The sequence below is a fragment of the Ochotona curzoniae genome, unplaced genomic scaffold (genome assembly GCF_017591425.1).
Source record: "Ochotona curzoniae isolate NIBS_2020 unplaced genomic scaffold, NIBS_Ocur_1.0 contig_3520, whole genome shotgun sequence".
Taxonomy (NCBI): domain Eukaryota; kingdom Metazoa; phylum Chordata; class Mammalia; order Lagomorpha; family Ochotonidae; genus Ochotona; species Ochotona curzoniae.
Window position 1 is genome coordinate 16696091 of NW_024465894.1, and position 70443 is coordinate 16766533.

The 70443-nt window shown below is 53.5% G+C and overlaps 2 protein-coding genes across 3 annotated transcripts in view; both read right to left on the reverse strand.

Annotated features, from left to right (window-relative positions):
- Window positions 1–18943: 18943 nt before the first annotated feature.
- FAM110A (family with sequence similarity 110 member A) lies at window positions 18944–30235 on the reverse strand. 2 transcript variants are annotated; one of them, XM_040981695.1, is made up of 2 exons: window positions 30010–30235; window positions 18944–20429 (listed from the first exon to the last, which is right to left on the reverse strand). In XM_040981695.1, exon 2 carries the CDS (start codon window positions 20400–20402, stop codon window positions 19515–19517), a length of 888 nt encoding a protein of 295 aa, XP_040837629.1. In that variant the 5' UTR covers window positions 20403–20429; window positions 30010–30235; the 3' UTR covers window positions 18944–19514. The 2 variants fall into 2 exon arrangements, with proteins under 2 accessions (XP_040837629.1, XP_040837628.1); XM_040981694.1 differs by having other exon boundaries at window positions 18944–20498.
- A 22120-nt stretch (window positions 30236–52355) lies between these two features.
- RSPO4 (R-spondin 4) overlaps window positions 52356–70443 on the reverse strand; it is a 23316-nt gene continuing 5228 nt past the window's right edge. The window contains exons 2-5 of the mRNA XM_040981261.1: window positions 56321–56509; window positions 55724–55864; window positions 54384–54569; window positions 52356–52498 (exon numbers count right to left, since the gene is read on the reverse strand). Of these exons, the coding sequence (XP_040837195.1) occupies window positions 52356–52498; window positions 54384–54569; window positions 55724–55864; window positions 56321–56509 (659 nt within the window). The remainder of the gene's footprint in view (window positions 52499–54383; window positions 54570–55723; window positions 55865–56320; window positions 56510–70443) is intronic.

Sequence of the window (70443 nt, forward strand, 5' to 3'; positions counted from 1 at the left end):
CTGTCAATCGCAATACCAGCACCCCATATTGGAGTATCAGCTTGAGTGCTAGCTGCTTGCCAAAGTGCCTGTAAAGGCAGTGGAGGATGACCCAGGTTTTTGGGCCCCTGCACCCACATGTAGACTCAGATGGAGAGCCTAGTTCCTGGCTGCAGCCTGGGCCAGCCCAGCTATTATGGCTGTTGTGGAGAGTGAACTAGCAATCAGAAGATCTCTGTCTTTCCTCTTGTCACTCTCCCTTCCAAATAAATAACAGTTTAAAACAAATAAAATATTGAAAATATATCTTTAAAATCTCCTGAACTAAGTAGCTGAAAGATTACATTAACAAATTAGAATACAGAGTGTAATCAAAAGAAACTCTCAGAGGAGGCCCAGCATGGTAGCCTAGCAGCTCAAGTACTCACCTTGCATGCACTCAGATCCCATATGAGTATTGATTCTAATTCTGGTGGCCCCACTTCCCAACCAGCTCCCTGCCTGTGGCCTGAGAAAGCAGTTGAGAACGGCCCAAAGCCTTGGGACCCTGCACTAGCATGGGAGACCCAGAAGAAGCTCCTGGCTCCGGGCTTTGGATTGGCTCAGCTCCCATCATTGCACCCACTTGGGGAGTGAACCAGCAGACAGATCTTCCTCTCTGTCTCTCTTCCTCTCAGTATATCTGACTTTCCAATAAAAATAAATAAATCTTTAAAAAAGAAAGAAAAACTCACAGAGGGTAAGAATAAATGAATTCATGGGTGCCGGAGTCCAGCTCCAGCTGAGTTCGGAACTTGCGAAGGGTGCGTGGATGAGGCGCAATGAAAGAAAGAGACAGACCACTAGGACTTCATCATCATAATGGACGACGCACAAAAGCTGTCCGCTTTATTTATACAAAATCAGTCAAACTCTGGCTCAGACTTTTTACGTCATGGTCAAGTGGGTGTTTCCAAAGATAACTCTGCCATTTGTTTCACCTAAGGCTAGGATGTTATTCACCTGGTGCCTGGCACCTGGCGCCTGGCTAGGAAAAAGTTCTCAATGGATGGTGCATATCAATCACTAACACATTCCTGCCACAATTACTCTACAGCTTGGTCTTGAGACAGTCAAGGAAGGAAGGGCCCTAAAAGATCAAAGAAAGAGGGAAAGAATAGAATCCCACTACACCTGAAGACAGAACACCCTTGATTAGCATAGGATCAAAAGGGGAGTTAGCACCCTTGATTAGCATATTGCCACAGGATGCAGCCATAACAGCAATAACAGCTTTTTGGCTAAAAACGATAACAGCAACATCAGCTTCTAAGCTCCTACTGATACTTAGCAGTAACTCCGCAGAGGCAGACAATGCCTAAATAGATTACAGAAATCTCAATGGGGTTGTCCGGTGTCCATGCAAAGGGAGGTGGAGCTGCATTCAGGTGTTGTAGAGACATCCGCCGGGCCTTGCCACACAGCGGGAAGTTCGATACCTGCAATAGAACGATACTCTTCACACCTTCCTGTCTTCCACATCCATCACACAGACCCCAGCACATGGGAATCCAGCTGAGAGTGATCAGGGAAGACTCTCATGAGGTAACATTTAAGCTCAGAATTAATCAGGTGGGCAAGAGGCAGCAAGGCACAAAGTAGGCCCACAGGAGGGCAGCAGCAGCTACTTGCTTCCTTGGAGGAAGCCCAGGAGGCCGCCTGGCTGTGGCACAGAAGGGAGGAACAGGGACGCTCCCCAGAGACCGGCCCCTCTCTGAGGCCCTCCGTGGATGGGTCCAGTTGCTCCCTGTCCAAGTCCCCTACAGCTGGGGCGAGTTTCCACCTCTCTGTCGAGATCTCAATCTCTCCTGGCCTGCTGGGAAGGGGTCAACAGTCACGTTCATCGTGTCTGGTCTGAGGGTTCATCATGCCCTTGTCACACCTCGGCCTAGGAGATCCCAGCAGCCTCCTGTTAGGGCCCCATCGGCAGGTTTGCTACCTCTGACCTCTAATCAGGTTGTTCCCCTTGCAGGCAGCTTTCAGTGGCTCCCCAGGAGCCAGAGAATGAAATCTAATGCTCAGGCTATGATCAGAGCTCCTCGATGTGGCACCACCTGCTCTGGAGTATGCTCAGCAAGGGTCCCAGGTGGCCATGAACTGTGCTGGAAGAACCACTCACCTTGTACTTGACCCTCAACCCTGATTCCTGTGAGACTGAATACAGGGCCCAGCACAGAGAGGTTTCATTTGTTCACCTTCTGGCTCTGTAGGGAGCTGGGTTCAAGCCCCACCCTGCTCTGAACACAGCCAACAATGGAACCTCGAAGGGATTAGTAAATTGTAGTGCACCTGGGACTGGCCTGCTCAGGGCAATTTCTCTGTGATCTTGTCTGATTGTTCTTCCACGTCAAGAATGTCAGTGGGAGCCCCATTGCAGACCCTGTGGGGTCAAGACCCCTGTGGGGTTATTATTGCCCCCTTTTATAGGTGGGGAAGCTGAGGCTCACAAAAGTGAAGTTACATGGCCAAAACAACATGGCCAAGCACTTACTCCAGAGCCAGTTTTATTTCTTGATCGTGTTCCCTCATGACCAAGGTCAAGAACAATAAAGGACTATGTAAGCACTTGCTGAGTTCTGTCTGGCACATGCAAAGCTTACTGTTCCCACAAAACCTCTATGGGGTGGCCTGGAGCCTATGGGCAGGAGCTGGAACCTTCCTTCTAGCTTCTGGCTTCCTGATTCTCATTGCCTGGCTTCCAGACACATAGCCAACCTCCTTAGTGTCCTCTGTCACCATGCCCTGGCCAGGGAAAAAGCCAGGAGAGGCTGGATATGGTTGATGCTAACCTACCCCTAACGTAGCAGGAATAGGGCCACAGAGCCTGCTCCCTGCAAACCGAGTCCCCTGTAAGCAAGAGGCCCTGGCAGCTGTGCCCTCCCTTTCTTTCCAGCATCTCTCCTTGGTGGCTTGGGCCTGTCACTGTCCTGTGCCTGACGGGAAGGAGCCAGGGTCTGAGTGAGGACAGCCGAGAGAGAAAGGCTGGAGAAGGGCCGGAGTTGGTATCAGCTGGTTCTAGAGTGCTGCTCCAAGCTGCAGCTTGAGGTTCCAGAGTGCAAGAGCATGGCGGTGTTGGCAGGGGCTTCAAGAGTGGGCAGAGAGGGCGGGCATCAGTGTCACACTGAAGGCGCTGCTTGGCACACCCACATCCAGGCTCCCTGCCCCAGCTCCACTTCTGATCCCAGCTTCCTGCTAATGTGCACCCCAACATGGTTCAAGCAGTTGGGCACCTGCCTAATTGAGTTCCATGTTCCTGGCTTCTGTCTGTGTCAGCCCCAGCTGTTGTGGATATCAGGAGAGTGAACAAGTGGCCAGAAATCTTTAGACACTCTCTCAATGAAATACACAAATATTCTTTAAAAGACACCCTACACGAACCCAAATCCTATCACGAGGCTTTCCTAGCACTTTCCTCTTGAGCCCCACCACGTGTATTCTCTTGCCACTGTGGCTCACAGCCCCAAATGTTTAGCTGCAGGTGTACTCCTGGGAGCTCCAGTTTGAAGGTTACCGGATTGTAAATTGCTTTTTTTTAAAAAAAAAAAAAAGATATATTTATTTTTATTGGAAAGTCAGATCTACAGGGAGAATGAGAGACAGAAATATCTTCCATCTGCTGATTCGCTCCCTAAAAGTCCGCAATAACCGGAACCAAGCTGATCCAAAACTAGGAGCCAGGAGCTTCTTCCAGGACTCCCACACGGGTGCAGTGTCCCAAGGTTTTGGGCCATCCTTGACTGCTTTCCCAAGCCACAATCAGGGAGCTGGATGGGCAGCGGAGCAGCTGGGACACAAACTAGTGCCCATATGGGATTCCGGCACATGCAAGGTGAGGATTTTAGCCATTAGGCTGTTGTGCCAGGCCCGGTAAATGATTTCATTGCATGCACTCATAAAGTGAGATGTTGGCTTAGATCCATGACATTTGTGAGCTTAGAGCCCTCAAGCAATTGAGATAAAACTACAAATGGAATGACAGCACTCCACAAAATGAATAATACAGGGATCAGTGTGATGGCCCAACAGGCTAACCCTCCACCATGCAGTGCCAACATCCCATCTCGAAGCCAATTCTGATCCTGAATTTTTCACTTCTGATCCAGCTTCCTGCTTATGGGTTGGGAAAGCAGCAGAGAATACCTCAAGTCCTCGGGCCCCTGCACTCAAGTGGGAAACCTGGAAGCTTTTGGCTCCTGTCTTCGGACTAACTCAGCTCTGGTCGTTGTGGTCATTTAGGGAGTGAAATAGCAGATGAAAGATCTCTGTCTCTCCTGTTCCCTGCAAATCTGTGTTTCAAATGAAAATAAATAGATCTCTTTTTTAAAAAACCTAATAATAAATATACTGATTAGCAATAATTGTTATTTGCTGTTGCTAATATATTTATAGTGATTGCCCAACTACTGTTCATGCTGTCATTGCTTCATTCATTCAGCTCTCACTACCTCCCTGAGAAACAAGTCCTGCATGCATCTAGGGTTAGGGTTAGCCACCATGTGATAGAAACTTATGCAAGTGGGCCTGGTACAGTTGACTAGTGACTAAAGTCTTCACCTTACATGCACTGGGATCCCATGTGGGCTCCAGTTTATGTCCTGGCTACTCCACTTCCCATCCAGTTCCCTGCTTGTGGCCTGGAAAAGCAGTAGAGGGTGGCCCAAAGCCTTGGGACCCTCCACAGGAGCAGGTGATCTGGAAGAAGCTCCTGGCTCCTGGCTCCTGGCTTCAGTTCAGCTAGGTTGCAGTCCCTTAGGGGAGTGAACCAGTGGATAGAAGACCTTTTTCTCTGTTTCTCCTCTCTGTAAATCTGACTTCCCTATAATAACAGAATAAATCTTAAAAAAAAAAAAAGAAAAAGAAATTCATGTAAGTAACAGACTTTCAAAAGCAAATGGCTTCCCTCTCTGCTTACTTTTGTTAGTTAGAAAACTACCTCCAAACTCAGGAGCTCCATACTCTGGCATGTAGAGTTCGGCCTGGGCTCAGGAGGGTGGGAGAACCCAGCCTTGGGGCAGACAGCTCCAGTCCAAGGAACTTGGCTCACCTGGCTGTGGGCAAGAATCATGGAGGTGACTGGGCAGGAAAGCCTCCTGTTGTCCAGCAGGCTGGCCCAGGCTTGCCCACAGCACGGCAGCCTTGTTCTCAAGGCCTAGGCTCGCAGGTGCAGCCATGAGCAAGCTCCCCTTCCCTTCCCTCCCTTCCCCCATTCAAGCTTCAGCCTTTTTCCATTGGCCAAAGCAAGTTACACGGTCAAGTCCAACTCCAAGGGCTGGGGCCAGCTCAGACTTGAAGGAGGAAGCTTCAATTGCAGAGGAGGGAGGGGGCAGGGGTGGGGTGAATCTGAGACCCGCGCTGCAGAAAATCTATTTTAGTTTGTTTTTCTCTTGGGTCAAGAAGCCTGAGGAGTCCCAAAGGCCAAAAGAAAAGCAGTTGGTGTAACCAAGTAAATAAAGTCATACTGGGTTGTAACCCCAACTATAAATAAATGTCCATGAGTCCACACTGATTCAGTAACTAGTGAGAAGACAGACAGCTCTCAAGCAGGAGAGAGTACCCCGCCTCCCAGCTGCCAGAGTGACTTTCCTCAAGGAGAAACTACAGAGGGGATATTAGCCACAGGCCACCATCCATTAGCTGAGTCACGTGAGTATGAGGTGATGAGAACAGCACTGTATCCTCTGTCATCTTCCTTCCAAAACATCTCCTCTGCCCAGCATCAGAAAATTCCCGGTCGAGGGACAATTCACTGAATCCCTGAGCAATGATCCTCAAGTGTTAAAGATCATCAAAAGCTGGGGAAGTACAAGAAACAGAACCAAGAAGAGGATGGGGAGACATAACAACTCCATACATCCAGGGTGGGACCCTGGAACCTAACAGAGATCTTAAGGGAAAACTGAGAGGATCTCAAAGAAACACACACTCCTTGGTAGATAACACCAAGACTACGTGTTCATCATGACGTGAGTGCCACACTGATGTGGCTGAATGAGAAACCAGCTGTGGGTTTATAGCATTCCCTGTGCTATATTCTCAAATAGGTTCATTTTCAAAAGACACTGGCATTGTCAATCCAGGGCTGATGCAGTCCCCATAGGGACCCAGATCCCTCCTAGGTTCATATTGCTTCATTCTTACCATGTGACTTCAGCCTCAAGGTCACCTCTTGATCCAAGTGACTGCTGGGGCTCCACATATTGCTTCATTCTTACCATGTGACTTCAGCCTCAAGGTCACCTCTTGATCCAAGTGACTGCTGGGGCTCCAGCCATAAAGCTTGAGTTCTATGTAGGAAGAAGCAAAAAGAAGGGCAGGAGACCTTTCCTCCCAGATCCATCAGCTTCCTCTAAGGATATTTTCTAGAAGTTTCACTCAATCACCTCCATGTACTAACCACCAGGAGCTGACAAAAAAAAAAAAAAAAGGCTAAGAATGGAGCCTTTAGATGTGCACATGGCCAGTGGGAATAAAATCAGGGTTTGGCCAACCAAGAAAGAGAGAAGGGAACTGCAACCTCCAGGGGTCCGGACCTTTTTGCACATCCGTTTTAGAGACAGGCAGACGAGGTTTCAGAGATGTTGAAATTCTGAGGACTAAGCAAGGAGCAAAGCAGACCTGAAGTCAGAAGTTGTTGACTGCAGGGGCCAAGGTTATGACATAGCTGTTAAGCCTCCTCCTGTGGTACCAGCATCAAGTCCTGGCCACTCTACTTCCGATCCAGCTCCCTGCTAATGTGCCTGGGAGGCAGCAGGGTAGAACCCATGGCCTTGGTTCCTTGCCACCCACAATGAAGACCTAGATGGAACTCGCGGCTTTTGACTGTCCCAGCCCTAGCCATACGGCCATCTGGGCACAGTCTGTCTGTATGTCTCTCTCTTTCTCTGTTCTCTCCCTTACAAATAAATAAATCAACCTTTTAAAAAGCAGTCATGGGGCCTAGCACAATGGCTCAATTAGCTAATTCTCTCCTCACAAGTGCTGGGATCCTATATGGAAGCTGGTGCGTGTCCTGGCTGCTCACTTCCCTATCAGCTCCTTGCTTGCAGCCTGGGAAAACAGTAGAGGATGGCTCAAGTCCTTGGGCCCCTGAGTGGGAGACACAGAAAAGACTCTTGGCTCCTGCCTTTGGATCATCTCAGCTCTGGCTGTTGCAGCCACTTGGGGAGTGAATCTGCAGAGAGAAGATCTTTGTCTCTCCTCTCTCTAAATCTGCCTTTCAAAAAAGAAAGTCATGACTTTCAAGCCTGCAACCCTCACCATTAAGCTGTGTTGCTGCATCGCCAACGCAATGACATTAACTAAGCAGCGTGGGTGATGCTGCTTGGCTAACCCTGAATTGCCGCAAGCTGTGTGAATGTGGGCTGCCTGGCTGCCGGGCCAGTTGTCTGAGTTTGCCTTGCCCTTCCACCCAAATCCGTGTGCTGATGACTTTGTTTTCCTGTCGCTGGGCTCAATCTCATCCATGGTGAAATTCCCTCCTAGCTTCAACCTCTGCATCTCTTGGCCTCCACTGAGCAGGAATTGGCCTTCTCGTATCAAAGCTACCTCTTCCCTTTCCCACCAGCAGGTGCTAGATATGCTGGGAAAGCCTAAGGGACAAGACCACTGCTTCAAGTCTTGGATGCACCCCTCGCTTGCCACTGACCTTTATATAAGTGATTTGACTTCTCTGAACTTCAGCTTCCTGATCTGTGAATGCAGATGTAATTGTATCCGCCTTCTAGGTCTGTTGTGAGGGTTCAGTGGAAACTAGGCATAAAATGCCAAGCATAAAGTGAGTTAGTTCTAAACAAGTAATCCAAGCCCAAAGTGCAGACCCTGTTAGTACTCTTGTGTGTCATGCAAATGATACTTTTTAAGAGTTTTGATCAAAATGAAATCCATAAAAAAGTTTCTATTGTAGAACTCCTTCCTATGTCCTCAGTACACTGCCCAGAGACCAGTTTTAACTTAGAGAGCGAGGCATGGGCTTCTCAGACCTGGCTGAGACTTTCGTTGTGCCTGAATTTGGGGAATGGCCTTGGGCAAGTCCTTGTTCCTGTCTGAGTTCGGTTGGCACTGCCCTCTGATGTGATATATGGTTGTCAGAGACAAACGCAATCCCTGGATGGAAAGGACCTTGTTGGTGAGCTTAGGTGTTTGGGGACCCAGGGTTTATCCAGGGTAATTAGGCCTTGCTGGTAACTGGGAAAAACTTCCCAGCTAATGAACTCCCCTTGTCGGCACTCCCAGGTCTGTCCGAATGCCACTGTGTGGCTGTAGGACGTCCTTCCCTCTCTGTGCCCGGAGTGTAGCCATCTGCTCCCGGAGGTCTCTGATTCCACCCCGCACAGAGAGGCTGAAGGACCAGCTCGGGGCCACAGAGCAGGAAGTCATGGAGAGCCAGACTCGAAGCATAGTGCTCCTTCTGCTCAGACCCACCCCAGCTGTCAGCCGGCACAGATCAGAGGCCCCTGCTGCTCTGCACAGTCAGCCTCGGTGCCCAGCTCAGCTCTGGCTTCCTGGCCACCAGACCAGCTTGGGGGGGTGGGTTGTGGAATGGGCAACCAAGGGCCCCAGGGATGGGATTGTGGGGAAGGGATTCCTAGTACAGTGGAAGGGCCCAGGCCAAGCATGGGGACACATTTTGGAAGGGCCAGAAAGCACACCTAGGCTGGGAGGGTGACTTAACGCCCACCAACCCCTGCCTGTGTGTACCCCATTCAAGCCACAACACCTAACAGACTCTCACCAGGGAGGCTGCAGTTGGTGTGGGCTAACTGCAGGGAGTCCCCTAGGGCCTGAGCTGTACCCATGTGCCTGACAGGTGAGGACACCAGTGATGTTTGCCTCTGTCTGCAACTGTGACATATGTTCCCACCTCCAGGCATGTGTGTCCACTAGGGTGAAACAAGAGGTAGTTCCCAGAACCGGGAGTATAAACAAGCCTGTTTCATTTCCCCAAACCTGCCATGGGGTTTCCCTTGTCAGAGCTGTGATGCTCCAGTAGGTGGACTAAGAGTCAACTGGGGTGGGGGGAAATGAACAAGGCTGGTTTTCCCAGCAATCTTCAGGCTCAGCCCTAGCCTGTTACCAGAGAAACCAAACTTCCTCCCCATGGAAGGCTCCGCCCTGTTGCTGGTTCCAGCAAGACCAAGTTCACACGCGAGGAATGGTGATAACGAAGAGAATCCAGCTTGTTGGCTTTTTTTTTGAGGCAGCTACCTGTGACCTGCAGGTATCTGACCTGCATCTCTCATGCAATGAATGGTGGCGGTTATTAATAGCCTCACTTGATAAGTAAGAAAACTGGGACGCAGGGAGCTTAAGTGACTTAGTGCTACGTCACTCAGCTGCCAAGTGTCAGAGCCAGAACATGAAGTGTAATGTGATCAGAGCTGTGAAGTTTCCCCTGAACACATCCAGGACACAGGATGATGTGACACAGGGGAAAATTAAGGCCTAGGGCCAAGAGGGGGGATTGGGGACAAGCATTTACAGAGCTTCCAGCAAGAATTTTCCAGACGTCTCCAACTGGCAGGTGTGGGCACCACTGTTCAGCCTAGGGTGCCTGGGTCATGGTCCCCCAGTTGCTAAGTGGCAGAGCTTGGGATCCAGCCAGGGCTGTCTTGGAGCTCAGCCTATGTTGGTTCTCCCCTCTCTCCCGAGTTCCCAGATTCAGGCCTGGCTCCCGCACCCTTGGACCAAGATCAGCCTCCCTCCTGGCCACTTGGCCTGGTTCAGCGGGCAGCCTGCCTGGGCTCACTGCCTCGGGGAGCAGAAGGCACTCTTTGGATGGCCAGCAGCCAGCCAGCTCTTGGGGAGGCCGGTGCCCGATAGAGGAGGAGTTGGCAGGGGGGCCAGGACTGCAGGCTCCCAGGAGACAAAAGTCTGGGCTGCCAGGCCTCCAGGGCTGGAGTAACCTCTGCTGGCTGTGGGCTCCCCACAGGAATGAGGCGCCAAGCCCTGGCTGTTCTCTGGGCATTCCCATCCCCATCTGCTTGGGGAGGGGCAGACTTCATGGTTGCTAAAGACCCTTTCAGCTCCAACATTGCAGGAGTCTAGGATGCCTGGATTAGTGAGCTCTTGTCCTCAGATGATCACAACACCAAAGGCCAGTGAGGTGGTCTAGTACTCTAATCCCCCACCTGCAGCGCCAATATCCCATATGGGTGTCAGTTTGTGTCCTGGCTGCTTCACTTCCCATCCAGCTCCCTGCTTATGGCTTGGGAAAGTCCTTGGGATCCTATGCCTAGGGGGAAGACCCAGAAGAATCTCCTGGATCTTAACTTTGGATCAGTTCAGCTCCAGGTCATTGTGACCATTTAGGGAGTGAATAGCAGATAAATGACCTTCTCTTTCCTATCTGTAAAAATCTGCTTTTCAAATCAAAATAAACAAATCTTTAAAGATATTATTGTATTTTTAAAGCTGTGTCCAGAAATCTGTGGATAGAAAGGCCTGACAGTTTCACCAGGGCCTCTGCTGAGGGTCTCTACCCTAACAAGAATCAAGGCATCAGCTGGGCCAGGTGCCTGCAGAGAGGCTTAGAGCTCATATTGAAGTTGAGATCCCTCTGGATGCTGGTATGAGGGGCACATGTCCAGGCTGGCCGGGACTCAGCTCCCAGACACCACCTAAGGCTCCTCTTTTGTTCACATCCCATGTCCACCTTTAGGGTAGACCCAGAATCTGATGTCTGCCTCTCCCTTGCCTGTGCCCCAGTCCTGCTGTTTCACTTCCAGCTAGGTCCATTGCATCAGCTAGAACCCCTGCTGCCCACAGCCTGTTCTGTACCTGGCACTTGGGGCTTGAGGGTTGGTGCTAAGTCAGCCTGCTCCTGCCCTCCCTGCCCTACTCAGAACCCTCTCATAGGTTCTCAGAGTAACAGCCAATGTGCTGCCCAGGGCATTCAAGGCCCCTCACAGCCAGCCATGCTACCACATCCTGAGCTATGTGCTGGCCTTGTGCCTCCCATGCCTCCCGCTGATCTCCAGGCTGTTCCTTCACACACCAGGCACACCCTGCCTCAGTTTCCCTCTTCTGAGGACTCCCTTCCCCTTCTGGCTCTGTCTGGTTTGTGAAGGTGGTGCTGACATCAGTTGTTGGTTGACCAGCAGTCCTCACATGGCTCACACAGTCCTTGCACACTCACTCCAGGGCTTTGCAGGGCCACTCTCCACTGTCCACCCAAACAGAAGCAGATGCTCACAAATGTCCATGGACGCTCTATTTGTCTCAGCCACCAAGTGGCCCCACATCCATCTACAGGCTGCAGGAACAAACTCAACATGGTGCAGCCACACCTGAATGAGAAGGAAAGAGCCACAGACACAACCACACACTGGATTGCAGGTGTGTTGTACTGCTCCACAGAAGCCAGGCTACACAGGCCAACGCCAAGGTGCAGTGGGTAAGGCCATGACTTCGATGCCACATTCCATACTGGTGTACCCTGGTATGAGTCCCAGCTGCTCCACTCCTTAACCACTCCCTGCTAATGCACCTGGAAAAGCAGTGGAAAAATGGCCCAAGTGCTTGGGCTGCTGCCACTCATGTTAAAGACCCAGATAGAGCTCCCAAGTCCTGGCTTCCACCTGATCCAGACTTGGCTGTTTGGACCATGAATGGAGTCAAACAACTGATAAAAGATCTCTCTGTATATCCTCTCTTTTTTCTCTCATTTGAAAGAAAGGAGAAAGAAAGAAAAAAGGAAAGAAAGAAAGAGGGAAGGAAAGAGGGAGAGAGGAAGAAATAAAGGAAGAAAGGAAGGAAGAGAGAGCCTGGACTACATTCATATGAACTCTAGAAATGTAATCTACGATGAAAGAAAATTGATAAGTGGGTTCCTAGGTGGGCCAGGTAGAGTGGGAGATGGAGATCGGTTCCCAAGGGGTTGGAAGGACTTGGTGGGTGGATGACAGAGATACACAGATGTCCACCACCGTCAGCAGCTACCAACGCCCCAGATAGGTCACTGTGGCTGTACGTCAGTGACCCTGCAATAAGAAGGGAGAAATGAAGCCCACCCAGCTTCCTTTGCAGTTCTGTCTCCCTCCATTGCATTTTCACTCTTAAGTGTGCTTTCTGTGTGTCCCCATCAGAAATACAGCTCTGGGAATGCAGGGACTTTTTTTTTCCTCTTCTGTAAGTTTGCTGCCTGTTGGAGTAGTTGGCGTGTAGCAGGTGCTCAATGAATTTCTTGTGAATGAGTGAACGATTCGATCTGGTCCCTGCAGCTCAGTGTCCACTGACCAAGCTGGTTTTTCTGAAGATTCTGTCCACCCACCTGGAAGACATGAGACAAACATGATCTGGGCAGGGCCTAGGGGACCGTGGGAAGGGGGACCATTCTGGGCTGGCCTCTGTCATAGCTCAGGCATCTGGCCGACGCCGTTCTTGGGGCTGTGTCATACCCATCACAAACCTTGGCGCCTGGCCCAGCCCAGAACCTGATGCCTATTGGCTGGGATATCCTGTGGGTGCTGTGTATGTGGAAACCAAAATATTACCATGGAGGGTGGAGCCACAAAACCAAGCAGATGAAGCTGGGTTGCCCAGGGGCTGTAGCCAGCTGCCCCTGCAGGCCTGGGGTTGGTGGTCTGTCTGTTTCAGGTTTCCTGTCTATTTTCTTTCACTTTCTCTAAAGTTTTGCTTTCATTTTTTTTTTCTACGAAAAACATATGAGGTCACTTCCAAAAGTTCACAAAAATGAATCAGAAGATTCGTTCGTGTTGATATAAAGAATTAAAACAATGTTTTTATTTACTTGAAAGGCAGAATTACAGAGATCTTCCACCTGCTGATTCATTCCCTAAATGGCTACAACAGCCAGGGTTGGGTCAGGCTGAAGCCAGGAGACTAGAGCTTCTTCTGAGCGTCCCACATGGGTACAATAGTGTGAACACTTGGGCCATTTTCTGCTAGCTTCCCAGGAGAATAAACAGGGAGCTGGACTGGAAGTGAGCGGCCTGGACTTTTATAAAGCAACACCTATGGTATGTGAATCTCACAGCCAGCAGATTTGTCTGTTAGGCCATGAGGCAGATCCCAGCAAGGAATTTTTTTAAGCTCATATATAACTTTTCCATAATGTGCATTTTTCATGGACATTCTGAAGGCCCTTTGCACAGATTTTTTTAAATGTTTGCACTAAAATTGGCTTATCTTTTAATTCTGTTCCCTAGACTTCATGAAGTTCCCTCAAACATTCATGCAATTCAAATCCAAAAGCCACAAAAGTAACAAGTGACTCTTCAACCAACTGCAGGCACACACCAGCCAGTTCCCCTGCCAGTCTAATTCTCCAGGGAGATTTTCTGCCAGCCCAGGAGTATGTGGCTTTATTTCTGTTTCATAAACAAAAACACATCCTACCACCCTGGCTTTGCAGGCTGTGCAGCAGGGCTTGTGGCTCCATATGCTGTGTGCGCAGAGTCCCCAGTGATGGCTGCGCAGGGCTCCAGTGCTCAACAGGGCCAGGTTTATGTCACCATTTTCCCTTGCTGGGCATTTCCTAATACTTGCTCATTACCAACAAAAGCCCAATAAGCAATAGAGATAAGGGGTCCTGCTGTATTTAGAAAGTTGTGGGTGCACACCTCAACATTTCTTGCATTAGAACCCAAAGCTCTGACTCTATGAAATCTGAGCTCCTGGGAGGTGCCAATGGGCTGGGGCAGGGCCCTCCATCAACATAGACCCAAGTGAATATACAGCCCTGCGGAAACAGTGGCACAGCAAACACCACTGGTCTTGGATTCCAAAGGAGTGAATCCTGGGGCCTCTCCCCACTCTAGCACGACTTTTCTCCCTTCTGAGACCACAGTGGGGAAGACACGAGCAGGACCCAGCTCACCACAGTACCCACTGCCAGTACCAGAATCCCTGGGGCATATAGCTTTGCACCAGGCACACCACAGGTGCTTGGAGCTTCATAGATAGTTTGTATGAGGCATCTTTGTAAAGTTCCCAGAAAACACACATTGTGAAAAACTACACACAGAACTCCAATGCATCCTTTCATCCCATTTTCTACTGACATTTTGAGACCCTCCCTTCTCATGGATCATTCTTCTTATGGGTTTGTATGTTTAAATATTGGTAACAAATTAAACTTTAGAGGTATGTGCAGTGCATGCAATGATAGTTCTTGCAGTGTCCACTGCTGAGGGAACCATACTTGTGGCAGACACAGAGGGGAGGACCACTCAATAGGCCACCTAGCAGAGGTGGGATCTGAATCAGCTTTTAACCACTGTAGCCCACCAAAGACCTGGGAGGGGCATGGAGAGGGGAGGACGCTAGCGCACACACACACACACACACACACACACACACACACTCTCACACTCACACACTCACATACGCAGGATGGTGGGGCCAGGCCAAAAGCAGACTGGAACAGTAGTGGCCTGACATCCTAGTCGTGGGCCCCTCGTGACAGCTGTCTTCTCCCGCCCATCTCACTCCACCATCACCACCCAGCAAAATAGCGATGACACAGAGGTGAAATTGGACACACAAGGCAAGTTTCACAAGCTGCCAAGGCCGCAGGCACGGGGAGGATTAAGGGGATTTATTCTGTCAGCGGATGTTGACCAAGGAGGGAGGGAGAGAGGGAGAAGAGAGACCCAGCAGACTTGGTTTGCCCTAAAAGACTGACTGCCCAGGACCACCTGGCTCAGATATCAGGTGGCCAGTGCCAGGCTGGCAGGCTCCAGACATAGCCCTCTGACTCCAGCAGGACTCCACTGTGGGGGTAGGGGGCTGAGCCAGAGGGACCCCAGAAAGCAGCACAAGGGCCCTAGCACCCTTCTATGCCTCTATAGCCTTGGGTTGCCTGGCTATATCCTTGGGTTACATGGAAAAGCAAAGGATAGGAAGAATAAATGATCTGTTATCACTCACCTAGATCTTGAACCCAGGCCTTTTAATTTCCAGGAGCCTGTAGGTCCTGCCAGCATACCATTCACCATTCATTCATTCAGCAAACAGTCATGGGGCACCTACCAAGGACACAGTAAGTTAAGCACAGCTCCCCACCTCCTGGCCCAGCAGCTCTCCAGCAAGAAAGACCAGAAACACACAGGCCAGGAACTGTATATGGAAAGGGAAAGCAGCCGGAGGAGCCTCAGGCTGTTGACTTCCATCATGTGACTTCCAGCACACTTAGGCTCCAGTGCGGCTCTGGGAGCACAGTGGCTCCCACAAATACTTACTTATCTTAAAGATTGCATTTAAGGTTCCATTATTAAAACTGGCCCCAGTATACAAAGGAAGACAGCAGGACATGATGAAAACTGTTTGAACAGTTTAGGCCAGAAATTGGAACCAATGAATACTCTGTGATGTGTAATGTAACTTCAGGGAAAGCGGAGGCCTCAGGCAATTAAGGATGGGTTAGGAGAAAAGCAAGCAGATGAGAAAAGCAAAGCAGGCAGCAACTCCAGGAAGAACAAAGAGTCATACAAGAGAGGAGATGCAGCCAAAATAACCAGATGTGGCTTGGTGGGAAACAATGTTGACAGTCATAATATAGTTAATACCAGCTTAAAACCCTGGGCTACATGTAGGCTGAAAGGAGAAAAAGATTCATGAAAGCCAAATCTTCCTTAATAATAATAAAAAAAAATGTGTTTTTAAAAAGATTTATTTATTTATTTATTTGGAAGTCAGAGTTATTTGGAAGAGAGAGGGAGAGATAAGCAGATCTTCCAATCCCTCTCCAGATAATGAGGACTGGGCCAGGCCAAACTCAGGAGCCAGGATCCTCCCATGCGTCTCCCACATGGATGCCAGGGCCCAAATATGTGGGCTATCCTCCCCTGCTTTCCCAGGTGCATTACCAGGGACCTGGATGGAAAATGGAGCAGCTAGGACAGGAACCAGCACCCATATGAGATACTGCTGTCACAGGCAGTGTCTTTACACTCTATGCTACAACACTGGGTTCCACTATATGACTCTTGTTTTAAGATTTATTTATTTATTTGAATGGGAGTCTTTCTCTCACTCTCTCTCTTACACACACACACACACACACACACAGAGAGAGAGAGAGAGAGAGAGAGAGAGAGAGAGAGAGAGAGAGAGATTCTCCATTCACTGGTCTATTCCCCAAATAGCTGCAATGGCCAGGACTGGAGCAAGCCAAAGCCAGAAGCCAAGAACTCCATCTGAGTCTCCCATATGGGTGACAGGGACCCAAGAACTTGGGTTATTTTTCACTACCTTCCCAGGTATGTAAATAGGGAGCTGGATTGGAAGTGGAGCAGTTGGGACTCAAATCAGCACTCCAATTTGGGATGTTATATTGCAATTTAGCCCACTATACTACAATGCCAGCCCCTTTCTTTTATGCTTGGTTTTTCCTAACAAATGCTGAGGTAAATATATAATTATAATATCTGAAAAATGCTGCTCCATTGTATTTTTAAACCTGGACAGGAGCTTCAGTCTTGGGCCTGGAAGGTCCCCACAGACTTTCAAGTCCTTACCTCCACATGCCTGGCTGGTAGTGAGCTGTCTCCAGGCACTCGCCTATGTCACCTCCCTTTCCTGGGTCCTCGAGTTCAGGGACCCATTGTCTATTCCTCAGCCCCACCTGCAGGAAGGGAGAGGCTCCTCTCCCTGCCCTGAGTGCCTTGGGAACAGAAACACAACCACTGTGCCCACCCTCCACCAAGAGTAAACTGAGGTCCAGTGCAGGGTTGGGGGTGTATCTTCCAGAAGCCTTTACACCTTCCAGGTAGCTGCCAGTCTCCCAACACCACATGCATATAATTAACCGGTGGGAAATGCATCGGGGGCATATCTCATGTCTGCTTAATTAGGGGCTAGGCAGCTGGGGCCAGGCCAGCCTGGGGGCGCTGCTGGAGGCCTGGCAGCTGGTGACCCTCAAGGGACTCCCAGCTCAAGCTCCCACCTGGGGCAGAAGAATGGAGAGGCTGTTTCAGCAGCTGCTCAGGCAGCTGCATGAGGGAGGGGGTGGAACCTCCAGTAACTCCCCCTCCACAGACCCTGCATGGGAGGCTGGGAGCCTCCCAGGACCAAGCAATACCTGGGGAGAAGTCCAAGTGGCTTTGCTCCTCCCCACGTTCCAAGCATGCCACTCTACTCTTTCCTCAGCAGCCCCTCCCAGCACCCTAGGGGGCTGGCCTTGGACCAGCTTGGGGACACCTCTGGTTTTGGAGCACAGGTGCCTGAACATACCAGCGGTTTCATGGAAAAACAAGTCTAGCATGGACAGGCTCTCTGCCTAGGGGACCCCAACAAAAGGCGCTCAAGCGTTCTCATAGGGAAATACTCCCTGCTGATGGAAGGCCAAGAGTGCACCTGCTTTTCAAAGTCTTTCCACTTCACTGCCCACAGGCTCTGTGCAGTGCCCTGCACCTGTAGGACATCATAGGATTTCTGCTTCTTAGCCCTGTGTTGTCACCCTCCAAATTAATTCAGGGACAATCTGCCTGAGCCACTGACGGACTCACAGTAGCTCAAGAATAAAGTGACCACAAGGGAAGACGGGCAGCAGATAGAGAGTGCTGGGAGAATCTGGGGTCCAGAGCGCCAATGACCGCTGGCCACATGGTGACTGAGGCGCAAGGGTGGCCCAGGCCCTCCTGCTGTCCTGTTGTCGGCAGCTCACAGATCACCACTCCTCCCTGAGCTCAGCTTCTGGTTCTAACACACCTGACTCCAGAGAGGCCACCAGGACGATGATGATATGCCCAGGAAAACCTGAACCTCAGTTTCTTCACAAGGAAACTGAGGTCAACCCACCTGCCTTCTTGGATAATGGGACTGGGGATGGGGGGCCAGGGACAAGGGGAAGGAGTGCTGCCATATCACAGCAAAGGGCAATTCTAGTAGGACTGGGAGGGCTGCAGAGCCTGCCTGGACATCACCATGGGCATGGAGACCGAGGAGGTCAAAACTGCCAGGCACCTGCCTGGTCATGCTCCTCTTTGTGCCTGTTTCCCCTTCCACATCACAAGCAAGCAGACTCCACTCTCATGAGCATTAACCCCATCTTCCTCTTTATTCCCCCAAACTGTGCAAGTCCATGGCAGGCCCCTGAGGGCTCTTGATTGTGGACAGACAGACAGAAGGCTGGGCTGACTCTGATGTTTGTCAACAGCCTGGCGGAAATCTCCTCTGTATGCTTAAAATAAAATCAGCATCAAGCCTGTCACCCAGGCCCCCACTGGAGCTTCCTGTTTCTGAGGGTTGCAGCCAAGGCAGCCAGCAGGAGAGGAAACACCACCCACCTCCTCCCCACTCTCACCCTGCAGGGAGGCCTGCAGCACCCACCCCTGGCTTTGACCTTTTGTGTGCCCAGTGTGATCCTGGACGTTCCACCAGCTACGGGTGGCTATCCCAGGAGGCAGGTCACTTGCAGAGAGAGGCCTCAAGCCCGTGGCCATGCTCTCCTTCCCCTGCTCCTCAGTATCAGGATATGGCACAAAGGGCTCAGAATGCCCAGGACTGGAGGACCACACACGGCCCTGACGGTCCCACCCCGTCCAATAAGGCTAGCTGGTCCGGGATTACCCAGAGTTCAAGGCAATGCCACCTGCTCCAGGGAGCCTACACCAAGTCCCTCTTCCTCCAAAAACGTCTACTTTCCACCCCCTTAACCTAACTCTGTGCAACCTCAAGTTCAGGGTAGTCCCCTTTCAGCTTTCTGCCCCCTTGAGAACCAGGGGGCTGGGGAGGCATCCCTATTGGCCCTTCCGCTGAAGCTCCTCTTCCTAGTGCTGCTCCCACCTCTGGCCTGGCCTCCGTTTCCTCCTCATCGAAGCAGGACTGCAAGCTCCCAGGCACCCAAGCCAATGTGCATGTCCCCACAGGACTTCACAGTGGGCGACAAGGCAGCTGTGCTGCTCCTACCAGGAGACTTCCCCACCCTGGCCAAGTGACCATAGAAGAGTCAGAAGAGTCAGCCTTGGAGAAACAAGCGTGTGTGTTTATTAACCAGGGGGAGGGACATCAGAGCAGCACAGACTTAGGAGTCACTCCAGTCCCTCCTGTTGTCTACCCACCTAGGTCTACTCCCAAAGACCAAGAAGTACAGTAGGTAGGTAGGTTCCCTGGTCCCTACCCCCACCCCGGGGGGAGTCGCCTGGGAGCTGGGCCCCACTGGGCAAGGAAGAGGAAGTTAGCAAGGGTCAAAGGCCCAGGAAGGAAGGAGGAAATGGTCACTGAGCAGACAGGCTTGGCAGGATCCCTGGGCAGCACACTCTCCCCAGGGAGGGCTGAGCACCCCACGTGCAACCCTACCAGAGGACAGGAGCAGGGGTGTCCTCCGGTCCAAAGCTCAAGGCCAACAGCAATCCTCCCCAGGGTCAGTCCCAACCATTAAGCGCTGGTCCAGGCTCTGAGCCTGGGCCTCCATGCCAAGTTCACCCAAGGAGGCTGTGTCTAGTCTCCCACCGCCATGGAGCAGATGTGAGAGACCAAGGCCCAAGTACCCCTCCAAGATGTGTCCTGTGTTAAATTCCGGGTCCAGCAGGGTACTAGCCCTCAGCAGCGGGTGTCTCCCGGGCCTGGCGCAAGCCATACAGCCACTTGATTACACGCGCGTTGCGTTCCACCACCGACACGCCGTAGGGGACGCGCTCCCGGGCGCGCTCCTCCACTGTGGCAGAGCTGTGTGGGGAGCAGCCGCCCTCGGAGCTGCCAGGCCCAGCGCTGGGCCCCGTCAGGGACACGATGTCCGAGCTTGTCCGTGCCAGGTGGGCCACGCCCAATCCCCGTGCCTCCTCCGGGTCCAGGCCACAGAAGTTAAAAAAGCGCTCGAGGTCGGCGGCCGCCCTGGAGAAGCGCTCGCTCAAGTCTGACTTGGAGCGCTGCAAACCCTGTGGCCGAGCTGGGCTGGAGGAGGTGCCCGAGCTGGGCGATGGGCAGGGCTGGGCAGGAGATGAAGGCAGAGGGAGGACATCCACTCTGCGGACCGCTGCCGTAGTGGGTGGTGGGCGTGGAGGTGTGGCTGGCGCGGCCTGATGGGCTCCTTCAGTCTGCCCGGGGGTGCGGCTGGGTTCCACAGGGGACACAGGACTATCGCACAAGTTGATGAGGTTGCTGAGGATGTCCAGGTCGAGCTGGGGTCGGCGGCCAGGGCCGGGCAGGGCTCGGCGGCTGGGCGTTAGTGCTGTGCGGCGAGTTCCAGGGCTAAAGAGAGGCTGTTTGGTCAGCAGGGGCTGCACAGGCTCTTGGCGGGTGTTTGCCACATGCAGGCTCTTAACGTACTTAGCCTTGTCAGCCTCCAGGCGCTCTACAGCACTGGGCTTCCGGACTCCACCATCTGCTGGCCTCCGAAGCAGGTAGCCGGGCACCTTGGTCCGCAGGCGGAAAGGTAGGGCTGGGGCAGCTGGGGTTCCAGGGGTCAGCGTGTCCACAGGCATGGCTGTTACATACCCTGAGGCGTGGGTCTGCAGAGATCAGAAGGCTGAGAAGTCAGAGATCCAGGCAGAAAGTCGACAGCTGGACGCCGGCAACGGCTGCGTGAAAGCAAAGAAAAATGGGCTGAGCTCACTCAGACAAAGGCTCCGCCAAGGCTGAGCAAAGCGAAGACGCCCTCCCTATTATAAGGTGCAAGCCACGCCCCCCGGCTCACAGAGAGCCAATCAGCAGGCAGAAGGCAAGGCTCACGGCTGTGTGGCCCCACCCCACCCTACCCTCCTTCGAAGGGGATGTGGATAGGGAGAACCAGGCTTAGCTAAGAGGAAAAAAGAAAGGCAGGAGGGGGGTGGGTTAGGAGCACACACAGGCCTCCTGGCGCTGCCCTGGGTTCTGGCCAGCTCAACCTCAAAGTCCTCTCAACTGCTGCATTTTGCAGATGGGGAAACTGAGCCCAGCAATCGGTGGAGTCAGAATTAAGGGACCAGGATTCAGACTCCGGCCCCACCCACCCCCACCTGGACTGCCCACAGAGTGCCTGCTTCCACCTCCTGCCGTCAGCCACCCAGGCAGGAAGCTGTTGTGTGCCATCCACTTGCCCAGGCATGCCAGGCCCCTGGCACAGCAAATCCCCACCTCTGCCCCTGTGGAGTCCAGACATGGCACTTGCTGCACTCCCATGCCAGGCAGGCCTGTCAGCCCACAGTTACACTGCTGCAGAAGGCAGCTAGAGTGCCCCAGAATACATAGGCAGCACCAGCAGACTTTCCACCTGCCAGCACCCACGGGATACGCACTGTGAGTTCACAGAAGGGACTGTGCCTGAGTGCCCCAGTGTCCTGGCTACCCAAAGAACAGAGCCCAAGCCAAACATGTCGTTATTTCCAAAATGGGGCTGGGACTCACAGTACTACCCACCTGGCTCCCCACCCTCTTTGAAAATGAAGCAAAAGAAAATCTCACACTGCGTGCTGCTGTCACAGCGCGGCATCCCACAGCAGAAGTAAAGACTTGAGACTTGGCTGCTCTGCTTCTGGTCCAGCTCCCTGCTAATGTGTTGGGAAGGACAGCCCAAGTGCTTGGGTCCCTGATACTCCTGCAGGAGACCTGAACAGGGTTCCCAGAGCCTAGCCACACACAGCCCTGCCCCGGAACCTTAGCTACCGGAGGGGAGGACGCCAGCCAACACAATGTTTCATTCTCTCTCTTTTGCTATGCCTTTGTGATAAATAAACAAATCCTGAATCCCATGAGCCACATTTCAAGATCTCAATAGCTCCATGGAGGGGTGTGTGTGTGTGTGTGTGTGTGTGTGTGTACAGCACTGTGGCAATCAGTACCCAGCTGAAACCCTGGATGTGCCAATCCCAATCAGCCCCTTGTCTCTGCACCTGGGAAAGCAGCGGAAAATGGCCCAAGTCTTTGGGTTCCTCCCCATGTGGGAGACCTAGATGGAGTTTCAGGCCTGGCCCGAATGTTACACTGCTTGTAACATTTGGGGAGAAGATGAGCAGATGGAAGATCTGTGTGTGGGGGGTGTAACTCTACCTGTAAATAATAGAAAAGAAAAAGAAAAATATGAGCTGTGTGGAGCCAGCTATCACAGCCCCGAAGAGCAGAGTGCAGAGCACTAGGACCTTGGCAGAAAGTTGCCGACAGCCCTACCTGGATGCCCAGGGATCCAAGTGCACAGGCGAGAGCCTGTCGTCCCTCCTGCACGCCTCACAGCTACCAACATCTGTCACCATGATCGCCAACAAGCCAGGGAGTAGGGCAGACCTTTCCACCCCATTTTGCAGATGGGGAAACTGAAACTTTGGCATCCCAGAGTGGATAACTAAAAGGCCCATGTTCCTATGATGTCGGCCCCACTACACCAGCTTCAACACTGCACCAGCCTCTCCCCTAATGTCCCCCACACACTATTTCTATTCTCCTGATCATGTTTACAAATGCCATGTAAGCCATGCATGGTTATCATGCCCTTTGATGTCCCCACACCCCTAAAATAGCAGCTCCACCAGGCCAGCAGTTTGTGCCTTAGGCCTACTGATCCCAGGTCAGGTCCAGGACACTGCTCTGGACACATACCAGAAATAAATATTTGTTTAACTGGAACGCCTATGGAACCCATGTGGCCAGGCGGGAGGGGCACCCTACCCTGGGCATCATGCCCCACCTGCTGCAGGCTCAGAAGTGCAGTGGCCTGGGAAGCTACAAAGCCAGAAGTACATGCCAACTGGGTTCTTTAACTGCTGGCATATTCAATAGTAATATTTTGTACAACACCACATGCACTGGGCAGACCAAATGTGTCTATCAACTTCTCTTCCTCACCCACCCTCCTCCCAATCTGGATGGGAAGCCCCCAGATGGAGACCTGGCAGCAAGGGTGGGCTGGGAGTCGGCCCTAGGGGTGGCTGGCCTGAGGCAGTACTATCCCTGAGGAATGAAAAATGGGATCAGTTTGCAAAGGGAGGCTCCTGACCTTTACCAAGCTGATGGAAGTCACCAGCCTCTGCCCCCCCCCCCCCCCCCCCCGGGCTGCAGCGCCCAAACCAGTCCAACCCGTCACAGGAGGTGGTGGCTGAGCTTCACTCCCGGGACCATCCAGCAACACAGGGAGGAAGGAGGTCACATAGGCAGGACCAGGGAGGAAGCCCCTGGAACACCACAGTTCGGATCCCTTCCTGCCCGCCCAGCTGTCCCCAAGTCCTCCTGCAACTAGGAGCCAGGACCCCTGATTGAGGTCCAACCAGCTCCAGGCTACAGGCCACTGGCCTGGACCCGCCCACCCGCCCACCATGCGCCTTGCACAAGCAGCTGAGCCGCACAACCCACTCAGCTTGCTGATCTGGAAAGCGAAGTTAAAAATAGCTCTTCCTAAGGCCTTTGGGTCACCGAAGGCCAGAAGAAGATCCAACAGATTCAGGGCTGGTCTGTGCACCTGCCGGAAGGGAACCCCTCAATGAAGTCCCCAGGAAAGATCTGAGGTGATCTGCACAAGCCCCAGGCAGTTCCAGCCAGGGTCTCTCTGTCCCCTGTCACCGCACCCAGATTGCCCCTAATGTACCAGTCCTACCTCTCTGCTTCCCCATCGGCTCACCACGGCCACGGAGAAACCGCTGGGCTTCAGGGGGCAATAGCAGGGGCTCCGGTGCCAAAGGGAGCCACGGGAGCAAAGCTGTGACCCCCGCCACTCCTCGCTCCTCTCTGATCTCAGATTGCCTTGGTTCTCAAATGAGGAGGAGGTGATGGCGACCAAGGACAGAGGGGGTACCTGGGCTGATCCCCCACCCCCGCACGCACGTACCTGGGTGCCCCGCGCGTTCTTGTTCCTCCAACCCAGCCACCTGGGGCTCAGGTAACCCGCGTTTGCGCAACTTCCGGTGGCCGCGGGCAGATGAACCCGCCCGCCCAGGTTTTATCCGAAAAGGAGGAAGGAAAGCTAGCCGGGCCGGAACTCGAGGCCAGGCGTCCTGGCAGCTTGCCCAGCGCTGGAACCCTGCCGGATTCACTCCAGACCTGTCCCAGAGAACTCTCCCAGCGCCCTGAGCCACCTAAGCACAGTTGGTGAATGGAGTCCCCAGCAGCTCGCTCCAGCAAGGGCACCTGTCTCAGAGATGTATAGACTGAGCCCCAGGTAATGCCTGTTCACCTTCCTATGCAGGAAGAGGAAAGAACCCTTCCTGGTATGAACTGCCCGGGGACACCAGCTGTGTGCCTTAGGGCATCCCTGAGACCATCCAGGTCTGCTGAGATCTTGACCACACCTTCAGGTGGGCGGCACCAGCATTGCCCACCCATTTTCTAATTAATTAAGAGACCACCAATGGGGAACATCTTACCTGTAGGTTCCCCGCCCAACAGGGAGAGGTCAAGGAAGGCTTAAATTCCTAAGACCCTTCCTCAAACCTTTGGTGTCTCTCCCTCCTCTTTCCTTCCTTTCCAGCTCACCTGGTCCCTTCACAAATAAACTTTTCTGTTTGCAACAGATTCCAGTCTTTTTATTTCTATACTAAGCTGAGAAAAGAACCCACTGGGCATTTCTGGTAACAATCCCCATCTGATGAATGGAAAATTGTGGCTGCCACAGCCCGAGTCACTTGCCCAAAGTCACCCTGAGAGTCTAGCCTGGGACTCTCCTGAGACCAAGCCTTACTGCCACTCCCTTTTTCCCTGAGTAGGTTGTGAGGCTCCCAGTCCCCCATGCCCCGCCCTCCCTCACCTGGTCACCTGAGGGTTCTGGGAGAAGTTTTGTGCAAGCAGGGAAGGTGGCCGTCACAGAGCTAACAGGAACTGGGGTTATGGGTGGCAGACATTGGACTCACCTAAACCTCTGCACCTGCCAGGAAAGGGGAGGCAAGGGGAACCCTCCCCCCCCAACCCCAGGATGAGACTGTGGCCATGCAGGAAGGTGTCCTGGGAGGAAGGCGACAGTGTCCTCTGCCAGCCAGAGCCCGAGCTCACTTTTGGTGGCCACAGCTGATCAGGCCCTTCTCCCTGGAGCAGCAGTCTGCTAAATCTCAGACCTGGGGGATCCAGTTCCACCTCCCTGCCTGGTGGGAGCTGGGCTGGACTGGGGCTGGTGAAAGGAGTTCGCTAGGGTGCAGGGAACAAGCCCATCCCCCAGCCCCAGTGGCCTGCAGAGGCCCTAGCTGGTCCTCCAATGAGGCAGCCATGAGAATGAGCAGAAAGGTTCCTTCCAGCCCCAATAGCACTTAGCAGCAAGGTGACAACGACAATTTCCATAACCAAATAGGGAGGAGCTCATGTCTTGGAAACAGTCTCAGTGTTCCAGGCCATACCACCCCAGTGCTGGGGATGCCACCATTATGTCCATTATCCAGATGAGAAAACTGAGACTGAGACTGAGAGTTAAGGTCATCAAAGACACCAAAGCCCTGCCCTGACTGCTCCTGCTGTCCCTCCCAGTGCATCTCCCCAGCCATCTCTACACCAGCAGCGCAGACTCCAGACCCTGCCTGCTTGAGTTCAAATCTCAGCTCCACCAGGATGAGCCATGACAACTGCATTGAGAGACTCCGGTTCTCCAGGCTACAGCCTCCCTAGCCGTCCAAGAGGACTCATGGCAGTGCCCTCCTCCCAGCATGCAGCCTGAGTGTGATAGCCCACAGCTACCACTGGGTAAGTAGTCAGAAAGATTTAGCCAAGCCCAAACTGCAGTGCTCAGCTCCTGGGCAAGGTCTTCCTTGACTTAGAATGCCAACTTGCTACTTTCAGGTGCTAAAGGGAATGGTAAGGAGTGCACAGCTAGCGCAGGGCAGTGAAGTGGCATAGTAGGCAAATCCTCAGCCTGCAGCACCAGTGTCCCATATGGACAACAGTTTGTGTCCTGGATACTCTACTCTCAATCCAGACCCTGCTAATGGCTTTGGAAAGCAGCAGAGGATGGCTCAAGGTAGTGGGTCCCTGCACCCATGTGGGACACCCAGCAGAAGCTACTGACTCCAAGTGTCAGAATGACTCAGCTCTGACCATTACAGCCATTTGGGGAGTAAACCAGAGGATGGAAGATCTCTCTTTTTCTCTGTAACTCTGACTTTCAAGTAAAAAGAAATAATCTTAAAAAGCAACAACAACAACAAAACAAATCAAAGGACGCATTTGGGAGAGCACTTAGTGAAGTGATTAAGACACTGCCTGGAATGCCACATCTGACATCGGAGTGCTGGTTCAAGTTTCAGCTCCTCTACTTCTGATCATAGGAAGCAGAAGTACTGGCTCCAATACTCAAACTCCTGAACCAATGCATGAGACCCAGATGGAGTTCCCAGCTCCTGGCTGTGGCCTGGCCCAGCTCTGGTTATTGCGGCCATTTGAGAAATGAACCAGCAGTTAGAAGATCCTGTCTCTCCCTCTCCCCCTTGTCACCACTTCAGCTGCTCTGCCAATCAAAGTGGTAAATAAAAAATGAGTTAAAAAAAAAAAAAGTACAGGGGCCAGAATGGTAGAACAATAGATAAAACAGTCCCCTCTGTGATGGCAGCATTCTATACAGGTGCCACTTTGTGTCTCAACTGCTACACTTCTAATTGTGTTCCTTCCCAATGGCCTGGGAAAAGCAGCTGAGGGTGGCCCGGGTGTTTAGGTCCCTGCCCCGTATTTGGGAGACCTGGAAGAAGCTCCTGGTTTCAGGCTGGCCCAGACCAGGCCATTGTAGCCACGTGGGGAATAAACCAACAGATGAAAGATATTCTTTCTTTCTCTCTCTCTCTCTCTTTGTGTAACTCTGAATTTCAAACAAAAAGAGTATAGAGTCACTTGAAGACATTTCTCCAAAGAAGATACACCAATGGCCAAATAGAACAAAAAGTCACAATGAATAGCAAATCACACCCAAGAACATGATTATTTTAAAAAGCAAGCCAAGAAGTTAGCCAATGGTGTCAAGAAATTAGCCAATGGTGCTGTGGTCATTGTGGTCACCTGTCATGGTGAGAAACACTCTGGTGGAGCCACCTCGGGCAGTCCCATTGCTGGGAACTGGAGGAGGGACTATGACCTCCATCACCACAGCCACAAGGAAAAACAGCCCAAGCACCCATCGGCAGAAGAAAGCACAACCAAGACATGGAATTTACAGGGCTCAGCAGAGTCAGCCTGAAAGAGCAATGCACCTGGGACCTGTGTTACAGGGATGCACTTGAGGACACAGTGCTGAGTGAACTCCATCAGACACAGGCCACACCTTCTACGCAGGGCCTAGACTGGACAAATGCCTAGAGACTCAAAGTCCTGTGGCGCTTGCCCAGAGCTGGGGGAGTAGCCACCATACGATATGGTGCTGGGCATGGAGGACGAAGGCAGTGATGAGGGCACAGCAGGAATGCAGTTCACGCCACCAAAATGTATGCTTCACAGGGAATAACACGCTGGATCAGATACTCTGTACCTTTCACCACATGTGCAAAGATTGCAAAATCTGGAGCCGACTCCAGGCGCTAGAACCCATCTGCACGCTGATTCCCAAGAGGCCAGCAATGCCAGCAGCAACTGCTCAGGTGGCAGAGCTGAGGGAGCTCAACAAGCAAGCACCTAGCACAGTTGGCACTCAGGGGTGCTGGGAGCGCTGGTGCTTTTGGTGGCGGTGCAGGAGGTATGTTTCCTGATGTTTCCTGGAAGTGTGCACCCAGCCCTGCTCCTTCCTTCCCCCTGCTTCGGTCTTCAGCAGCAGCTATAACCGCTGAGGGGCAGACAAGGAAACTCTAGCCTGTCTCAAAAGAGGCTCTAGAAGGCTCCAGACAGCAGCAGCCCACACTCCATTTGCAGCCCAGCTGTCCAGGTCAGAGGCACTCCAGCTGGGCATCCTCTGAGGACATGCTAGGCTTCAGGCTATTTCTGGAGGCTTCCAAGTTGCTCATGTCCCAGCCTGCCCAGGATTCAACCTTGCACAAACCTCAGATCAGAGAGCCCACCAAGCAGGTGGTGCGAGGGCCGTCAGTGTGGATGCCCAGGGCATTGAATGCCTGCCTAGCCAGCCCTCATGCCAACCTTCTGGGCCTCCGTTGGCACCTCAGGTTGCCAAAGGGAAGAAAGGGGGCTTGTAGTGGGAATGCAATGACAGATAACATATGCAAGGCCTTAGGGAAGGACCTGGCATGGAATGAGGAAGGTGGGTGTTGAGCAGATTACAGTTAGGCCCACTTTATGCCCTAGGCTACCCCTGCTCAGACCTGAGATCATTATCTCAGTGCAGATAGGCAAAGAAGCTTGCCAAAAACACACAGCAAGTCAGAGATACATCACATGCAGGGTGGTGGTCTCATGAGATGTAGGTGTGTGTATGTGTATATATAAATAATTATTTTGTTTTTAATGAGGTAATGCATGTGCATGACTCAAAAACCAAAAGCTACAAAAAAAAAAAAAAAAACAAAAAAAACCCCACACCCTCCCACCTCTGTCCTCAGTTCTCCTCCCTACAGACATCACTGGGACCTGAACACTTAGGCAAACCAAGCAAGTACAGGCTCGTATCATCTCTTTTAGGCACATGGCACATACTGGTCTCACCTGCTCTTTTTCACTCTGCAACACGCAGCTCCCAGTGTACTCCCAGTTATGTCCCCAGTGACCCACAGTGTTTCCCATCAGACCGTAGTGGTGGCCTCTGTGACAGCTGAGACTCTGCAGTGGTCACCTACAGTGTTTTGTCTGCACTGGACACCTGGGTCAGAGGAACGCTTGTCTGATGGCAGGGGTAGGGGACTGCAGGCCATGGGGGCCATTGGAGCTGGCCTTTCTCCCATGGAAAGCACAAGTTCCCTGCAGTTACCTGGACGACAGGTCACAGACACCCCTGAGGTGTGTGCTGCTGCTGCTGAACGCTCCACTTGCCTCCTGCCACCCCCTACCTTCATTACCTTCTACCTGGAGGAGACAACTACCTCAGGAACAAGGACAAGGCAGAAGCCACCAGAGGGAGCAGCTGGGAAAATGGAACAGGCGAGGGACCACACACTCAGACTAGTTACTGAAGGACTCAGTGAGCAGAGCGGTGAAAGGGCCATGTGGGACACTTGCCTCCCACACTGAAGCAGCTACACACAGCCTAGGATGTAGCAGGTGCGGTGTCTTGGCATCCACCACCCGCGTGAGAGACCTTAGGGAAGTTCCAAGCTCCCGGCTTCAGCCTGACCCAGTCCTGGAATGTGAACCAGCAGCTGGAAGACCACTTTGTGTTTCTGCCTTCCAGATTAAATTAAAACAAATAATTTTAAGAAGTGCTGAAAGAATGGATGACAGCCTTGTTTTCTTTCTCACTTCTCAGGGCTCCTCTCCCCAAAGGCAGGAAATGGTGCAGAGGAGAGAGGATGAGCCTCTCACGCCCTCATGCTGACAGCCACGGCTCAGCATCCACCAAGCAACCTGTCCAGGAGTCTAAGACAGAAGCTAGCGGTGCCAAGTCCCAGACTTGGGGCAAGGAGAGAAACTTCTTGAAGGTGCACCAAGCACAAGTTCCCCACCTAAGACAGGAGACCCACAAGAGCAACCAGCAGGGAGAAGGCGACCCCCAGAGGCACAGCAGGTGTGGCTCAGGCCAGCAGCCCCACTTGCAGGGCCCTGGCCACACCCCCAAACCCCGAGGGTCTCGCGACTGGTGTTTAGGGGCTGTCTCAATTTCCTCTCCCAACCCAGGCCAGATTCCCAAGAAGTCAGCAGTGTCCCTGAGGCTTAAGGACGCTGAGAAATATCAGTCTTGCCAGAGCCCCCCAAATCCCTGGAAGAGCAGTGCCTGATTCGGGACCCCCGCAGGTAGAAGGGTGGGCCCAGTCCTGACTTTTGGGGAAAGGCAGGCAGAGGCCCAGAAGGGGCCCCTATGCCAGGTCATGCAGCCGGGGGTCCACGGGCTGTCTCGGCTGATTGGTCTCTCTCTCAAAGCCAATCCCCATCTGCCTAGACTTAGACGCTGCGCGCTGGAGTGCAATGGCGAATGGATCCTCTCCAGCCCTCGCCGGCCTAGGACGCCGGCCTCTGTGAAGCGGTACGCGGATGGACGAGGAGAGGTCCCCGACCCCAGGCCTAGGAGCGCCGGGCGGGCAGCCCTCCCCGGTCCCGGGCTCGCACCCGGGCCATCTACATGCTCACCTGGAACCCGCGCCGGCAATCGGGACTCCTCCACGCAGGGCGGGTTGACAGCTCGGACCCGGGCGGCCACTCCCAACGCAGGCAGGGAGGACCCAGCCCCGCCTGGGGACCCTCAGGAGCCCCTTCGGAGCTGCGCTCTGCACGGAGGACTACAGGTGGGCCCGACCTTCCGGAGAACCCACCGAGGAAAGCGACACGAGCACGCCGCTCTCCCTCTCCGCCCCACCCCCGCAACAGTGCCGGAATGGTTCGTTCCGGACTTCCTGATTGGTCCCTCGCTTCCGTTCGAACGCCGCGCCGCCCCGGTTGCCAGGCGACCGCTCAGCTTCCACCCGGCCTCCGCAACCCCGCCCCCTCCACCCAGCGGGCTGCAGGTTCTTCCCGCAGCTGCCAGGAGCTCCTGGCTCTTTCCTTGTCTGCTCCCCATTTCTCTTGCCAGAAGACTTCCTCCGCGTAGCCAGCTGGAAAACGCTGTAGTCAGCGGCGCCGAGCAGGTGCCTGGTCCCGTCTTTGTTTCTAATTTGTCTGGTGACCACGGACCCGCCCTTCCCTTCTCTGTACCCCTAATCGCTGCAGCAGAATAGAGTTCCTTCTAAACTGTGCATATTCAGCAGTCCAGACAGTGACAAAGGAAGTGGCCCAAACTCTGTCCAGCTGTCAGTATTAACCCAGCATTAGTCATCTCAGGGAAATAATGGGAAAAGACGCCAGGGCTTGTCTAAAGGATTGCATGTGTAAATCTGTCTGCACCGCATGGCTTTACCTAACCGAATCCTTATCAGAGTTAATGGCTACCTTCTGACACAGAACCTCATCTGCCCCCACGGTCTGGAAGCTTGTGAAGCCATGAAAATGATAGCGATAAAAGGCATTTACAACTATGGTGAAATGCTAAGAAAATGCTAAATTACTAAAACTGTATTTGGGAGCCGGCTCTGTGTCTGAACAGGTGAATCCTCCGCCTTCAGGGCCAGCATTCCCTATGAGTGCTGCTTGGTGTCGCAGGTGCTCCTGTTCTGATCCAGCTCCTTGCCTGTGGCCTGGAAAAGCAGCAGGGGATGGCCCAGTCCTTGATACCCTGCACACCCATGTGGGAGACAAAAACAGAAAAAACAAGTGAGACTCTTCCATCTACTGGTTCACTCCCTAAATGGCCTCAATTGCCAGGGCTGCACCAATATAAAGCTAAAACCAGCAGCACCATTCTGGACTGTCATGGGAGTGAGAGGGCTCCAACCACTTGGATTGTCTTGTGCTGCCTTGCCAGGCACATGAACAGGAGGCAGGATGAAAAACGAAGTAGCCAAGACTTGAACTCACACTCCAGTTATTAGATGGTATTGCAAATGGCAGCATAACTCACTGTACCACAGAGCCAGGGCCACGCAGATTTTCCTGATTTCCATCACTTGAACATGTCAAGAGGAAAAGATCATTTTTAGAGGCATTCTATGAAATTAACTCTCCAACCCTTTGGTATAAAGTTTATAGCTGTCCATCCCTGATAGGGTCTTCATTGCTCAAGTGAAGTCAATTTCTGTCCCTAACTCCAGCTGATGTCTTTCATTCTTTGATTGGATTGCCAATAGCTGACACTGACTGTGCACACAGTGAGCAGGCAGTGGGTTGGGGAAGGTGGAGGCATGTCCCATGCAGAGAGCTACAAACAGCTGTGTGATGCAACCAGGGCTCCGCCCACACCAGCACAGACCCTGTCATCAGCAGGCTGTCTGCGGCCACTGAAAGTGCCACCTGTCAGGCCTGGCACTGGGTATGTGCCAGCTGGATGGTGTTTGTAGAGGCTTTGCATATCTTCTCTTTGATACACAAGGAAGCTATGGGCTGTCTACTTCCCGAGCAAACCATCGCAAGTACTCCACTGATTCCAAGTCAATGCACAAGAACCAATTGGCAGGAGGAATGAAGAAAGACCAGGAGCCTGTGACCTTGCAAGAGCCAGGCTTTGGGTCCAGTGCTGTGGCTCAAAAGGCTGATCCTTCACCTTGCAGCACCAGCAACCCATATGGGTTCATGTCTGGGCTGCTTCACTCACCCAGCTCCAGACTGTGGCCTGGGAATGCAGGGGAGAATGGCACAAGTCCTTGGTAGGTACCCTAAACACATAAAGGAGAACCACAAGAAGCTCCTGCTTCCTGGCTTCTGGCTTCAGATCAGCCCAGCAACAGCAATTACAGTACTTTGGGGGAGTAAAATAGCAGATGGGAAATCTGTCCCCTGCTGTCTCTCCTTTCACTCTAAACCTGACATTCGAATAAAAATAAATGTTTTTGTAAAAAACATGAAGTGTTTCATCCATCACAAAATCAGGGGGATTTCTGTTAAAAAGGAACGCCCCCAGGTGTTGGCAACTGCTGAGGTTGACCTGTACCTGGGCAAGTGTTACACTGCTGGAAGAAGCCATAGCTGGCTGTCATTCTGGGCCTGGTTCAGGGCAAATGTGTGTTACCTGTGCCAGTGGGACAGTATAGTTGCTTATGCTTTTCTCTCTTTTTTTTTTTGTAAGCTATGAGGAGAAGGCTGGGCAGGCCAAGACATGCCAGCCCAGCACCCAGGCAGGAACACTGCAGCTGCCCAAGGGAAGGGGTCTAGAGAGTGGGATGGCGGAAAGTAAATTCAAAGGTTCCAGATGATTTCTCTGTTTGAACGTCTCCTTCTTGTTGTGGGGCCATTGCCACCACAACAAGAAAAAAGAAAAAGGAATGTGAAGTTCAAGGTCAAGTTGCCTGTGGTTTGTCACACCAAACAGCCCCCAAGGGGTGCTGGAGGAGGGCTCAACATGAAGGGGCACGTGTTTTAATTTCCCATACCCCTAATCTCAGACACACACATGCACACACACATACATATGCACAACTGTCAAAGCTCTGTGAATGTGTGTGTGTGTGTGTGTGTGTACAAGGTGATGGTCCTCATTTTGACCATTAGAAAAGCAGTGATGTCACTTCCTGGGGTTACACAGCAAAGCAGGCAGGATCCCAGCTCAGGTAAACCAGAATCCCAAGTCACATCCAGTTCAAAAGAGCCCTCCTACATGCCTTGGAGGAAAAGCTCAAGCCTGACAGCTTCCACCTTGTAGGGAAGACCAGGGCAGTGGACCAGAACACAGGTTGACATGATGGCCCCTCCTCTCTGGAGCTGGAGTCCACCTTCTGGTGGTCAGGGAAGAGGAAACTGGCATGGTGCATTTCAGCTTCGACCTGCCCTGTGCAGCATGCAAGGCCCTCGTCCATCTGACCTGACACTCCTTCCTCCTTCTGACCCTCCTCTCCCATCTGCCTCTTTCTGTGGCACCTGTCTCCTCGTGTCCTCCCCCACATGTCCCTATCGTCTTCATGTTCTACCCCTGAATCCTCACCTTTCATCCATTGAGCAGCCACTCCAGCACTCCACACGGCCAAATTTCACCAACCTATAGCCCCTAACACCGGGCTCCCCGTCCCACAGCGCAACTCGTGCAAATCCCTGTCCGAATGGTGGGCTTCCATTCACTACCCAAGGACAGAAGACAGGCACCATGAGGACACAACTCACCCCTCACCGTGAGGACAGACACCCACTCAGCACATGGCAGTGGAAGACAGGAACAAACAGAACCCCCAGAAAACTTAGCAGGTTCTTGTTCATGACCTGGGTTCCTCTACAAACAGTACCCTCCATGTTTTCCCTGAAGGCAGCAAAGAATGAGGCTCTCTTATCACTCCACAAGGCCTACACCTTAGAGTAAGAGCACAAGAAAGGAGCAATCACAGCAGGCAAAGCTGTTGGACTGCCCAGCATGGGGCTACTCCTCAGCCCCACAGCAGCTGCTTTGCCCTGCAGGAGAGGAACCCAAGCAGCCTCATCCTTCTCCTGCCCACTGTCGCTCAGCTCTGCCTGCTGTGCACTGAGCCCTGCCATTGCTTCAATGCCCATAGACACCTGACTTACTGGGTGCCAGCACGACTCTAGGCTCCCCTGGCCACCTGCTGTGTGACACTTTAGCTGTCCAGGAGGCAGAGATTATGTCAGGTGGGTGTAGGGACACTGACACAAGAAGCTCAGCTGTGGTGAAGCCACCTTTGCGAACACAGGGGACCCAGACATGTCTGGGAAACAGTCAGGCTTGACTTGTGAATTCTCAGGAGAATGGGAGCTCTGTGAGGCCCAAGGTGTGGCCCTGGCAGTGGAGAGCGCCTAGCAGCCACAGAAAGGACAGGGTCTCCTCCTCCTCCTCTTTCCCCTCCCCGCATGGCCTGAGGGTTCCTGCTGCTGTGCCCTGCTCCCTGAGTATAAGCAGGCAGGTGCTTCCACCCTCACACTCCAATGGGGTTTTCTCCACCGTCTTTGGCTGGACCATACTCTCTGCTTCTACAAGTGAAACTCACACACCCATGTCATGGCCTTGCTGCCTAGCTTCCCTACTGATCACCCATCTCCCTCCTGCCAGCTTCAGACACCCCTGCCCTTGTCTCCTGGTGAAGTGACTGCTGGGAGCCCATGGCCAACAATCCAATTACCACCATTGCAATGGCAGAATAAAGAACATGGCCTTCAAATCCAGTAATTGGGTAACAAGCTCAAGACTGTGGGGTACTAGTGGTTTTTAAGATAGGCAGAGCTTAGGACCTGTACCTCCTGCCACATGGACACCACCTGTGAGTGACTGGCAGCATCTATGATGTCACACTCACTGAAGGTGCCTCCCTGGGCATGAGGCAACTGGTGACCAGTAGTCTGCTGACTAGCACACTGCAAAGTTGTTGCTAACCAAAGCAGGAGACACTTTCAGAAAATTTGATGGATTTTCAATGGAGGTGAGTGGGACTTGTCCTCTGTACTCTAGTGTGGGGCCAGCCCCTGCCAGGTGGGTGTCCCTGGTCTCCCACACCTGTGTCCATGAGTGACACCACTGAGTCCTGAGAGGATCCCCTACTTGGGCAGTTCCATTGGGGTGGCCTGCAGGGTCCATGATGACCACTGTGTTGGCCAGGATGCTGGCAGCACTGTGCTGCTTCCAAGAGTGACTGCTGCGTCCTCCAGGACTGGCTCTCCTGGCAGGGAGCACTCCAGATGTGGCAGGTGCTGCTCAGCTGGCTGCTTTCCTCCCATGTATCCCTAAAGGGCCCACTGGTGCCCACACCTAAAGCACCAAGAAGGAGGAGGGGCAGGCTGAGTGTGAGCAGGAACAGCCAGGGCAGCAGTGCTGGAGTGGGGTCTGTCTCAGGACAGGAGCTGGCCTGGCGCTCCCAGGTCACTGGTCACTGCGGCAACAAACACAGGATGAGGGGACTTCATTTGGATGCACAGGTACATGTAAGCTCTGGTGCTACTTGTCCTCAAGGAAAGAGGCCTGCACAGCTGTTATGCAGAGGAGGACTTGAACGGGGCTATGGGGAAGTCTCCTGGGACCTGGGAGCTTTCAGGCAGGTGACAAAGGGCACTGGCACCCCTGGCTCCATGGCATCCCAAGAGGGCAGCTCTGCCCTCTTCTGTGCCCTCGAAAGATCACAAATCTCACATGAAGGTGGGCTTAGGACCCTCACCTCCTGCCACATGGACACCACCTGTGAGTGACTGGCAGCATCTATGATGTCACACTCACTGAAGGTGCCTCCCTGGGCATGAGGCAACTGGTGACCAGTAGTCTGCTGACTAGCACACTGCAAAGTTGTTGCTAACCAAAGCAGGAGACACTTTCAGAAAATTTGATGGATTTTCGGTGGAGGTGAGTGGGACTTGTCCTCTGTACTCTAGTGTGGGGCCAGCCCCTGCCAGGTGGGTGTCCCTGGTCTCCCACACCTGTGTCCATGAGTGACACCACTAATCCCCAGGGATCCCTGAATGCAAGTCATCTATACATTCATCTCACTCCTGCACTGTGAAGTGTGGTAGGTGTGAGTGTGTCAAGTTAGGCCCCTGTGAGTGTTCACAACAACCTGTTCTCTGCTCTGCTCTTGTGTGGAGTCGGGGTTGGGGGCAGCAGGTTTGGCTCTGAGGGTCCCAGAGACATGGGAGGCCACAGAGGGAAAGGAACTCCTGGGTTAGGATACCCTGCTGGGAGGCCCAACAGGGGCCTTCCTGACATGGCCATCCCACTGTCCCGTGCTCTGGGTCCCAGCCAGCAGGTGCCTCCCTACCTGGCTGTTGGGCTGCCCTTTCTCTGACCGACGGGCACAGATCTCCTATGCCATCAGTTCCCGTCGACTCACCTGTGCTGAGTTACATCTGTGTTTGTGTTTTACAGATTCAAAGGGGCCGCCCTGAGGACCCGCAGGGACCAGGAACGTGCTCAAATCTTTTCCCTATATCAACAGGTACAGGCCAGGTGCTGGGAGAGGATGGGGGTCCCTTGCCTCATTGGCTGTGCCTGTGATCCCCAGACTCTGGGATCCCTGGGGATACTAAAGAGAGAGGGGCTGCAGAGCTGTCCTGGACTTTGAGCACCCCTGGGGTCTGATTGGGGTCCCCTCTTGGCTGCAGGGACCATATATCGGACAGGACGATGATGGCGACGATGAACTTGTTCCGGACAGGTTTGGTTTCCTGTGGTGAGTTGTTCGCATCCAAGCTCATCTCTGGGCAGGGATGGCTTTCAAACTCCTACAACTGACACTGCGGTGCAGCGGGTAATCCCCACCATCAACGCCGCCATGCTAGACAAACACCACTCTGTGTCCCTGCTGTTCCACTTCTGATTCATTTCCCTGTGGATGGCCTGGGAGAGCAGAGGAAGACAGCTCAAGTGCTTGCGACCTGAACCTAAATGAGACATCCAGATGAACTGCCTGGCTCCTGGCTTTGACCTGGCATGGCTCTAGCTGGTGTGGCCTTCGGGAGAGTGAACCCTTGCATCAGAGATATCTCTCTCTCACACACTTACTCATTCTATCATTGTATCTTTCAAATCAATAAATCCTTAAAAGGAGTAAAAGAAATTCCCTCTACATGAGGCAGCACACCTTTCCCCAAATCCTGTCTTGGACCCATGTTGCCATCCCAGGGGTGAGCATTTGGCCAGAGCAGGGTGACCCAATGAGTGACTCGGGACATGACAGGGATGGACCTGGACATGGGGCAGGTACAGGATACTTTGTTTTGAGGGAGGTTTCTGTTGAGGTCAGGGGGCAGAGTGAGGGGTCCTGGCCTGTTCTCAGAGGACTTGGCCTGGCCACCAGCATCCCAGAGCTGTGTATGTAGGTTCAGGCATCAGCCTGGCAGTTGTCCAGCAGGTACCTGCATTCGGGCGCCTGGCTCACAAAAGGCTGTTGAGGTCAGATTGAGGGACAGCCAGGGAGTGGTCTCAGGGCTCCAAACTGCTGGGACCTCTGAAGAAGAGACTAGGTAGGAGGTTTGGCAGCTGAGGGCCCTGGTCCTGGGTCTGCTCAGAGAGGATAGCAGGCCTGGGATACAGCAGCCAGGACTGAAGCTGGCCCACCACCACCCCAGTGCTGTGCAAGACAGCAGAGAGGTCCCGAAGTGTGGATGCAAGTGGCCAGTAGGGGTGAAGGCTGGGCTGTTTCTGGTCATGTCTTAGCAGCTCACCTTAGGGCTGGGATGAGGCAGGGAAGTTTGGCTCCATGGTCTAAAAAAGATCCAGGTAAAAAGAAGGATCAAAGTCAGGGGAAAGATTGCCAGGTGCTTGGCCTCCTGAGGACCGCAGTGGGAGCAGGTACTTCAGGCTGGGTGTGCACAAGGGAGGAGAGAAGAGGAGGCAGTTCCTGGAAGGGCGGAGGTGCTCCCAGGTGCCCAGAGCCCCAGCGGCACACTCACATTTCAGAAGAGAGTGCATTAGGCCACCTTGAGTTGGCCAATTCCAGGCTGCCTTCCCGGGGCTGGCTGATGTGGGTACACAGCCCCCTCAGCCCTGGCCAGCCTGTCCCTTCTCAGGACAGCAGCCTCACAGCTGCTGCAGAGGGAGCTGCCACATCCAGAGCATGGGCCTCGGGACAGCACTGGAGCCCCATGGACAGTGAGAGTGCTCATGTGGCCCTGGCATCCCTGCACTCCCAGCCCCCAAGGCCTGCCTGGCATCTGCCATCAGGAAGGCCACCTCCCCTCTTCATCCCCTGGGCTGCCAAGATGCAGCTGGTTCTTTCCTGGCTGATTTGCAGGTAGAAGGGCCTGGTCTGGGACCTAGCCTCACAGCTCTGCTTCCCTCCCCTTCCTTTCCAGGGAGAAGCCAATTCCTAAGGACAGCACACTGGGGACTAAGGTGAGAGCTAGACCTTGGCCTTGGGCCCCTTTGTGCTAAACACAGCTAGAGCGCTCGTGGGTGCAGAAGGTAGGAAGGGGGAGCCTGAGGGTCCAGAACTCACAGCGATTGCAGGTGCCAGTGGGGATGTGAACTCACTCACCTGTCCCAAAGCTGACTGTAGATCTGGCTTCCAGAACTGTGGGGCCCTTCAACTCATTTGCGTGGTTCTGATTGTCTTGAGGACAGCTCAGGGGTCTCTGCCTTGAGGATGGGGTGTGCTATATGCTCAAAGGCCAGGACCCCGGCACTCCCTCTGACACCAGCTCTGGGGCCCAGCTCTGCAGCATCCTGGGCTCCTGAGCTGCATCTAAGGGCCATGCTCAGAGGCAGCCCCTGGGCTCATGCCATCATCTTCTCTCCTTTTCCAGCAAAGACGAACCGAGTCCAGGAGACTGACCAAGTGGGTGAAAATGCTCAAAAACTACAGCAAATACCATGATAGTGACAAGGTACTGTGGGGAGAACACCTCTGGGGACCACATTGAGCAGAGCAGGGCTGAGGGGTATCCTTTGCTGGGCTGGACACCACTGGGCTCTCCGATGCCTGAGGCCACTGTGCTGCCCAGAGTTACATGGGTCATCTGCACCCCTTGTCCTTACGCACAGCTCACTGTCCTGGTGAAACCTCTGATGTCAACATGGGTGGAAATCCCAGAGGCAGGTGCACATGCGTTCTACTGCTCCCTAGGGAGCAGGCAGTGCACAGCAAACCTGTGTCCTCAGCCCAGCCCTTGCTCTCATGCTGGGTCACCAAGACCAGGCAGATCTCTCCTCTGAGGACACAGCATGAAGCCCAGGGCGCCCCCTCCTGACACCTTCCCTGCATTCCCTCCCCTGAATTGCCATGGCCCCACTCACCTGAGCCTCCTCTCTCCTGCAGTTTCATCAACGCATTTTTAAGGGAATCCCTGATGAGGTGCGCGGGAAAGTGTGGAGGCTAATCCTGGGTGTAGATGCAAAGAAGGCCCAGAACCCAGGCAAATTTGAGGTGGGTCTGTGTCCTCAACCCGCAAACAAGCTGCCCTGCTCAGGCCTTAGCAGAGCAGTGGGTCCCCCATGGTGTTCAGTCCTGCAATGGAGCCCAGGGCTGCTGCCTCATTCTGCCTCAATCCATCTGCATTCACCTGCAAGCATTCCTTCATGTCTCCCATGCTCAACTCGGCCTGGACATCCATGCTTCTGCCCAGGCCCTGCCCTTCTCCCTACCAGGCACACCTGGGAAAATTGGCACAGGGCAGGTGTTGATCGGTGGCTCAGTAATGATGGGCACAAGGCTCCTGGCATGAGACCCCAACCTGGGGACAGGCTCTGTGCTACCATGGGCTGCCCTCACCTGGGCCTGCCTTCTCCTGGCCTTGCATTAACCAGTAGTACCCAAAGCTCAGGTGACTGGTCTACTTGTGACACTTAGCTCTCAGCTGCTTCTGCGAGATGTGGGAGCCAGGACTTCAGAGGGTTGGCCACAACTGCCCACAGTCACCCTGTCAGGCTGCCATCAGGAAACAGAGCCCAACTGGGGGTGCCAACCACATTCTTCTCCAAGCCTAGTGTTTGGGGCTGGCTGCCCTTGGGTGCTGGGCTTGGAGCAATGTTTTGCTCAGGCTCCAGGCAAAGCCAGGAGAAGCTTCCAAGGTCGAGGTGGAGACAGGCCGGCCCTCTTGGAGGGGCAGCAGGGTGGGCTGATGAGGGTGTGGCTGAGACCCTAGGGGGGAGGATTGGAGGCCTGATGCACTGTTGACTGAGCAGCACTGCGGGCAGGCACGGTGGGGGAGAGGTGGGTTACAAATTGAGGCGGCGCAGTCCCTGGCTGATGCTGATCATAGTGGTCCCCTCTGCAGGAGCTTATAGAGCAAGCCAAGCTGCGATCCAACCAGTTTCATCAAATCGATTCAGCAATATGTTGGACATTTCGAAACCACCTCATGTTCCAAAAACGATATGGACTAAAGTGAGACGCTGGTTTGCAGGGGCCCCAGGGGGTTGAGAGCTAGTTTCCTGGGAGAGATGGGGTACAAACCTAAAGCACAGGGAGTTGATGAACACACACACACACACACAAAAAAACACACTAGATCTAGACAGCTTCATTTATATACATTTTCCAAAGACACCAATGAGAGAAAGAAATGAGGAAAAACTAAAAAAAAAACAACAAAGCATGAAGGAAGAAAATACATTGTACTCTCATCAAATAATGGTGTTATTTGCAGAAGACACAAGGAACACCTAAACTCAATAGCAAGGGCAACGGACAGCCCCCAGCAGCCCGGGGACACATGCTCAGGAGGGACACTTCATGAAATCACATGGAATTCATCCTGTCAACATATGAACACACGCAATTCATCCTGTCAACATACGAACATGTGCTTAATGCCTAAACCCACATGGGGTGCCAGTACATGCTGTTAGATTCGGTGAAATGAACCCAGCGAGGACCTCACCTGCTAGTGAGTGTGGGACACAAGCACGGATCTGGGTCATTGCTCGGACGGAAGTGCCGGGCTCACGACACCCAACACAATAGCAGGGCAGACTGTCACAGATCAACACTGACCCTCTGAGTGAACCAACCACACAAAACACATGGGAACTGTTGGGTATAGGAGTTGCTCTTTACATGCCTGCACTGCCTGGTAGGCTGATTGATTGCCCATGGCATGGAAGCTTGTCAGACTGTGCTTTGATAGAAAGATGCTAAGCCAGGAAAGCTGAAAATCCACCAGAGGAAGATTAAACCACACACAACTGCACCCTGAGATGTGTGCGGGTCCTGGCGGGCAGCTGTTGCCCAGATAGTGCAGAACATACAGGTGCCTTAGATCATGGCCCTGCTCACGTGGTAGAGAGGTGGACTGGGCCCTGAGTGGGGCCGGCAGGGTCTGGGAGACAGGGCTGCACCAAGAGCCTCAGCAGGGAAGGAAACACTGCCACCTCCTCTCTCTTGCAGGCAGCGAGGCTTGTTTGAAGTCTTGATGGCGTATGCCATATATAACCCGGTGAGTGTGTGGGGGTCAGCTCCACAAGTCCAATTCCAAGGCTGCCCATTCAGGGTGTCCCTTGTCCCAGAGGACCAAGGCTGGCTTCTTGGGGGCTCCCCAAGCCACATCTGAGAATAGGCCAGGCTAATAGCCTCCCTGGTCCCAACCTCAAGTTTGGGAACAGAAGGAGTGCCTTCCTCTTGTGTTGCTCTCTGCATCCCAGGATGCAGGCAGGGTGGAGGATGCTCCTCTGAGTACCAGCCTTCCACAAGGGGATGGACAAGCCATGCCACTATGCTGTGGTCATCACAGTCAAGTCTGGGTCCCACTGATGCCATTGCACCCAAGAGACATGTGGCAGGTGCCACTAGCCTGAATTCCACTTCACACAGTTCCACGACCATGCAAATCCACACAGACCTTTCCCATGAGAGACACAGCTGCTGAACTCCTTCAGGTGACCCCAGCAAGGCATCCCCTCCCTGACCTTAGAGGAGTGCTTCCAGGAAGCCTGGGCCACACCCATCACTTGTCTATTCTCTGTTCTGGCTCTGGCAGGTCTCACAGTCCTAGTTCTTCCTTTTGTCTGAAATGATCCCATCAGGGCACATATAGAGCACAGAGCTCCAGAGGTGACCACGGGATGGAATCTGGATTCCCAGACCAGCCTGCCTCACCTTGAGTTCTTGGGGGTGCACCTGTGTCCTTGCCTCTGGTCTCCACACTGCTTAGCTGAGTCCCTGCAGGCCTTCCACGAACAGGGAAACCTGGTGCATGCTCTACTTGTGAAAGTCCTGACACCCAGGGGCAAGGGAAGACCAGGGGCTGCCACCTCCATCTCTCTACTCCCTTCATCAGTGAGCCAGCCCTCCCAGGGAGATCACCTAATCCATGTGAGATCGGTTTAAGCAGACAGGTAACTCAACAGTGTTCTGGGTTTTCTTGCAGGAGGTGGGCTATGGCCAGGGCCTGAGCCACATAGTGGCCTTTTTGCTAATGTGGCTCAGCGAGGAAGATACATTCTGGGCTCTGGTCCAGCTTATGGAGAAGGAAAAATATTCATTGGATGGTAGGTAGACCACAATGGTGGGCCCACTCTGTGCACGTTCACTCACATGGCCATGAAGCCATGGGATTCTGTCTTTTTCCCCTTACTGTTTGCTGGGTGTATAGGGCAGTCCTCCTCTGGAGGATTCCTGAGAAGCCAGGGCTGGTAGAGGCCTCCTGTACTGACCACACGCCCCTCCCTTCCCCTCATCAAGCCCTGCGGCTTTGCCCAGGCTGTCACCTGTGCGGGAACCCACAGGTCAATGAGCCCTGTCTCTGTCCAAGTGGCACGTGTCTTCACTGGCCTCTTCCTGGAATCTACCCAGACTCCAACACACTGAGCCACACTCGGGCACTCCAGAGGGCAGCATCTCCTGTACGGTCACCCCTCAGCATCCTCATTCGAGAATGTTGGGATGTTGTGATGCACATGGTCTGACTGCAGTGTTCCCAGCAGTCACTTGGGGGCAGCTTGCATTGGAACCCACACTCTGAGGTTACACTGACCTGGTCATCTGTCCACCCACCTGCCCCTTTATTGCCTTCCCGCCCCCTGAGTGATCAGAAAGGCTCTGCCCCTGCCTGTGGCTCTGCAGCCTTGCTGGGAAGAGGCTCTGATGCGAGGGGTGGGGGCTGATTCTGCTCAGGTCTCTACAAACCTGGATTACCACAGCTGGAAAAGCTCCAGGAACATCTGGGTGATAGTGTGCAGTGCACAATGCCCACTCTCTCAAAACACCTGGTGAGTAAACTGCCTCCTTGCCCGCCCCCGGGGGCTGTGTTCACAGGGATGAGGGAGGCTCAACGAGGTCTACAGGTCCTGGTGGCCAGGGAGGCCCTGTCCTGCTAGGGCTTTCCTTGGTTCCTTGGCTCTGCAGCAGTGCGGGCATCAGCTTTGCTTCCTAGCAAGTGGTCCCCAGAGTTTGCACAGATCTTGTGAGACTCACCAGGGAGAGTGGATGGAGGGCATCTGTGTCCCTTCGGACACCTGTGTGGCTGTGAGGTACAGAAGCACCTGCTGCTGGGCGGCCTACACCCTGGGGGCTCTGCTAATGGAATCAGAGCAGGGAGGGCTTCCAGGCCTGCTCCACACCTTGACACCTCCTCTTACCTCTCCTTCAGGAGGAGCAGGGAGTGAGCCTCAAGACCTGCACCACACACTGGTTCACCCAGTGTTTCCTGGATGCTGTAAGTGCCCACTCCTCCCTCATTCCCAGCCCCACAACCAGGAACCTGTTTCACAAGGAAGCTCCCACCACAGTGCCTGGCTCTTCCAACCCTATATCCAGTTGCCCAAAGTAGAGCTGAGCTCTTACAGCCCAACAGACACAGCAGCAAGCCTTCTGTGCACACAATGCAGGCCCAGAAAAGCAGAGGCTGGCCAGGCTGAAGCTGCATTCCAGGGCAAGCAGGCAGGAGACAGGTCCTATGAGCACATATCCACAGAAGCCTGATAAAGCCCAGAACCCTCCAGAAGGAAATGGAAGGTCCCAAAGGGCTCTGTTTTGATCCCTGTGAATAGCTGGGCTGCCTCAGCCTCACCTGTAGAAAGCCACCTGAAGTTAGCCCACAGGAGGACTGACCCCTCATCCAGGTCACAAGGGTCTCCTGCATCTCCCGTGTGGCCTCCAAACTGCATAGAACAGTCTTGGTTTCTCCAGCATACTGGCTGTGCTGGCCAGGCAGGCCTTATCTCTCTTCCCTCTGGGCCTGTGGGCAGCTCAGTGGGCTCAGATGTGACTGATAGACATGGTCCCACTTGCCACTGAGATGAGTCTCTCTCGTAGGAGCCTAGGGCTTGCTGTGAGGCAGCCTCCTGGGGCCTCTGGCTGTGCTGGGGGCAGAGCACTGCACTCCAACAGCCTCCAAGGGCTCTGCTCAGGCCAGCATGGGTGAGATCCTCTCTCATCTGATCTTCCTAGGTGCCATTCCACCTGGCATTAAGATTTTGGGATGTATTTATACTGCAAGGGGCACATGTCCTCACCACCATGGCCTATGTCACCCTAAAATTGAACAAAAGTAAGTGCTCAGAGACCACAGGAGCCAAGGTGTTGGGAATAGAGGAACCAGGGTCCCCTGCCGAGGAGCAGGGAAGGTGGTTTGGGTGGGGATGTGGAGGGCTGGCTAGTCATGGGCCCCTGGGGAAGGCCTCGGCAAAGGCAGCAACCAGCACCCATTAGCCTTGGGACGGGGTCAGAGCAGCCATGGCTTCTGGGCCATGCCTGGGGCCCCTCCCAGCCTGACACCCACCCTCATGCCTAGAACGCCTGCTGAAGATGACCCAGGACCATATCCGGGAGTTCCTACAGGTCACTCTCAGGCAAACTTGGGACCAGGAGGACAACATCGTCATCAAGCACCTTCAAGCTTCCAAGAGGGATCTGGCCAAGCAACAATGCCTCCTGCCTCCCCAGGGTGAGCCCAGCTCAGGGCTCTGGCCCCAAACTCTCTTGGGCGTGAGGTGGTGGTGTCAGCAGTGAGGGCCCCGGGCTGGCCACCTGCTGCAGGGCCTTCTACCCCTTCTGTGCTGCCTAGTTCTCCCCCTGCTCCTCAGCTCTGCTGGAAACGCTTGTGAGCCCAAGACCTGGCTGGGCCTTGGGCAGCTTCCTGCTGTGTGCTCTTGTGGGATGTGGCAGGGTGATGGCTGTTAACCAAACAAAGGCACCACCCCACTCCTGCAAGCGTGGACCCAAAGGCTCAGAGCTCAGCCATTGCTATGATATGGCACAGGGAGGTAGGCGGTTTAGGTGATAGGAGCGCCACCAGGCGCTGCTTAGCTGCCAGGTGTCCCCAGAGATAAGACTGAAAGGCGAGGCGCTCAGGGCCTGTGCACCCCTGTGAGGCTCTCCAAGATGAGCCAGAGGTGTCCCTGGCCCAGGCTGCACACAGCCTTCCCTTGGGTGTCCTCAGTGGCACCCAAGCAGACAGGGACATTAGGGATCAGGTGCGGACACTGCCCCCTGCAGGCCACGTGGTGTCTGTGGAGAAGCACACCTTCTCTGTTTGCCTTTCAGCAATGCCTGGCCAGTCCTGCAGCCTGGATCAGCAGCCTGTCCATGTCCCTGAGCAGCCAGTTCCTGCCCCCACAACACTGCAGGGCATGGAGACAGCTCAGGCCCCAGAGCCACTGTGCACACACCCTGAGTCCTCAGCACCACTCGCTGAGACTCCCCCCGTGGAACCAGCCACGTTTCACGTTGTCTATGGAAAAGATGAAAAGGAGGAGGAGGAGGAGGAAGAGGAGGAAGAGGAGAAGGAATGCAAAGAAGAGCCCTCAGAGTCCCTTGGCCTAGACACGCCAATGCAGGCTTCGGAGTCTTCACGTATGACCAGTCCTGCCCAGACCCCATGGAGCGTGTGGGACAAAGGAAGGCTGCTCCAGTGGTGGAGTCTGTCCCGTCTCTGGATGCCTGTCCAAAGTGCAGACTGTCTGTCTCCAGTGCTGAGCACCGACGCCCGTGTCCGGGCCTCTTCTCTGCCTTTCTTGGAGCCCCTGGGCCCAGGGCCCATGCAGGCAGGCCCAGCCCCAGGGGCAGGGCTAAAGAGTACTCCCCACAACAATGTCCAAGAGACATGCCAAAAATATGGTGAGACTGATGGAATAGAGCCTCCCCGAGCCAGCGCAATGATGGGAACACAGCCCCATCTGCCCTCCCCCACTGGAGGCCGCCTTGCTGCCCACTCCTTGGGGCAACTTCCTGTTTCTGAATGCCTGGAAGACGGGGTGAGCCCCTGCAGTGGCCCCCTCAGAAAAGGCCACAGCCTGCCTTGTCTAAGTATGGCAGCCCCCTTGCTGCAGGAGCCTCGCCTACAGAGCTCCTGCCCCTCATGTTGAATGGCATCACCTCCATTCCTCTGCTGCTGTCACCCTGGGCAGAGTGGAGAGTTATATGTCAGGGCACTGAGCCACGAGTCACCCTGCTCTGCCCCCTTGGACACTCCTGAAGGAGCCTCAAGGACTTTTACCCTCTTGATGCTTAATTGTACTCATTTTGGAAGCATACACCCTCAATTTGGAATAAGGCTTCATTAAATTGTTTGCTTGAAATGTGTCTGCTCCCATTTGGTGTCCCCAGAGCCCAGCTGCAGCAGTTGCCTCAGGTTCCTGGTGAGTGGCCAGAGGCACCCCGGTCCCCAGCTCCAGGCAGGGACCTGCTAACCGACCCTGGCGTGTGCACTGCCCTGCTGGGGAAGAACCACTATGGTGATTGGGGTACGTGTGCTGGCCACGCTCACTCCAGGCCAGGCCCTGAAGATGGTAGAGCTCAGGGGTCCACAGTAACATGAGGACTCCCCAGGGCAAGGAATTGCCAGGATCCCTCAGCACCCAGGGCCTGGAAAGCGCTCTGGTCACTGGAGACAGCACAAGCAGGGTGGGATTTGGGGTATTTTCTGATATTTACAGACACTCAGCATTCCAATGCACTAGTTCCAAGATGTGACCTCTTTTTTGAAGTCATCCTGTGCTCTTGGGGAGCTGGGGCAGGTCCAAGGGCTGGAGAGAGGATCCTGAGGTGATCTGAGGGCAGGCCATGCCTCAGGGGAGACTGGGTGCAGTGGGCACCACTTGGGACACTGTGTCAATGAACATGAACCATGGGTGATGACTTCTTCAGGCTCACTCCATTACTTCCTCTACTCCTGTAACATTGTAGATTCCCCAGATGGACAAGACCCACCCATTCCCTTAGGCAAGGAGGCTCTGCCTGTGTCCTCCCCTGTGGGTGGTGGGGGAGCAGTGGACATTTGATCATTGCCTCAACACCCCCTCCTGGAGGAGAAAGCAACACTGGGAAGGTAACTTTCAAAGTCAGAGGTCCAAGCTGTCTCCTCTGAATGGTCGCACTGCAGACTGAGACCAAGGCCCTGTGTTTTAGTTGCCTGTGCAGGGAGGGAACAGGTCAGCCGGGAGTCTGGAGTGTAGTTCCAGCCCAGCTGCCTCACCTTGAACTCCCTACTTATTTAGGCTGCTCCAGCTCTCCACAACGGCCTGATCATGGCGCCCTCCTGTTGCCCACATGGAACGAATGCCTGGGCTTCTCTCTCTGCCTTTCCTGCCTCTGTAAGTCAGAGCCTCAGGTCCCGGCTGGGCCACCTGACCCTGCACGCTGACATGGGAGGCACTGAGCCTCCCTCCAAATGTGAACCCCAGCCTCCTGTCTGTGTCCAGCCTCAGCTGCTCTGAATGAGACAGATTTGAAGCCAGTGTGTGCTTCATGGGACCCCCATGTAAGCATGAGATAGAACAGAGGACAGAGAACACTGGACTAGCTCCTCGCAGGTGCCCATGTCAGTGGCCAAGGCTGCTTCCCCAGGGCCCGTGGCTGAGGCTGTGGGTGAAGCCAGGAAACCCTGCAGGTATTTCACCGTGAGCTCCTCGGAGGGTCGGTGTTCCCTCCATCTCCACTATTCCTTGCCTATCTTTCTGCCTTTGAACTATTAGAAAAAAGAAAACCTGAAGAAATCAAAGTATTAAACGAATAAATGGCTTCTCTCAGGATGCACAAATTCTGTGAAGACAAAGCACTTTGCATCTGCCCAGCTCGGTAGCCCCAGCCAGCCTCCTTCCTGTAAGACCCTGTTAGGATACTCTCCCTGCTAAGAGAGGCCTTATGTGTCCTTTATTAAATGTTTTGGAGATAAATGATGAACATAAAAAAGCACATTGCTTTATTTCCTCGTTATTCTTTTCCCGTGGGGATCTTCCCACTTCTTCCCCAGTGTGTTTCTCCTTGCGGCCAATGACACTGGCTTTCTCCTTACGGCGCTGTGGAAGACTTCTCCCTCTGACAATGGAATCTACGGCAGGAAAGGAGAGCGAGTTCCTAGGAAAAACCCTAAGTACCCGGAGAGCAGGAGGATTGCAGCTCTGACAATGATTCCAACAGTGGGACTCAAACTTCAGGGTCAGCAAAGCCACATGGGACATGTCAGGGAAACCTGGGCCCGGGAAGGGAGGGAGGAACAGGTGGCTGAAGAAGGAGGAACAGATGGTGGAGGCTGGAAGGACAGAGGCTGGGGTCTCCCCGAGGGTTGGGGGAGGGATCTCCCCTCCTCCATCCCCTCCCTCAGACCTGCACTGACTACACAGAGTCCAAGGCCAGGGTCTGGGCCTGACAGATGGCATTCTGTAGGGTTAGGGGCTTGGAGGTGGGCCCCTGCCCTAGCATGTGGATAGCTCATGAAAGGAGACAGCACATCGCTGTGGCTGCTCCCTGAGTCCATTGGCAGGACCGGGCCACAGGGTCTTGGAGCAGTGGAGAGTAGAAGGTATATGGTCCCTCCTGGAGAGCAGGCCGTGCTTGGGGACAGGCTTTGTGGAGATGACTCACCCAAGGTCTCTTTGACTTGACCTCTCTGCTTCCCATGAAAATTGGACACAGCTGAGCCCGTCCTGGGCATGCAGGGGTGGGGCTGGGAGATACTGCTACTGCCCTCATCTCCCTGCCTGGGGCTCCCCTGTGGCAGTGCTCGACTCCTGCTGACATCCCAGGACACTCTCCCCAGTACAGGGTGAGGCAGACAGTGAGGACAAAGATGGAAGCAGGATGCAGCCATTTGGGGAATGCTGGTTCAAGTCCCAGCTCCTCTGCTCTGATCACAGGAAGCACAAGTGCTTGCTCCAATTCTGGTGCTCCTGCCACCAATGCAGGAGACCCAGACGGAGTTCCCGACTCCTAGATGTGGCCTGGCCCAGCTCTGCCTGGGACAGTCATTTGGGAAATGAACTGGTAGGTAGAAGATACCCCAGTACCCTCAGTCTCTGTCTTTCAAAATAAGAAGGCAAATAACTAAATAATTAAAGAGAGAGAGAGAGCACAGGGGACAGACTGGTAGTGTAATGGATAAAACAGCCCCCTGTGTGATGTATTCTACTTTGTGTCTCAACTGTTACACTTCTACTCGGGTTCCCTCCCAGTGGCCTGGGAAAAGCAGCTGAGGGTGGCCCAGGTGTTTAGGTCCCTGCCCCGTATTTGGGAGACCTGGAGGAAACTCCTCGTTTCAGGCTGGCCCAGCCCAGGGATAGCAGGTAGGCTGTCACGGGATCTGGCCACCTGCATGGGGAACCTGGGTGAAGTCCCAAACTCCCAGCTTCAGCCAAGATGAATGGATGACAGCCTTGCTGTCTTTCTCACTTCTCAGAGCTCCTTTCCCCAAAGGCAGGAAATGGTGCAGAGGAGAGAGGATGAGCCTCTCACACCCTCATGCTGACAGCCACGGCTCAGCGTCCACTAGGCAACCTGTCCAGGAGTCTAAGACAGAAGCTAGCTAGCAGACCTCAGTCCACCACTGCACTGCCAAGTCCCAGAATTGGGGCAAGGAGAGAAACTTCTTGAAGGAGCACCAAGCACAAGTTCCCCACCTAAGACAGGAGACCCACAGGAGCAACCAGCAGGGAGAAGGCGACCCCCAGAGGCACAGCAGGTGTGGCTCAGGTCAGCAGCCCCACTTGCAGGGCCCTGGCCACACCCTCAAACCTTTTGTGAGAATTGGGAAATGTGTCTGTCACATTTCCAGATACTTATAGCAAACTTTTTAAATTGTTCTGAATATGAAACATTTTTTTATTTAAAATATTTCAAAAAATGCTGGAATTAGAATATCCATCATCTGAGGGCCTGATTCTTATTTTTGTTTGTTTTATTTACTTATTTTATTTTTATTGGAAAGTCAACACACAGAGAGGAAGAGAGAGAGAGATCTTCTGTCTGCTGATTCACTCCCCAAGTGGCCGTAACATCTGGAGCTGAGCTGATCCAAAGCCAGAAGCCAGGAGCCTCTTCCTGGTCTCTCGTATGTGTGCAGGGTCCCAAAGCTTTGCGTGTCCTCGATTGCTTTCCCAGGCCACAAGCAGGGAGCTGGATGGGAAGCAGGGGTTCCGGGATTAGAACCAGTGCCCATATGAGATTCCAGTGCATGCAATGTGAGGACTTGAGCCACTAGGCCACTGCACCAGGGCCCTGAGGGCTTTATTTTTAGCAGCATGTGCACACACACATAAACTCATACACATGTGTACAAATGCAGTGTGCATAAACACATGCATGAGCTCACATGCACACACAGATGCATATATAGATGCATGATGCAGACTCATATACACACAGCCTTCAAAATTGCACGGTTGGTGCCTCTTATGTCAAAAACATGCATGAAGTGCAATATTTTCTGCACCAAAGCAAAGTTCTCTCTTAATGCTGTCTTCTGCACTTTTGCAAGCAGCTTCAAGTCCAAGGGGATCAGGTGGCTGGGCCCTGAGGACCGGGCTGTCAGGGAAGCACTTCCTCTGTCTGACCCTGGACCGGTTTGTCCTCACTGCCAGCTCCCATTTTCAGAACTCATGGCTCTTAGATGGGGCCCTGGAATCTGAATATTTCCAAATGTTTCCCACACCCCAGGTATACTTTTGGGTGGTCAATCAAGTTTATTCAGTTGTGCGTCTTCTCTGTCCATGCAATGGCGAATCTGCCATGCAGAAAGGGCCACCGACGCAGCCTGGGCTGCCCTGGGAGACTATCCTGGCCACAAGCCCTATGGAGCCCACAGGAGTTCTGGGGTCACTTCTATGGTGGAGGAGTAAAGGGGCCTGGGGGCCAGGGTGGTGTCTCCTCCTTCTGGCCAAACCCCTTGCTTGAGAGGGTCCAGAGGGTCTGGACCCTTCCTCTCCCTACCCACCAGCTATAAACCCTGTGGGCTCCTCGGGACACCCTAAACCGCCTCAGCCCATGTGGTCTCCATTCTGCTGCTTCAAACTCCTCAGCGCCATGATCTGTAACACCCACCTGATGCACAGAAAATTATGCAAATTTCTTTTCTCTTTATTAAAAAACATGTAACAACAACAACAACAAAAACCCAAAGAGTTGAGTCTTGGAAAGCCAGCAGAGCTTCTTAGAGGCAGGAGCATTAGCAGAAGAGATGTTGGGCTTTGTGGCCCTGGGGGAGGTGGGGGCGGAGGGGAGGAGTCCTGGGCAGCTGAACACCCTCCTGATCAAAAGCGATGCTGGGGAGTCCCTGTGTGCCAGGTGCCAGCAGGCTTGAAGGGCTGCTCTCCTGGAGTGGGGGAGGGGGCGTCTCACCACTCCCAGCCCCCTCCCCCAGCCTGGAGCCCCCTCTGTCCCCCCAGCCTCCCCCTGGGGAATCAGACTGCAGCCTCTGCTACCCACTCTGTGTGCTGCACCCACAAACCCGGGGGGCAGGGGAGGATGGATGCCACATGGTGAAGGCTGAGTGACAGGCAGTGAGTACCACCCGCTTGTGAACTTGGTCCAAACCGGGCACTCTCCCCTACCTGCTCTCCCAGGGGTGAGGGTCTGTGATGGGTGTAGGGGTGTTGGTCCCCCTCTCCCTGTACAGGTGCAGAGGGGAGAAGAGCCCCCATTCCCTGTGTGGTCTGGGGCGAGTCCCTTCTCCCCATAATAGTGAGGAAGGAGGGGCCCAGGAAGGCGACAGAGTAGCCTGAGGAAACCGCAGTTCCTATCAGCTCTGATGGCTTTTTGGGGGTCCAGCTACTGGTTCCAGCAGGGCTGGTAGCCCCTGACTCCCACAGGCAGGAGATAAGCATGGGACACAAGGTGAGAGGGCGGCAGTAGTGGTGTGCTGCCGGTGCCAGGGGCAGCTTGGAGAGTTGGGTCGGGGGGTGCCTTCCAGCTGGGGTTCCCTTGGCAGTCCTCATGGGTCCCGTGGGGGAACAGCAGGTGCTGGGGTCTCCTGGACAGCAGGGCAGGACTCTCAGCATCTGAGGTGTTCACCAGTCCTTGGCAAGCCCCTCCTGCCAGGGACAAGGGCTGGGAAGAGGCCTGGCAAAGGATGCTCCCCTTCCTCAAAAGGGGAGACAGGGAGGGAGGAGGGGCGAAGGGGGTCACAGCCACAGGGCCTCTCTTAAGGAGTCTCGCAGAAATCACTGAGCAACAAGAACTAGGCAGACAGAACAAAGGAAAAAAGGAGGAAAACGGAGATAAAAGACACGAGAATAATAAATGAAGGTGGACGCCTTAAGGGTGGGAACAAAGAGGAGGCGGGGAGGAAGCGGCGATGCCGCGCTGGCTGCCGAGCCACGGTCACTGCAGGGCCGGATGCCGCGACCTCCCGTCCCGTCTGCGGCCGGGCTTCTGGTCCTGGTCCGGCTTCCGGTCCTGGTCCGGCTTCCGGTCCTTGCGCAGGCGCCGGTCTCGGCGGCCCTTCTTTGGCCGAGCGTTTCTCTCTGCAAGGAGGGCGCAGGGCGGGGCTGCTGAGGACGGGCCGGCAGGGGCGTGGCCGCTGAGGGGCGGGTCTGAAGGGGCGGGGCCGGCGGAGGAGCGGGGCGGAGGGGGCGTGGCCGCTGAGGGCGGGCCGGCGGAGGGCGGGTCTGAAGGGGTGGGGCAGGCAGAGGGGGCGGGCTGCTGAGGGCGGGGTACTGATGATCTCTCAACCACGCCTCCTCCGCCCAATGTAGACCCAGGTTGAGTTGCCCAACTGAGCTTTACTCTTCAGTCCTTAGGGCTCCCCTGTTGACTTAGCACCCATACTACCCATACTAGCCGGGACACCTGCTACCTGGAGCCCTGCCCCAAGACCGCCCCGCCCCCTGTCTGCAGAGACACATCACTTAGTCAAGCAACTGCATCTTTAGGCAATTTTACCATCGTGCAAACATAATGGAGTGCATGCACAAAAGAAGATGGTGCCGTATCATGAGGTCATCTATCTTATAGTTCTCCTGGCATGTGTAGGGACTGCTGTTGTTCACTGTGTCTTCATGTGGGTGAGTTACGGGCACAGTCCCACTGCCTCCAGCTCACAGGCAGTGCTCCAGAGTTCTGTACTCCTCTGGGTGCCTTGATGGGAAGAAGGCTGACTCAACCTTGATTCTGTCTAGCCCTTGATCCCGTCTTAACCTTAACCCCCAAGCCATCACTTTCTGGGGGAGCTGGAATAATTTTTTTTTTCTTTTGGAGAGGCAGAGAGAGAAAAGAGAGAATGCTCTCTTTTCTGGTTCAGCCCCAAATGGCTGCAGTGGTGAGGGCTGGACAGAGGCCAAAGCCAGCCCTTGGCCCAGGTCTACACCACCACTATTGTGCTCCAGGGTCTGTGGGAGCAGGAAACTGGAGTCAGAAGCCAATTCTGGCAGTGGAACCTAGGCCCTCCAATGGCAACCATGGACCTCTGAAATGCAAGGCCAAGCATTCCCCTCCGGATGCCCTGATGAGGTGTCTCCAGAGGGGGCAGACTGAGGCCCAGGCAGGGGACCGGCTGGCCCGGGGGCACAGCCTGTGGTTTCCCTCATAGATGGAAAACTTGGGACAGAGGAGACGGAGTGAGTGGCCAGTGGCTGGGAGGAAGCAAGTGAGGCCTGGTGGTTCCTCTCCCGGCCTGGGTCCTGTCCCTTGGCTCAGCCCCCTCTCTGCTGACCCCTGAGATGAGGGTTGCTGACTGCAGGGGTTCCCATGGCCATTCCGAGCCCTTGGCCAGGAGCTGACTGTGCAGGCCACAGAGGAGGGCTGGGGGCAGGTGCTATTTAGGTGGCCTCTGGCAGCCTGTGGGGCTGCGTGGATTTGTGTCCTTATTCCCGCTTTTTACTTGGAGCTGCACCTGTCTTGGGTCTGGATGCCAAGTATTGGGGAGCATGCCTACCCATTGGTTATTTGTGGAACCTCCCTGGGGTATGGATAAAGAGACCAGACTGTCCAGTTGCATGAATTACTGGGCGCCATTGGGAAATCGTATCTCTGGCTGGCCACACGGCTGTGCATTGTGGCTGCCCACAGCTGCAGCCTCCGCGGTGACGTCACCCTTCTGGCACGTTGTGCCCTAGCATTTCCACAGAGACACACATATTTTTTCTCTCCTGCTTTGCATCTACTGGGTGAGCTGATGGCCATGGGCTATGCAGAGTTGAGCATGAATTTCATTTCAGAACAGAAGGTGAGGGTGTGGCTCCCCTGTTCCAGAAGAATGTGTTCCATCTGAACTCTGTCTTCCCTCTGTTTGGTGGGACTGAGTGTAGCAAGCAAGACCCTCCTCTGGGCGCTTTCAGGCACCCGTATAGATGTGGTAGGGGCAGAGTCCTGAGGTCATCCAGGGGTCCCGCATGCTTGCCCAGTGCTCACCTCCAGGACAGGGCCGTTGGATGACACACTTCCGTGATTCGGACTGCACGGAGCAGGTGGCTGCTTCTTCCTGCCCGGCCCGGCCAGCCTCTCGCACACGTGTCTCCAGGCCCCAGGCAGAGCCGCAGGTCTTGCCATTGTGTGTACAGGGGCTCCAGCTGCCCCAGGGCCCCAGTTCACATTCTTCTGCAGGGTGATGGCAGAGACAGATGGATAGACAGGATTAGCCGGTAGTCAGTGTCCTTCAGTACTGGGTCTGAGAGGTATGGGCACCTGAAGACACCATCTCCACTTGCCAGGGACCCAGTTTATAACCAGGAGTAGAAAGGAAACATTTAAAACACAGCGCATGGGAGTCTAGTCACATACACTGCTATGAGCCAGAAGCCAGAGCCACAGCTTCCTGGAAGAGGTGACATGGGAGCCGACCAAGAGAGAGGAAGTCTCCAGGTGAGGGAGAGGCCGACGCTAATTGGAGGTGGAGGGCCTTCCCTGCTCGGCTGCCTGTCTTGCAGATCCCGCTCTTCCCAGCCAAGCTTCATGCCAACGCACACCCTGGGAGGCAGCAGGTGATGGCTCAAGTACCTGCATCCCTACCACCTGTGTGGGAGACCAGATGGAATTCCAGCCTCCCGACTTTGGCCTGGCTCAGCGTTGGCTCTTGTGGGCATTTGAGGAACCAGGGTAACAGAGAGTCAGAGATGCAGGATCAAGACTTAGAGAGATCTTCCATCCTCTGATTCAGTTCCCAAAAGCCCACAAGAGCCCCATCTGAGGTGGGTTGACACCAGGAGCCCAGAACTCCCTCCAGGTCTCTCAAGTGGGTAGCAGTAGGAACCCAAGTACTTGAGCCATCATCCGCTGCCTCCCAGGGCACACATTAGCAGGGAGCTGGACTTGGAAGAGTGAGGTCTCCAATCTAGGCCCACGAGTAGGGGTGTGGGCACCCTAGCAGCACCGTGCCAAATGCCCGCCCTGTAACTTTTCATATCCTTGGGTAAACTGAAAGACAAAAGGACATTAAGTTCCTAGCTGAAACAGTGGGGAGTTCTAGAGCAATGCCTGGCACCCAGGTGTGTCTCAGTCCAGACCAGGGCCTGGCCATGCCATGCTGCCTCTCCTGGCCTGACAATGATGCCATCATTGGTGGCCATAGTCGTCCTCCTCTGGGATATGCAGGCTCTGGAGGCTCAGGGCAGGTGTCTGGTGTACATGGTATGCCGGGATTGGATCCTGCCTCCTGCTCCCCGCCCCTATCATTCTATCCTGAGTTCCTTCAGGTCTCCCAACACCTCTTGCTATGTCCCTGTTCCAGGGAGGGCAAGGGGGTCCCCACTTACCCTGGCACTCCCGTGTGTTCTGCTGGGTTAAGGTGCCAGGTGGGCAGGTGGCCAGACACTTCCCCTTGTATAGGTGAAACCTCCTCTTGCAGCGGATGCAGAAGTCCTGGCTGAAGCAGCTCTCGCATGTGGCCCCGCATTCTGTAACACAGCCGGTCCACCCCAGGTGAGGGCGCCTGCTGGGCGCCTGGGGTGGCAGGGGATCAGGGGAGAGCTCCGAGCAGCCCCTGGTTCTGTAGTTTTGGGGTCAGGACTCTGTACCTCCTTTTAGGCAGGTACTGAGTTTTAGGTTTGTCACTTGTTCCAAGTGACAGCGAAAGCAGAGCCGGAGTTGGCACTCCTTTAACATCTGAGCCTGACCCAGACAAGGTGAGGGCCACAGCCAAAGCTGCACAGCCAACTGCAGCAGAGGCGGAGACTTGCCCTTGGTGCTGATGAAGGCCGGAAGAGGAACGACAGCCAGCTTGGAACCACGTAGGCATGGAGCCTGGGTACAGCCTGGGTGCCACATAGGCATGGAGCCTGGGTACACCCCCTTCCTGCCAGCTGAGCTGGGCTAGAGGGTGGCCATCAGGGCACAAGTGGGGAGCCACCTACTTTTGCACCTGTTGACCTCCTGGCCGCGGATGCCGAAGAAGCCGAGTGGGCAGTCATGCACGCACTTGCCATACTGCCGGATACCTTCCCGGCGGATGAACAGGAACAGCCTCTGTTGGCAGGTGGAGCAGCCATTCTCCTCTGAGCAAATGACACAGCCTGTGCAGTTGCCCCCCAGGCCAGCACCCACTGCCAGTCAGATGGGAGTGGAGGGTTGGGAGGGAAGGGAGAGAGACATGGTCAAAACATGGGTGAGCATCTCAATTGTTCCTAGTTACTGGGCACACAACCACCTGAAAACTACAGTTCCCAGCTTCCCTTGCATCTAGGTAGTCACGGGACCAAAATCTGACCAATGGGATGTAAGGTACCAAGCAGTGTGTACAACTTCCAGAAAGTTCTCTTAGAGGACAGGGGTGTGCCCTTGTCATCCTCGCTCTCACTTGGGACACCTGCTGTTCATGTCCCAACTACTTCCATGTCTGATGCAGCTCCCTGCTAATGTGCCATGGAAGCAGCGGTTGAGGGCTAGAGCACTTGGGTCCCTACCATCCCTGTGGGAGACTAGAATGCAGTTCCTGGCTGCTGGTTTCATCCTGGCCCAGCCCCAGCTATTGCAGGCATCTCTGTGTCCTTCTCTGTCTCTCTCTCTGCCACTCTGCCTTTGACAGAAATAATTACTAAAGGGGAACACTTGATGACCGGGTGACACCAAGGGACAGGCCAGCAGAGGACAGGTTCTCAGAGACAGTGGCTGCAGGAGGAAAACTGCTTCTGGTTCCTGACCTCTGGCTCACCTATTCCTATTGGGATACCATGGTCCTTTAAGATGCAGACCACAACCCAGGGAGGCCTGGTCCTAGGCATGGGACTCAGAGGCTGAGGGAACCCAGAAGAAAGGAGATTGTGATGGAGGCTGATCAGGCCCCTGCCCAGGCCCGGCTGGGCCATTTCTCTCCACCTTATCTTTCTCTCGAGTGCCATCACGTCCCCAAACCTGGATTCTTGGGAGCCCTAGTCTTGTCCTGCAGAGAGCCCTGATTCTGTCCCGCACAGCTGAGGAGGTGACTGCCCCTCGGCAGGCCTACATGGAGGGAGGGACACAGTGGCTGAGGCTACATCAGGGCCCAGACCTTCCACCCACTGGGCAGAAGCACAACACCAAAGGGTGGCAGGCATGAGGATGCATGTACACTTGAGAACATTTTAGCAGTCTCTGGAAGGTTCAAGAATATGGCTCCTGACACAGATCCCCCAGAAGAGCAGCTGCCAGTAGCTCTCAGCACTGACATGGCAAGTACTCTGGGCCCTGGTTCAGTGGGACTGGGCTGGGTCTGAGAGAAACAGCCTTCCTAACAGGCTCTCGGGAAATGTTGATGCTGCTGGTCCAAGGACCACACTTGGAGAAGCAGTGGGATTTCCCGTAGCATCTCCAGAGGGCAGATAACTGCACAAGGCTAACCTCTCAAAAGGACGGGCAAGTACACAGAGCAGGCACTTAGCCTGAGAGACAGCATGTGCTTAAGGTGTACGTGTCCTTGTCAAAATGCTTGGGTTTCCTGCTTAGCCCTGTCTCCCGATTCCAGCTTCCTTCCAAAGCAGACCCTGGGAGGCAGCGGTCATGGCTCAAGTGATGGTTCAAGTGGCTCCCGTGAGGGAGACCTGGACGGAGCTCCTGGCTTTAGCCCAGCCTGGCCTAGCTCTGGCCACCACAGGTTTTAGAGCTGCACGCTCTCTCTCTCTCTCTGTTTTCCTATATATCTGTCTCTCTCTGTCTCTGATATAAATAGAATTTTTGAAATGGATAGACAAATACGTGGTGGTATAGTCATGCCACAGCCATGATAAATGACAAAGGCAGAGTTATCATTGTGGACACATCCCAGACTCATGCTGAGCAGAAAAAGCAGTTTGCACAGTGAATCATAGGTATGCTATGAAGCCTTTACATCCATTTCAAAAGCCTGCAGAGCCACAGCTTGTAATGCTTATGACACATAAATATGTATTAAGAGTAAATGCCACGTCAGGGATCACACACAGTGAATGTTGCATGGTGGTCTCATGGGAGCCACACACGGTGTCAGGGATCGGGGAGGCAGACTTGGGGCTTTGCTCTTATCCGGAATATTTCATTCTAAAAAAAAAAAAAATCTAAATGTTGAAATGGCAAGATTTGATGGAAATGGCTGAGAGGTACACAGCTGTCCAGGACCTTCTCCCCATGTCAGCCAGAGCAGGGGTCTCCCTGGCGAGCTGCATGTGGCACCTGGTGTTATGGGACTCACAGCTATAGCCCTTGGAAGTGACAGCAAGGCAGGATGAGATAGGGGATCCAAGCGGCAGACAAAGGTTCTGGGAAGGAGTTAGGGACCGGTGCAGCCTGACTCCTGCAGCTTTCTTGTAGACCCTATGACCAGAAGGGGTGGGGTCTACCCCAAGGTCAGGCATCAAACCCCAAAGAAGTTCTCATTAGAATTACAACACTATTAGGAAAGAGACGACTTAACGCACTGAAGGCAAAATAACAAGCAAGGAGCTTCTCTTGCCTCTGAGAGTGTTGGTGTAACTGCAAGGGGTCAGAATGGATGACAACCCTCAGCCTCCAACCCTGAGCCTAGGCTTCCTGCAGGAATCTCAGGCCTCGGAAGTTGACTAGGGTGCCCTCTAGTGTCTGTATCTTGTAATGGCACCTCCATCTGGCATTTCATTACATCTCTAACTTATTACGAAGAGCAAAGCTATTTCCCCCTCTCTCCTTGCTCATCCTCTCAAACATCCAAGGTCATGGGGTGTAGGGCCTCACATGCTCACATGATGGGTAATAAGTGATGACAACTGGAGTCTGTACATTGCTACTCTAGAAAGATCCAAACTTAGTGCTTCTTATTCTTGAGCGAGTATCAGAACATGCAGAGGCTTATAGTCCTTGGGTTGGGCCCAGGAATGTGAACTCTAGCAAAAAGAAATGCAGTAGGCATTTCAGAAGTGTCTTCCCTGAGGACAGTTTCTTCTCCCTGAGAAATGGCGCTGGAAGGCACGCCTGTCTTGGGTGACCCAGGCCCTGACTCATGGCCAACCGAACCGGGGGGACAGCCAGCTCATCCGATGACACCATGTCTCTTGAGAAGAATCTGCACTCCAGACTGGCAGGAAGTAGTCTGGGATGGCCTCTGACCACGTCCAGTCCTAGTACACATGTGTGAGGAATCCCAGTAGGAACAAGCACCCACAGGCCCTCTCTTCTTGTACTGCCTCCCCTGCTATGATTCCTCCAACTTTGAGGCTCATGGGGAGGTTTGTCTCACCCAGATGCACTTGACCTGCCCTTAACCAATCGGAGCCTCGATCCCCCAGCTATGAAAGTTGCTGATTTAGGAGACAGATATGAATCCCAGCAACAACTCTTGGAATTTTTACCACTGTTTTCATTGTCTTCTCGGATCTGGAGGTTGCAGACAGAACTGGTGGGCAACACATTAGTAAGGAGCCTTGCGAGAGCAGAGGGGGCGCTGCGGGTGGTGGCAGAGCCAGGAGAGCCCAACGCAGTCCCCAGGAGTCACCTGCACCCTGGATCTACCCCAGGGACCCACTGATTCCTTCCTCAAGCCATCGTTGGTTGAGTTTTCATTGCTCGCAACCAAATGGTTCCTGACTCACACAGAAGCAGACAGCAAGAGAGAAACGAATGCAGGCGCAGGCCGAGAGAAACCTCTACCTCTTGAGCTCTGAAATGCAGATCAAGCTTCTGACCGTCCTCTATTCCCCTTCCCTGTCACACTCACTGCCCCCCAGCCCTTCCAAGGCCTCGCTCGCACAGTAACCTCCAAAGAAAGTCACTTTCTTTTTCCTGTCAAGTAACAACCAACACAGGTTTTGCTCGCTCTGAGGAGCAGAGGAAGACCACAGTGGAGTGCCAGGAATGTGGCCCTGTGTCGCTGTAGCAGCTGGAAAGGTTTGAGTGACATGGGAGTCACTTGTCTTTTCCCCCAGGTACCGGGGGGATGAGCTGACCCTCGGGAAGCACATTTATTGAGAATGATAGTAGAATTTAATCACTCCCATCTTTATGACAATCCACAAAAGTGATACAGGCTTGTTACCACTCTGAATTCATGTGCCTTGGGCCTGGCATGGTGGCGCAGTGGTTAAGGTCCTCGCCTTGCACGCCCGGGATCCCATATGGGCGCCAGTTCTATCCCCGGCAGCCCCGCTTCCCTTCCAGCTCCCTGCCTGTGGCCTGGGAAAGCAGTCGAGGACGGCCCAAAGCTTTGGGACCCTGCACCCGCGTGGGAGACCCGGAAGAGGCTCCTGGCTTCGGATCGGCATAGTATCGGCCGTTGCGCTCACTTGGGGAGTGAATCATCGGACGGAAGATCTTCCTCTCTGTCTCTCCTCTCTGTATATCCGCCTTTCCAATAAAAATAATAAAAATAAATCTTTAAAAAAAATAGTTACCAGCCTTGCCTCTGTGTCAGTCCACTAGGGTTTGCGCACCCCTCAAAACAGAGCCCATGGAGTAGGAATTGCTGTCTCCCCGTTTTCTGATAGGGAAAGAGGGACCCACAGATGAACAAACAGACTCTTCCAGGATTGGTGGAGCTGGGATTTCCACCAGGACACCTGTGCTACATGGGTGTTGTAAGTGCTTAGTGGCTAGAAAACACATTCCCAATGATGTGGCCTGGCAGGTGCATTAGGAGGGGGCTCCATGAGAAGTAGAGTAGCCGGGACTTAAACCAGTACTCTGAAATGGATACAGGCATCCCAAGCGGCAGCTTCAACTGCTGTGCCACATTGCCCAACTTCTCCTCCGTTAGCAGGTTCCGAGTGCACTTAGGGGCTCTCTGCATGGCATGCCTCCAACCTTTGGAGTTTTCCCAGAGGGGTCCAGGGCAGGGTGAGACGGGACCCAGAAAATGCACATTCTCCCAGACAAGTTCCTTTGCCCAGCAGTCTACTGTGAGGCTGTCATCAAAATATCCTCAATGCTCACGCCAAGAACTCTAGCCACACACTTAAAAAAAAAAACAATAATAACAAACATAAGTAGATTGCAACATTTATAGAAATCAAGAGATTTCGGGCCCGGTGCGATGGCGCAAGTGGTTAAGGTCCTCGCCTTGCACGCCCGGGATCCCATATGGGCGCTGGTTCTAATCCCGGTGGCCCCACTTCCCATCCAGCTCCCTGCCTGCGGCCCGGGAAAGCAGTCGAGGACGGCCCAAAGCTTTGGGAAACTGCACCTGTATGGGAGACCCGGAAGAAGCTCCTGGTTTTGGATCGGCATAGTATCGGTCGTTGTGCTCACTTGGGGAGTGAATCATCGGACGGAAGATCTTCCTCTCTGTCTCTCCTCTCTGTATATCTGCCTTTCCAATAAAAAAAAAAAAAACTTAAAAAAAAATAAATAAAAAGATTTCACATTAAAGAAAAAAAAAATCAGGACTTCCGTGGCTAAAACCAGACCATCTGCCAACACTGGACATGGAGCTGCATAATAACACACTGCTCTTCACTCACCACAGTCTCTCCCTCTCCCTGGTGTGGTCCCCAGTGCTGCGGTGAACCTGCTGGATGGCATCACCCTTGAGCTGCACTGGGGCCCACCTTGCTCACTTAACCAAGAAGACATCATGAAGGTTAAGGGCTTGCAAGCAGCACAGGCTGCAAGATCTCCCTCGGGGCTGCGCTCCAGCAGGTGTGCAGTGGGGACTGAGAATCGGTATGGCCAGCTGATTCCCGCTGCTGGCCCAGGGGCCTTTTAAGAACCATTAGTGTAGGGCAGGGTTCAGAGCTGAGCTTCCTGGGTTCAAATCACAGCTCTGAACCCTCATCTTGGTCCTGGTCCATATGACCCTGAACTCATGTTGGGAGCCCTCTGTACCTCTATTCTCCCATCCATAAAACAGGAATCCTACCTGGAGCCCACAGGGATGCTGTGGGGACCTGGACCTCTCTGAGAGGCTCTGTGACACTGACCGTCACTCCTAGGACCTTTCCTACCTGCCCTGCCTCCTTTGGAATTGGCAATGCCAGAAAGGTCTGGATAGTCAGCAAAAAGCTTTCTCTTTCATTTGGAGGCCAATTAAAAAAAATATTTATTTTAATTGAAAAGGCAGATTTACAGACAGAAGGAGAGTCAGAGAAAAATCTTTTGGCTACTGGTTCACTCCCCAAGTGGCTGCAACAGTCGGAGCTGAATTGTCCAAAGCCAGGAGCTTCTTCCTGAACATTGGCACAAGGTCCCAAGGCTTTGGACTGTCCTTTACTGCTTTCCCAGGTGATAGGAAGGAGCTGGAAGGGAAGTGGAGCAGCCAGGATACAAACTGGCGCCCATATAATCCCGGCACTTGCAAAGAGAGGATTTAGTCAATGTGCCATAGCGCCAGGGAAGCCAACATTTTTGGGGGCAGAATTTCTTCACCATTGGGTGTGCCCGGGGGCCTTAGGCTTGCATGAGAATGCCATTTGTCATGGTGGACCGCGGATTTGATGCAGCTGTCTTGCAGACTCCTCAGGGGGTAATGAGGCCGGGCAGGACAGAGGGAGGCCACTGTCCATGCCCATGACAGACAGACTAAGGGCGGCCTGGCCTGGTCCTGGCCCTGCTCTGTCCTTGGGAAGACTCCAGAGCGTTGGAGGAGGGCCCCACACAGAGAGAGCTGGGCAGTCAACACATCCTCTGAGCACCACTGTCACCGATGACCAAGGAAATAAACAACAGCTGGACGCCCTCCTGCCCGCTCGGGCTGCCACATCTGGGAGGCAGTTGCCACCACTGCAGACTGGCTCCGAGAAGCCCCTGGCACATTCCTGCCTGGGGCACAGATTGTACCGCATCCACAGAGGAGCAGACCCCTGAGACTCCCCTGGGGTGTGTGGAACTCGAGGTCTCCAGGCCATGGCTGCTTTTCCAGTAGCATCCAGGGTGGAGGTGGGGACGCAGATAACACTGAGCAGAACATGGAGATGTTCTCCTGCCACTTCCTTGCCAAATGACTCGAGGCAAGCTACTTCACCATTCTGAGCCTCAGCCTTCCCTTCCACACAATGGGGACAATGCTAGTAATCATCTCCCAGGCACTGGCTCATAAATGCCCAGGTCACAGCAGCCAGCCATGTCTCATGCCAAGTGGACGAGACAGGCTTGTGTGTGGCCTCAGCTCCAGACACTGTGAGGTCCAGGCACAGCCATTGCTTCCCCAACCCAGGGAAGCACTCTGGGGACCTGTCGGGAATCCAGTTTGGGCCTCTAGCCACCCCAGGCAGGGGCTGGGCAGCTCCAGTGGTCTCTTAGTTTGTGTCAGGCCTCTCTCACTCCTACTCTGCTCCTCACCCCTACATGTGGACTCTCCTCCAGTTCAATGAATCCTTAGGTGAGCTCCCGGAAACTGGTAAGATAAGGAAAAACATGGGAGAAAGAGGGCCTGGGTGGGCGAAGGCATCAAAGGGCATTCAGAGCAGGAGGACAAATGTGTGCCCACAGCCACCTGACTGCTGATGTGAGAGAAGACTGAGTCAGAAGAAGCAGTGACAGCAGGGAGAGCCTGGCCACCAAGAGGGGGGCAGCTGTCCCCATGGTCCCTATGGGGCTGCTCAAAGCATCACAATTTTGAACCAAGATGAGCCTCGTGGTCCATCCCACCCCCACCTAAACGGAGATCCCAACCTCCATGACCTCTGGCAGACCATGAAGGAACCAGAGTGGTGAATGGCAGAACCAGGGCAGGCTGGCTGAGTGCTCAGAGTGTGCCAGGCCCTGTGCTACCCTCCAGGCTCTACAAGACTTGGGGCTATACTCACCTGATTTTCCCATAGGACAACTGGTTCTGGCTAAGAGCCAGGACTGGGCGGGGGGGAGGGGAAGGGGGGAAGGGGGAAGGGGGGGAAGGGGGAAAGGGGGGAGGGGAGGCTCACATTCAGTGGAGACATCTTCCAAGACCCTCTCCTGCCCCCATTCGAAAGAAACCAGACGGATACAACCATGCCACTCTATTCTCCAAAGGATATAGGCAGTGCCACACCCAGGAAAGACACATTCATTGTCAAAGTCATCAACGGAATGATGTGCAGACAAAGCAAGGAATCCCTATAAGTTGACAAGGAAAAGGCAAGAAACTCAGTGTTGAAAAGTGGACAGAATAACAACTAAATTAAAAATAAGATGAAATTTAAAATAAGATGAATTACAAAGAAATTAAAATTAATGCACGATTCTAAGGTAAAACAGTCTTGAAAACAAAATTAAAATAAAAAATAAAAAAGTCTGGGGCCAGTGTTCTGGCTCAGCAAGGTAAGCTGTCTCCTGCAGCATGAGCGTCCCGTATGTAAGTGCCAGCTGCAGTTCCAGCCTCTTGGCTTCTGATCCAACTTCCTGTTAATGCACTCTGGAAAGGCAGTGGAAAGTGGCCCAAGTGAGTGTTTGGGTTGCTGCCACCCACATGGAAAACTAGGATGGATTTCCAGGCTCCTGACTTCAGTTCGGTTCATACCTGGCTGCTGTGGCCAGTTGGGGAGTGAACCAGTGGATGGAAGATTTCTCTCTTCTTGTAACTATAATTTAAAAATTAAGAAATCTTTAAAAAAATGTTCAAAAATTTAAAAATAAAATGTTAACTTGTATTGTCTATGTCAAAATCCCTAGGAGAGAATCTTTCAATGTACTCGTCACAAGGAAAGGATGAATTTGAGGTGAGGAATATATTAATTACTGTAATTTGATGATTACACAGAGTATCCCTGCACTGAAACATAAAATTGCACCCCATAAACATGTGTGCATAATTATGTCAATAAAATAATTTGTAAAAGATATTTGAATAGGGCCCAGCGCGGTAGCCTGGTGGCTAAAATCCTTGCCTTGCACATGCAGGGATCCCATATGGGTGCTGGTTCTAATCCTGAGAGCCCTATTTCCCATCCAGCCCCCTGCCTGTGGCCTGGGAAAGCAGTTGAGGATGACTCAGAGCCTTGGGACCCTGCGCCTGTGTGGGAGAACCAGCAGCAGCTCCTGGTTCCTGGCTTTGGATCAATTCAGCTCCGACTGTTGCAGCCACTTGGGGAGTGAATCAGCAGATGGAAGATCTTTCTCTCTATCTTTCCTCCTCTCTGTATATCTGACTTTCCAATAACAAAAATCTTAAAAAAAAAAAAAGAGGGCCCGGCGCGGTGGCACAAGTGGTTAAGTCCTCGCCTTGCACGCCCGGGATCCCATATGGGCGCCGGTTCTAATCCCGGCAGCCCCGCTTCCCTTCCAGCTCCCTGCCTGTGGCCTGGGAAAGCAGTCGAGGACAGCCCAAAGCTTTGGGACCCTGCACCCGCGTGGGAGACCCGGAAGAGGCTCCTGGCTTCGGATCGGCATAGTATCGGCCCGTTGCGGCTCACTTGGGGAGTGAATCATCGGATGGAAGACCTTCCTCTCTGTCTCTCCTCTCTGTATATCCGCCTTTCCAATAAAAAATAATAAAAAATAAATCTTTAAAAAAAAAAAAAAAGATATTTGAATATCAATAAAAATCAAAATTTCAAAAAAAATAGTTAAAATGTTTAAAAATATATAAGATAAGTAAGACACATTTTTTAGGATTTATGGGCACCTTAAAAAATTACTTAAATATTTGTAGGCAGGAAGAGGGAGAATGAGCTTTTATCTATTGGTTCATTCCTCCAGTGCCTGCGGTGGCTGGGACTCGGCCTGGGCTGGAGCCAGGAGCCAGGAGCTCCATACTGGTCTCTCCCTGTAGGTGACAGGGACCCAATCACCCGAGCCATCACTGGCACCGCTACGGTTCTCATTAGCAGGAGTTGGGAGACAGCCAGAATCAAACTCACGCACTTCACTGCAGGTCACGGGCGTGCGCACTGGTGTCTTAAACACCAAGCCAGACACCTGCCCCAGGTGAAGTACATGTTAACCGGAAGTAAGAAACTATTTAAACAATACAGAAAAAGAAAAACCCAAAGCAAGAGCATGGTCCTGTCAGAGTGACGATGGTCACTAGCTATGAATTAAGAAGCCTGAAGGGCTCGAATGTCCACAGGGGGGGAGCAGGAGGGCGAGAGGGGAGAGGAAGGACAAGTGGGTTCAGAGGCCAGCATGCGAACGGGTTTTTCCAGCCTGCTGTGTAGGGAAGGCTGGATGGCGGGACCTTGTCCACCTCATCCATGAATACACAACACATCAGTTATATGTCTGTAATGTGCCAGTCACACACACTCACACATGTACACATATGCACACACCACACACACACTGCATTTACTATACCACATAAACACTATATATATTGTACACACATGCATGCATTACATGCATACACACTAAACAATATACATACTACACACATATACATGCACTCACACATGTACAGGTAAACAGGCACACACGTGGCATACATAAACATGTACTATACAATGTACACATGCAAACATGCTATACACACATACACACACATCTCAACATTGTTTCATCCTCAGCGCTCCTCTGAGGTTTGCTTCTAGAAGAGTCAGCAAGGGATTCAAGAGGAGGTCATGTGCCAGTCGCAAGGCACCCGGCCTCACACTGTCCCCCGAATGTCGCCCCTCACAGTGACCGTCTTCTAGACTTGCAGAGGACTTTCAGAGTCAGATCTCGTCTGCCATAGGCTCAAATGCTGAGAGCCCTGGCACATGCATGCAGCACTGCATGGTATTGGTGCTGTCCCTGAGTGATCCAGGGGGGAAACAGCTGCACCCAAGCATGGCAGCAGCTGGAGTCGGGAGGTGAGCCCAGGCCAGCTAGAGCCCGAGGACTGTACTTCCCTGCTTGGCACCAACACCCTGAACACTGGGCACAGTGCATTAGGAGAGCATGACCTATGGTTCACCTCTCATTCTTCTGTAAATGAGCCCAAAGATGCACAGGCCGGAGACGACCTGCTCATGGCCCTTTAGCAAAGCCCTTGGTCTTGGGCTGGACTTGCCCGAGACAGCCACTGGCCCACAGCAGAGCGGGCGCCAAGAGGCAGCTGTGACATGCCTTCTCTTGGCATTCCCACCCTGATGGATGTGGCACTGCTGTCAGGCTCCAGGGAAAGTGGAGGCTTTGGGCAAAAGGGAGTGGCTTCCCTATGCGGTCTAGGGCCCTGGCCTGGAATGCCTTCCTTTCCAGCTGGGGAAACGGAACTCCTCCCTACCCCTACCCTCACCCCCACTAGCACCAAGGAGCCCCTGGCATGGGTGGCAGAGCGGGGATCCTGTGAGTCATGCCATGCCACCGCAAGAGCTCATTCCAGCGCAGGCAGTGGTGGCCCAGCCCGGGGCAGCAGGACCCAGGACGAGGTGGCCTCACCAATCAGGAGATGGATACCAGTCCATCTTGCGTGGGCTCTGCAGGGTATTGGGCCATGCTGACTATTTCCTGAGGGGCAAGAAAGGAGGCCCCAGGGTTAAGGAAACCTGGGGGCACATGCCAAGCTCTCCCCGTTCTGACTGCATGCCCCGAGCAAGCTGCCTCCCTTCTCTGAGTGGTAGAGGCTCCTATACAGTGTCACAGGACAATACAAGGCAAATGTCCCATGCAGTTACAATGAAGAGGGACTGGGAGAAGGCCTGGAGCAGTAGCTATGAATCCATGCCAGAAAATCAACTTTCTGGATTTAAATCTTGGTTTTGCCAAAGTTAACTCTACGTGAAATTGCCATTATTTGGTATTTTAGACCTATAAGAATGGCAATTTCATACCTCCTCCGTGCACACACATGTTCCATTTGCTTCATTCAGTTTATGTCTCTGCAATTTGCTCAGTTAGATGAGGCTGGCAGGCAGGTGAACTCAGGACTCAGAGCTTGGGCCCTCAGAACAGGCAGGATAGAAACCTTGGCTGTGTAGCCTGGGCAACCTGCTTCTCTGTGCCTCACTTTTCTCATTCCTGAAATAGGGATGATATTAACAAGACCAGTCTCAAAGTTCCATTAAGAGAGTTTCAGGAATTCATCAAGTGTTCACAAGTGTCCAATATTACAAATGCAAGGCAGGTGGCAACTGGCACAGGGTAAATGCCCAACCCTAAAGCCACATCAAAGGCAGATTTGTTTCAAAGCTTTTGGTGCCAGTGGACACAAAATAGTTGGTTCCTAGAATATGGGTTCCCAACTGCAGAGACAAAGTGTCTGGCACGGGGGAAGAGGGATCACATCTCTGCTAAACCCATACAACTTCTCACTGTTGCCTTCACTGCTAAATGACATGGCATCCTACAGTTGACCCAGCAGTCCCGCGGCGTTGGGAATTACACGTCGTCTGGAGATGGTTTGGAAGGAAGAGGAGGCTGTGTTAAACCTATACTTTCTTATGTGCCAAGCTGGAATCGTGGATTTCTGTTTCTCCTTTGGTCCCCATAGTTCCCCCGTGGACAGAGAGGGATGCTTCCATTTTTAAGGAAAAAAGAAAAAAGGCATGTGTTTAGGGATGTGTGTCCAGATGTGTGCAAACATTCAGCCAATGTGTGTGTTCCTGGCTTCCCACCACGCCCAGGTCCTCCTGAGTCCAGCTGGCGCCCACTGCCCAAGGCCCTTAGAGGAGGACTGGCCTCAAGGCTGGAGTGGCTGGGTCTGGGCCAGGCCTCAGCGGGGTCCTTCTTGTGTAACCACACAGCTGAAGTCCAGACTTTGTATGGCAGCTCCTTGCCATGGTGATAATTCCTGGGACCCACGAACGGGTACCTGACCTGAGGCTGGCATTGTGGTGCACAGGTAAAACGCAGGCTAGTGACACGGGCCCTGGTTTGAGTCCTGGCTGCTCCACTTCCAACCCAGCTCCCTGTTAGGAGTTGGGGAAAGTGGCAGTCAATGGATCAAATGTTTGGATGTCTGCTATCCATGTGGGAGACCAGGATGAAGCTCCTGGTTCCTGGTTTCAGCCTGAATTAGCCCTGGCCACTGCGGTCATTGGGGTGAGTGAATCAACAGACGGAAGATCTCTCTTTCTCCCTCTCTACCACCCCCATAACTCTTTCAGATAAATAAATCTTTAAAACACAAAACAGAAAAATAAAATACAAAAGAGGTCTATGATCCTCAGATCTTACTCCCTTCTCTGACACTCCCCAGCCCCAGGGTACAGGCAAAGCGGTAGTGGTGAGGGAGAACTGGGGGTTCAGGAGGCTCCCCGCTGGATTGATTAGGTTCAGGAGCAGGCTGCTCTCCTGCAAAGGAGAAGCAATTCTTCCAAATCGCCCTCATCTCTCTCTCTCTTTAAAGATATATAAATCATTGGAAAGTCAGATCTACAGAGAAATATCTTCGTCTTTCAGGTCTCCCACACGGGTACAGGGTCCCAAGGCTTTGGGCCGTCCTCTGCTGCTTTCCTAGGCCATAAGCAGGGAGCTGGATGGGAAGAGGGAGCAGCAGGCTAAATGGTGCCCATATGGGATCCCATATACAAGGCGAGGACTTTAACCCCTAGGTTACTATGCCAGGCCCTTCCCTGTCTCTCTTGTACTTGTACTTCCAGCTCAGCTGGCTGGCCCTGGAGCCTCCCAAGTGATGAGAACAGGTCTCGAAAACTCCAGGTGCTCCCTTTAGCATTCAGTCTTCTTTATTTTACACTCCTCCAGAACCTCAGGAAGAAAACCCAAGTGGGACTGTTTTGCAAATGGAAAGTGCTACACTCACAAGAGCATGGCTAACAGCAGCCTCTGCTGGGTTTACCACTGTGAGTTTTGGGATCAGAAAGACCCAGGTCACACACCTATTTGCTCTGAACCAGATTTTCTCTGCAGTAAGTAGGTGGGGGCTGGGATGAAGGTTAAAAGGAAAGGCGTGCATGATAGCTGGCACACGCTGGGTGCTTGGGGGTATCTGAAACAGGAAGTTAGGGCCACCCCCTCATTGTCCCTTCCAGGGCACAAAATGCATATGGCTGGGAAGGGACATGTCCACTAGATTCAGTGTCTAAACCCAGGACCACTGCTCACCAAGGCAACTGGATGAGTGTGGGGAGCTCTCAGGCCAGACCCCCTAAGGCTGTTTCCCAGCTCCCTGCCACTTGCTGTGTATGACCCATGGGCTTCTGTCCTCTCATCTGTAACATGGGCTTCTAGAGCCCACTGCTGGCATTCAAAAAGACCCATACTAGGTCAT

Excerpts from the sequence above, each read along its gene's own strand:
- FAM110A (XM_040981695.1), bottom strand. The coding sequence starts at position 20,402 with ATGCCTGTGGACACGCTGACCCCTGGAACCCCAGCTGCCCCAGCCCTA.